This window comes from Nicotiana sylvestris, chromosome 7 (assembly GCF_000393655.2).
Source record: "Nicotiana sylvestris chromosome 7, ASM39365v2, whole genome shotgun sequence".
NCBI lineage: Eukaryota > Viridiplantae > Streptophyta > Magnoliopsida > Solanales > Solanaceae > Nicotiana > Nicotiana sylvestris.
The window spans coordinates 47,188,227-47,260,315 of NC_091063.1; the positions used below are offsets into that span (position 1 = coordinate 47,188,227).

The 72,089-nt window shown below is 37.7% G+C and overlaps 2 protein-coding genes and 2 long non-coding RNA genes across 4 annotated transcripts; 1 reads left to right on the forward strand and 3 right to left on the reverse strand.

Moving 5' to 3' along the window:
* Positions 1-34,378: 34,378 nt before the first annotated feature.
* Positions 34,379-35,948, reverse strand: LOC138872440 (uncharacterized). Its single transcript, XR_011400817.1, has 3 exons — positions 35,797-35,948; positions 35,165-35,291; positions 34,379-34,478 (listed from the first exon to the last, which is right to left on the reverse strand). It is a non-coding gene; the product is annotated as an uncharacterized lncRNA (long non-coding RNA).
* Positions 35,949-41,347: 5,399 nt separating this feature from the next.
* LOC104219613 (uncharacterized) lies at positions 41,348-43,178 on the reverse strand. The gene is made up of 2 exons (XR_709330.2): positions 42,989-43,178; positions 41,348-41,664 (listed from the first exon to the last, which is right to left on the reverse strand). It is a non-coding gene; the product is annotated as an uncharacterized lncRNA (long non-coding RNA).
* A 10,501-nt stretch (positions 43,179-53,679) lies between these two features.
* Positions 53,680-54,510, reverse strand: LOC138873083 (uncharacterized). The gene has a single exon (XM_070151520.1). It carries the CDS (start codon positions 54,508-54,510, stop codon positions 53,680-53,682), a length of 831 nt encoding a protein of 276 aa, XP_070007621.1.
* Positions 54,511-69,143: 14,633 nt separating this feature from the next.
* LOC138873084 (uncharacterized) lies at positions 69,144-70,022 on the forward strand. Its single transcript, XM_070151521.1, has 2 exons — positions 69,144-69,233; positions 69,693-70,022. The coding sequence occupies exons 1-2, from the start codon at positions 69,144-69,146 to the stop codon at positions 70,020-70,022; spliced, it is 420 nt and encodes a 139-aa protein (XP_070007622.1).
* The last annotated feature ends 2,067 nt before the right edge of the window (positions 70,023-72,089 follow it).

The following is a 72,089-nucleotide window of genomic DNA, read 5'->3' on the forward strand; positions in this document are numbered from 1 at the left end:
CTTTCACTTTATTAAAATAAGGGATAACAAGGTTTCACACTTTGGTGAGCACAAGAAAGATCTGGATTACAACCCTGGAATAATCCAGACAACAAAAAAAAGAAAATCAGAGCCCACTACCAAGACTCCCTTCGTATAAGAAGAGGAGTAGCCATTCAATTGTTGATTTTTGCTTTCAACCCTACAAACTGCACATCTGCCTTATTGGACCCTTTTTCCAACACCATAACTGGCTTGTCATCCACCTTTTCCAACTATACCACCGCTTTCCCACTGGTTAACATTTCTTTTGAACCGACACGGATCATCATCACTGTTTGTGAGGGTTTCTTTAGCTTCCCTCCTTCGTGCATTAGCTCAATCATGTGGGTTTCAAGGTGTGCCGGCAACGGGTTCTGATTGATGTTGGGTGCCTCTGGTGTCTGAACCTCAATCTTGTTGGTGTCAATAAGATTCTGTACTGCATGTTTCAACTTCCAACATTTCTCGGTATCATGTCCGGGAGCCCCCGAACAATACTCACAGCTTACCGAGTGGTCCATATTTTTGGGAAGGGGATTTGGCAATCTGGGCTCAATAGGACTCAACAAGCCTAACTGCCTTAATTTGTGGAACACGGCAGTATAGGTTTCCCCCAACTCAGTGAATGTTCTTTGTATTCTTTCATTTCTAAAAGCCTGATTTCCCCGGAAACCTGCCCCTAGAGGGTTCTTGTAGGCTCTTGGTGGTGAATAGGTGTTTTGCAGTGGTGTATGTGTGTTCTGGGGAGCCGGCGCGCGCCATTGTGAGCGAACCGGAGGCTGAGTGTATGTTTGGGCTTGGTTAATGGAAGAATGGGGCTCTGTAAGGTGATAGTAGTGTTGGGATGAATTGTGGTGGTAAGTTGATTGGCGAGGTCGTTGTTGATTATAGTAAGGCGGTGAACCTCTGGGTCCCGACCAAATTCCTGAACCAACTACCGCTGCTTCCTCTCTCTTCTTTCTTCCGATTTCTCCTACCCTGCCTTGAATAGCTTGAGTAGCTGCCTTAATTGCTGAATAGCTCATAATTTTATTTGTCTTGAGGCCTTCTTCCACCATACCTCCCATCTTCACTACCTCGTTGAATGATTTCCCTACCGCTGAAACCAAATGGGCATAGTAAGTTGGTTCCAAGGCTTGGAGGAAGTAGTCTACCATTTCACTCTCCTTCATAGGAGGATCCACTCTTGCTGCCTGTTCTCTCCACCGGAAGCCATACTCTCTGAAACTTTCATTGTGTTTCTTCTCAAATTTTGTCAAAGATAGTCGATCTGGGATGATTTCCAGATTGTATTGGAAATGGTGTGCGAATGCCTGTGCTAGGTCATCCCAGGTGTACCATCTCCCATGGTCCTGGCGTGTATACCACTCCAAAGCTGATCCGCTTAAACTTTGACTGAAGTAAGCCATCAATAATTCGTCCTTTCCCCCAGCTCCTCGCATCTTGCTGCAGAAACCCCTTAAGTGGGCTACTGGGTCGTCGTGCCCATTGTATAGGTCAAATTTAGGCATCTTGAAGCCAACTGGTAATTGTACATTTGGGAACAAGCACAAATCCTTGTATGCTACACTGACTTGCCCACCTAACCCTCGCATGTCTCGGAAATATTGTTCTAGACTTTTGACCTTCCTGAACATCTCTTCTTGTTCATCATTTTTGGCTGGCTTGTCACTTTCGGTTGGGAGGTCAAAACGAGGAGTAGTTGAATAGATTTCGGAGGCCTTGAGGGTGGGCTCCGGGGGGTAATATTGGTTATCCTGGGCCTGGAATGTAGGCTCACTAGGAGATTTGTGGAATGTAGCCGGGGGAGGTGCTACGAAAACAGGAGTCACAGGTGGAGGAAAGTATGAAACTGGTTTCGGAGGTGGAGACTGCGGTGTCTGAGAGGTGGTTCCTCGGTAGTGTTGGTAAATGGGGAAATTTGGGGATAATTCAGTGGTAATATTATCCTGAGTTTGGGTCATTGATGGAGCAGGGTTAGTTGGGTAAGATGGGGGTAGCTGTCCTGTAGACCAGGCTTGGTACATCTCAGCCATTTGCTACTTGAGTTTAAACGTCTCTTCTTTCATTTTCCCGACATCCATCTCCTCTAGCTCAATACTTGTGTCAACATCTGGGATAGACATACTTTCGGGTATTGGTCCTTTTGATCTCGTGTGATAATGATAATATGCCAGTATACTCTTTAAAGAAACTAACTGCTTGAATTCTGAAAATGAACAAACTTGTTAGTTTTGAGAATTTAACACATATATAATTACACGTTGAGATGCAATGCTCCTAGACAAATATCCCCTTTCTATTATGCATTTGCTCGACTGCTTGTGTCGTCCCAGCTTTCTTGAAAATTTTATTCACTTTTATTTTATTCTATTTTCTTATATATATTTTTTATTGTGGTGGTCGAATCTTATAGAGATTGCCTACGTATCATGCCCCCGCATGAATCAGACATTGCGTAGTTCGGACCAGTAAAAGATAAGCAATACTAATCATTTTTTTTTCAATTTTCATATTGGGTTTCAAAGGTTTAAAAATGACCTGCAAACTTGAAAATCAAACGACCCACATATTATAATCAAAAGTTTTACAAACTCCAAAACAAACGGCCAGCTTCCTTTCTCCATTTGACAAATGCAACCAAACGGTTATTTTTGCAAATGTGGCCCCTTCCAAATTTTGAGGCCGGAGAGGATTATTTTATGACACTTTACACACTTGTCCATTCTTTTACGAAAATAGCCTTTCGACAACTGAAAGATACTCTGAGGCTATTTTGGCAAGAACGGTTTAAGACGCGGCCGAAGCTGGCTCGGCTTATTATGACAAAATTCAAACGGTATTCACCTGACCGCTGACTCTTTGTTTTTTTTTTTCAAATTACAATAAAAACCAGGTGTTGCAACACGGCCCTTCAGCGCCTTGGGGACGAAGATTTTTTAAGGCTGTGTGGGTCAACTGGACCAAATTTTTAAAAAATGACCCAAAGGTGGCTGTTTATGCAAAGTCAGCCTTCCGGCGTCCCTTTCGGGAACATTCGGCTATGCCTTGATAAAACAGCGTCACCCGACTTCTTTATGACAAAATTAAAATTTGACATATTTTTTTTGGCTATTTTTTAGCAAAAGGGGAGGCTGGACACTGCCCGACTTATTTATGACAAAATTAAAATTTTGACACGTTTTTATTTATTTATTGGTTTTTGGCTTATTTTAGCAAAAAGGGGGTTGGACCCGATGAGGGTTGCCTACGTATCTCACATCCGGTGAGAATCAAACCCGCGTAGTTCGGGCCTAATTAACCGAACTATTTTAAAACAGGATTTTTTTTCTTTTTCAGCAACAAATAACAAAACCACTTTCAAAGCACGACTCTTTTCATTTTCATTTTGAATTTTTCAGAAACAAATAAATAAAACTATTTTAAAAGTAAGACTCTTTTTCATTGTCATTTTCAGGGGAAGACAAACTATTTTCCTTTTTATATATTTTTTATATTTTTTTTTAAAAAAAATAAGACAGAACAACGACTTTTTTTTCTTTGCTTTTAGTAAAATAAACTAATAAAACATTTTTTTCATTTTCTCGAAATTTCGGTAGAGGTTTGACAATATTTAGGCATTGAGTTTTTTTTTAAAAAAAATAAACAATCAATTCCCTAACCGCTATTTCTTTTTTCATTTCAAAATATTGTTCTTGATATTCAAAAGTCAGTCAATACACAAGTCCGAATCAAATAAATGCGCAAGTAGGAGCAAGTAAGATGCATCAGGATGGTCATTTTCATTTTTGGTACACCTGTCCTAGACAGACCCAACCCCTATGTTGAGCCTCCAAAGTCAAATGCACGTGATGCAAACAAACGTTCCTACTAGGGATCCCGACATGTAGCTGAGTTATTCTAAGTGAAAAACCTGAGGCATATTGTTCTAACCCTGGCTTACCCAAGTGGACAGCTTGAGCCGAAATGGGGGCAACGTACCGGGAGCACGAAAGTCTGCCCGGCCTAGTTACTTGTCCCAACTTCGTCTTATTTGGTATGACTTCTAACAGAAAGGTGGGCCACGCGCACGTGTACACCATAAATTTAGAAGACTCAGAAAGAAGAAGGGTTTCGTAGCAGTTTTATATACACAATTCAGATAATATTAAAGCGGTAAAAGCATCATTTAGCACATTAAGCATATATCATGTAAAAATCAGATAATAAATAAAGCCAACTATAACAGTTATTTTAAGCTCGAATTCTTGAACCCTGAACCAGTGGTTCTGGGTCTAGTCCCCAGTGGAGTCGCCAAAGCTGTCGCACCTCCTTTTTCCGCACCCGCGAGGGTGCAAGGGAGGTTTTTTTTCAATTAAAGGACAATCGAAACGGGATTCGTTTATTTATTTCAGAGTCGCCACTTGGGAGATTTAGGGTGTCCCAAGTCACCAATTTTAATCCCGAATCGAGGAAAAGAATGACTCCATATTACAGTCTGCGCACCAGAAATCCGGATAAGGAATTCTGTTAACCCGGGAGAAGGTGTTAGGCATTCCCGAGTTCCGTGGTTCTAGCACGGTCGCTCAACTGTTATATTCGGCTTGATTATCTGATTTTATACAAATATGAACTTATGTGCAAAATTTTATCTTTTTACCGCTTTCTTACTTATTGTTATTATTTTACGAGAATTGCAACGTCGTGGAAACATATCTCGAACCACGTTACATCAATGCACCCGTAGTTGTTTGGCATATCTCGACTCGGTTGAAATTTGGATTTGGGTCACATAAATGTGCACCCGAGTTTAAGGAGATAACATTATTAAATACGCGCCTAAAGCGACTAGCACAGGGTTATTTTGAGAAAAGGCCGTGAAGTTCGCTAAGCGGCCGATCCCGAGTTCTAAGTAATTAACACATACATTTGTGAGGGCCCCGCAATCTATACATTTTACTAGGCGAGGCTCATCTCATTTATTTTAAATGGACAAATCCTAAAGCGACTACATCTTTTCTATTAAAATTAATCTCTAAAATAAATAAAGAAAATCCTAATTAATTACGAGCTTTTTTTTTTTAAGAAAGCATGGAATACTAATTGCTATATTAATACAAATATTGATGAACAAGAATTTTACTTAAAAAAATTCGAAATTATAAATAAAATAAAAATTCGACAACTAATATTCAAAAGAATCAAATATAGTTAGATTGAAGCTCGCATTGTTATATATAAAAAAAACTATTGGAATTAATTATTCACAACCATTTGAAACTGGATTTAACCATAATTACTAAAGCTTAATAGAAAGTTTATTAGACTTAAACGTTCTTCTAATTTTGTTTGAACTCAAATCATGCCTTAATACCTAATTCACGAAATTTAGTTCAAATTCATGTCTTAGCTAAGTTTAAGTACTTGTTCACGATTAACCTACTGTTGATAATCTTAGAACCTTCGTAGCTAGTGAATTAACCCGTTTTGCCAAGCCGATTCATTAAAGACTAACTTATGTTATTTTCTCTTATTCCAATTATTATTCAATAATACATAAAATAGCCTAAATACAATCAATAAAAGGAACAGAGAAAAAGCGAAATTAAAACTTCAAAATTCGATTCTTCATATGTATTCATGCTTCCACATTTTTAGCTTGCAATAACTAGTATTACATTCGTGTACCTGGTATTGGAAAACAAGAGAAGATGAAGATGAGAAGCAGCAACAGTAGTAACAATGCAGCACAGCAACGACAGTCCAGCAACACAGGAATAGACCAGTAACAGTAGGAATAGCAGAAAACCCAGGAGACTATAAACGACTCCAAGTATAGAGAAGAAGTAAAAGGCAGGAAGGTTCTGACTATTTCAGATACTAAGCGAGGCAATGAAACAGTAACTATTCTTTTTCAACTTCAAAACTCTCCAAAATGAATTCTGCCCCTGTATATTCAGTGTATCCAGAATGTATATCGGGTGTATACTTCTCACTCCGCCCCCTCTTTTTTTCTTCTCTCTATCTAGTTTTTCCTCTTTTTTTTCCACCCCTTCTTCCTAAATTTTCTCTTCTATTTATAGCAAAATTTTCGAAATTTTCAGATTTGTTTTTTTATTATTTTATTATTTTTTTAATTAAAAGAAATCCCACTTACAAATTGCTTTTATTTTTTTAGAAAAAGAAATCCCACCTTTATTTACTTTTATTTTTAAAATTCCAACTTTAATTACTTTATCTTATTTAAAATCCCACTTTTTATTTTTTTTAAAAGAGAATCTCACTTTATTTAACTTTTCTTTAAAAAACAAACCACTATCTTTTCTTTTTCTTTTAAAAATGCTACTTTCAATTACTTTAAATTTTTTAAATTTTCAGATACCTTTATATTTATTTTTTAATTCCAACCTTATTTTACTTTTAAATTTTTTAAAACTTTTTACTTTTTTTTTTTTAAATTTTCTACATTCTTTTACTTTTTTTTAAAAAATCATTCCCGAAATTATTATATATGTTTTTTAAAAAAAATAAAAATAAAAAAAAATAAAAAAAAATATTTTCGGATTTTTTTTATATATATAAAAAATAAAAAATAAAACTATTAATAGTGATAATTCACCTTTTATTTTTTATTTTTTTGGTTTTGTTTTGTGTTGGACAAAAATGAAGATGGGGTGTTGGGTTAATGGAGCGGACCGGGTCGACCCGGTTTGAAACGGACCGGGTCATGGGGAAAGTTGGGCAATTATTTGGGCCTGTGGTTTGAAATTGAAGAAGTGGCCCAATCCGATTTTTCTTTGTATTTTTGTTCTCTTTTCTTCTTTTATTTTTCTAAAACTAAATTATAAAAGTACTTAAATTATTATTAAGAACTAAATTAAGTTATAAAAGCGCAAATTAACTTCCAATAACAATTAACACACAATTAAGTAATAATTAAGCATAAAATTGTTCATTTGGACATTAAATGCTAAAAATGCAAAAGATGCCTATTTTTGTATTTTTTTTATTAATTTTTCTTTGATATAATTGACCATGGCATACTGCGGTCAATCGTTTTTCATCAATCAAGTTTAACTGTTCTAGACGGGTTTTGACCCATTCATCATCATCAATCTTTGCTTCGGCGATGATCCGAAGGGAAGGAATCTCAACTTCTGCAGGAATTACTGCTTCAGTGCCATATACCAACAAATAAGGAGTTGCTCCTACTGAAGTGCGAACAGTAGTGCGGTATCCCAATAATGCAAATGGTAATTTTTCATGCCATTGTCTTGAACCTTCTACCATTTTCCGAAGTATCTTCTTTATGTTTTTGTTGGCTGCCTCGACTGCTCCATTCGCCTTGGGCCGATATGGGGTAGAGTTGCGATGTGTAATCTTAAACTGTTGACATACTTCCTTCATTAAGTTGCTGTTAAGATTAGCACCGTTATCTGTGATGATCACCTTTGGGATTCCGAATCGACATATGATATTTGAGTGGACAAAATCGACCACAGCTTTCTTGGTCACCGATTTGAATGTCTTGGCCTCAACCCATTTGGTAAAATAATCAATGGCTACCAGAATGAACCTGTGCCCATTGGATGCTGCCGGCTCAATTGGTCCAATCACATCCATGCCCCAGGCAACGAAGGGCCATGGTGCCGACATTGTGTGTAACTCGGATGGTGGAGAATGAATCAAATCTCCGTGTATCTGGCATTGATGACACTTGCGCACAAAACTGATACAATCTCGCTCCATGGTAAGCCAATAGTAACCAGCTCGGAGGATTTTCTTTGCCAACACATATCCACTCATGTGGGGTCCGCAAACTCCCGAATGTACTTCAGACATGACAGCTGTAGCTTGTCTGGCATCTATGCATCTTAATAATCCAAGATCTGGTGTTCTTTTATACAAAACTCCTCCGCTTAAGAAGAATCCATTTGCCAATCGCCTAATGGTCCTCTTTTGATCTCCTGTGGCTTGTGCGGGATATATCCCCATCCTGATATACTCCTTGATGTCGTGGAACCATGGTTCACCATCAAATTCTTCTTCAACCATATTGCAATAAGCGTGCTGATCGTGGACTTGAATATGTATCGGATCTACATAAGCTTTGTCCGGATGGTGCAACATTGATGCCAGGGTAGCCAATGCATCGGCAACCTCATTATGGATTCTTGGAATATGTTGGAACTCCACTGATTGAAACCGCTGACAAAGATCATGTAAACATTGTCGGTATGGTATGAGCTTCAAGTCTCGGGTTTCCCATTCTCCTTGAATTTGATGTACCAAAAGATCCGAATCTCCCATGACTAAGATTTCTCGGATACCCATGTCTATGGCTAGCCTTAACCCCAAAATGCAAGCTTCATATTCAGCCATATTATTGGTGCAATAAAACTGCAATTGAGCCGTAACAGGATAGTGATGCCCTATTTCAGAAATGATTACAGCTCCTATCCCGACTCCTTTCATGTTAGCAGCCCCATCAAAGAAAGGTTTCCAGCCAGGTTTTTCAATCTGCTCCATCTCATCAATATGCATTATTTCTTCATCGGGAAAGTAGGTTTTCAATGGCTCGTACTCCTCGTCGACCGGGTTTTCAGCTAAATGATCAGTCAGTGCTTGGGCTTTCATTGCAGTCCGAGTCACATAGATGATGTCAAATTCTGTGAGCAATATCTGCCACTTTGCAAGTCTTCCCGTTGGCATAGGCTTTTGAAAAATATATTTCAATGGATCCAGACGAGAAATGAGGTAAGTAGTGTAGGATGACAAATAGTGTTTCAATTTTTGAACTACCCAAGTCAGGGCGCAACTGGTCTTCTCCAGATGAGTATACTTAACCTCATAAGTTGTGAGCTTCTTGCTAAGGTAGTAGATGGCATGTTCTTTTCTGCCGGTGAGGTCATGTTGCCCCAATACACAACTAAATGAATTTTCCAAGACCGTCAAGTAAAGAATCAAATGTCTTTCTGGCTCTGGCGGGACCAACACGGGTGGGTTCGACAAGTACCCTTTTATTTTATCGAACGCTTCTTGACACTCATCGGTCCATTTGATCGCAGCATCCTTTTTCAACAATTTGAAAATTGGCTCACAGGTTGTTGTGAGCTGAGCAATAAACCTGCTGATGTAATTTAACCTTCCCAACAAACTCATTACTTCAGTTTTGTTCCTTGGAGGTGGCAATTCTTGGATGGCTTTGATTTTTGATGGGTCTAGCTCGATGCCTCGTCGACTGACTATGAATCCCAGCAACTTTCCAGATGGAACTCCAAATGCGCATTTGGCAGGGTTAAGCTTGAGGTTGTACCTGCGAAGTCTTAAGAAGAATTTCCTTAAGTCCCCAACGTGGTCAGATTGATGCTTTGATTTTATGATCACATCGTCCACGTATACCTCAATCTCTTTGTGTATCATATCATGAAACACTATGGTCATCGCTCTCATATAGGTTGCTCTGGCGTTCTTCAAACCGAATGGCATTACTCGGTAGCAATAAGTTCCCCATGGTGTGATGAATGCCGTCTTTTCTGCGTCTTCTTCATCCATTAGAATTTGATGATACCCGGCATAACAATCCACGAAAGATCCTATATCATGCTTGGCACAATTATCGATCAAAATATGGATATTGGGTAATGGGAAATTATCCTTTGGACTTGCTTTGTTGAGATTGCGGTAGTCGACGCATACTCTAATTTTGCCGTCTTTCTTTGGTACAGGAACGATATTAGCCAACCAAACAGGATATCGAGTGACTCGAATGACCTTTGCTTCCAATTGTTTGGTGATTTCTTCCTTAATTCTCACACTCATATCAGGCTTGAATTTTCTCAGCCTCTGCTTGACAGGAGGCACCGTTGGATCGGTGGGCAATTTGTGAACCACTAAATCAGTGCTCAGGCCCGGCATGTCGTCATATGACCATGCAAAAACATCTTTGAATTCTATGAGTGCTTTAATTAACTCTTCTCGGATCTTTGGTTCGAGATGGACACTTATTTTAGTTTCCCGGACATTACTCGTGTCCCCTATATTGATGTCTTCGGTATCACTCAAGTTAGGTTTGATTTTTTCCTCAAAGTGAATTAACTCTTTACTAATCTCTTCAAAAACCTCATCTTCATCATATTCTGATTCATAATCACAATATATTTCTTGAATTATTACTTCGGAACCAGATTGATTTTTAAGACTGGGCTGAGGATTCCTCATGCATGCCATATCACTAGAGCCAGCGTAAAAAGAACTGTACAGAAAAAAGAAGAAATGGAGAAAGAAAACTATCAGGAATGATAATGAAAAAGGAAACTGTATTTTATTGGATGATGAAAGATAACAAGGTTTGCACACTTCAAACAAACTGTAAGATAAGCATTGGGATTACAACCGTGAGGTAACCCAAACAAACTGAAAGAAAATCAAAATAAACTACCAAGACTCCTTTCGAATGGGGAGAGGAGTGACTTTCCAATTATTAAGCTTTGTTTCTGGCCCAATGAATTGAACTTCTGCGTTGCTACACCCTTCTCCGCTTTCCAACATATTCACATCATCAAACAATTTCTCGAATCTTTTAATCAATTCCTCCTCAGGATTGACCCGGGATTTAGGAATTGTTGTTATCGGGCGATTTTTAGCACCAGTCTTGACAAAAGACTTTGATAGAGGTAGGACTGGTTTTGGAAGATCCCATGCCTAGTGTTTCAGCTTTCTGGCCTTTTTCACATCGGTGATAGTGGGTATAAATCCCAAACCAAATGTTCCCCAGTTCTCGGGGAGAGATACTGGTTGTATAATTCCTTGCAAAGATGAGCCCAGACCTTTGCCGGGTATAAAACCATTTTTTAACATTTCATAGGCTACCATGACTGACGCAGAGGTTATCTTTGGATTCGGAAGGTACTTCCCTTCTGGAATTTTCTCTACCGACACTGTATCGGACACTTGGTATACCCATGGTCCCTGGTCATTTTCTATTCCCTCGACCGGTACAATGGCACTGCTGCGAGCATTTAAACTTTCTTCCCCATGCACAACTATTTCTTGATGATCCCATTCAAACTTGACAGCCTGATGTAGTGTTGACGGGACTGCTTTAGCAGCATGGATCCATGGTCGACCCAACAACAAGTTGTAAGAAACAGTTATGTCCAACACTTGAAATTCCATTGTGAATTCAACTGGCCCTATTGTTAGTTCCAACACTATGTCGCCAAATGAATCTCTGCTTCCACCGTCAAACCCCCGTACGCAGATACTATTCTTCTGGATCCTCTCCTCTTTAATTTTTAATTTGCTTAAAGTGGAGAGAGGGCAGATGTTTGCACTTGACCCATTGTCAACCAATACCCGGGTTACTACGGAGTTTTCACATTTCACGGTGAGGTAAAGAGCTCTGTTGTGCTCGGTACCTTCCACAGGCAATTCATCATCAGCAAATGTAATTCTGTTTGTCTCAAAGATTCTGTTGGCTATTCTTCCCAAATGATTTACAGAGATTTTTTCAGGAACATGAGCCTCATTCAGGATTTTCATCAAAGCCAGACGGTGCTCCTCTGAATGGATCAGTAATGACAACAATGAAATTTGAGCGGGCGTCTTCTTCAATTGATCCACAACAGAATAATCATGGAGTTTCATTTTTCTTAAAAACTCTTCCGCCTCTTCTTCCGTCACAGCTCTCTTTATTGGTGTTGGATTATTTTTAGTTTTTCTTAACTCTTCGGGCGTAAAACATCTTCCCGAACGAGTCAAGCCTTGCACCTCACACACTTCTTCCTTGACTTCTTTTCCCTTGTACATTACAGTCACCCGTTCATAGTTCCATGGGATGGCTTTGTTGTTGATGACTGGCAGCTGGGTTACAGGTGTGATAATAACCCGATCTGTACGGGCTCCTTCCACGAATACAATGGGTTTGTTAGCAACCCCTGGTACTATCACTTTCGGCCTTTCTTGTTTTGTGGCAACTTTGCTCGATGATCCCTCCTCGACTATCATAGATGGTTCATCACCATTTCTGTTCTGCTTAGGTACCGGCTTCTCCTCTGTTAACTGCTTATCTGGCTTGGCTTCATGAGACTTGATCATCATGACAGTTTGTGACGGCTTCTTTGTCTCCCCATCAGCTTGTATGATTTCTATCATATTGGCCTCTTGATGGGCTGGCATTGGATTTCTATTGATATTGGGAGCTTCGGGGGTTTGAACCTCGATTTTATTAGTATCAATCAGCTCTTGTATTGCATTTTTCAAATGCCAGCATTTCTCCGTATCATGGCCTGGTGCACCGGAGCAATACTCACAGCTAATGGTGTAATCCAGATTCTTTGGAGGAGGATTGGGTAGCTTGGATTGTATTGGTCTTAGCATGTCTAGCTGTCTCAGCCTGTGGAACAGACTAGTGTAAGACTCTCCCAATGGAGTGTAAGTTTTCTTTTTCTGTTCCCTTTCTCCCCTGAATGCTGGCCTAGGCCTGAAACCTGGTCCGGGATAGGCTCGTGGGTAAGTATTTGGTGTGACAGGAGCACGCCAATTGGTGTGAACAGGTGGCTGATTGTATGCTTGAGCATGGTTAATGGAAGAAATGAGACTCCGAAGGGTGATAGTAGTGTTGGGATAAATCATGGTGGTAAGTTGATTGGCGAGGTCGTTGTTGATTATAGTAAGGCGGTGAACCTCTTGGTCCTGACCAAATTCCTGAATCAACTACTGCTGCCTCTTCCCTCTTCTTTCTTCCGATTCCTCCTACCCCGCCTTGAATAGCTTGAGTAGTCGCCTTAATCGCTGAATAGCTCATGATTTTATTTGTCTTGAGGCCTTCTTCCACCATACCTCCCATCTTTACTACTTCGTTGAATGATTTCCCAACCGCTGAAACCAAATGGGCATAGTAAGTTGGTTCCAAGGCTTGGAGGAAGTAGTCTACCATTTCACTCTCCTTCATAGGAGGATCCACTCTTGCTGCCTGTTCTCTCCACCGGAAGCCATACTCTCTGAAACTTTCATTGTGTTTCTTCTCAAATTTTGTCAAAGATAGTCGATCTGGGATGATTTCCAGATTGTATTGGAAATGGTATGCGAATGCCTGTGCCAGGTCATCCCAGGTGTACCATCTCCCATGGTCCTGGCGTGTATACCACTCCAAAGCTGATCCGCTTAAACTTTGACTGAAGTAAGCCATCAATAATTCATCCTTTCCCCCAGCTCCTCGCATCTTGCTACAGAAACCCCTTAAGTGGGCTACTGGGTCGCCGTGCCCGTTGTATAGGTCAAATTTGGGCATCTTGAAGCCAACTGGTAATTGTACATTGGGGAATAAGCACAAATCTTTGTATGCTACACTGACTTGCCCACCTAATCCTCGCATGTCTCTGAACGATTGTTCTAGACTCTTGACCTTCCTGAACATCTCTTCTTGTTCAGCATTTTTGGCTGGCTTGTCAATTTCGGTTGGGAGATCAAAACGAGGAGCAGTTGAATGGATTTCGGAGGCTTTGAGGGTGGGCTCCGGGGGGTAATATTGGTTGTCCTGGGCCTGGAATGTAGGCTCACTAGGAGATTTGTGGAATGTAGCCGGGGGAGGTGCTACGAAAACAGGAGTCATAGGTGGAGGAAAATATGGAACTGGTTTCGGAGGTGGAGACTGCGGTGTCTGAGAGGTGGTGCCTCGGTAGTGCTGGTAAATGGGGAAATTTGGGGATAATTCAGTGGTAATATTATCCTGAGTTTGGGTCATTGATGGAGCAGGGTTAGTTGAGTAAGACGGGGGTAACTGTCCTGTAGACCAGGCTTGGTACATCTCAGCCATTTGCTGCTTGAGTTTAAACATCTCTTCTTTCATTTTCCCGACATCCATCTCCTCTAGCTCCATACCTGTGTCAACATCTGGGATAGACATACTTTCGGGTATTGGTCCTTTTGATCTTGTGTGATAATGATAATATGCCAGTATACTCTTTAGAGAAACTAACTGCTTGAATTCTGGAAATGAACAAACTTGTTAGTTTTGAGAGTTTAACACATATATAATCACACGTTGAGATGCAATGCTCCTAGACAAATAATCCCTTTCTATTATGCATTTGCTCGGCTGCTTGTGTCGTCCCAGCTTTCTTGAAATTTTTATTGTTATTCACTTTTATTTTATTTATTATATTCCTTTTATTGTGGTGGTCGAATCTTATAGAGATTGCCTACATATCATGCCCCCGCACGAATCAGACCTTGCGTAGTTCGGACATGAGGCAAACACTTTTATTCATTATTCAAAGATGAACAGACATTACATTTGAAAACTTTGTAAGAAAATGGCTTCAAACACACACACTTAAATCAAAATAAAAGATACAATTCTTAACATCTCACAACGTGCCCCACTTTCCACTTGTGTTTTAAATTAATAGATTATTTGCTCAATGTGGGGCTTGACCTGGATGACCTCCCAGCGTACGATACATCCTTTCCAACTCCATTGCTAGATGACGGGCAAAAATGGGTGCATGCTCTGTAAACCTTTCATAATCCATTCCTTGGCAGTTTACATAACTTTGAGAGGTGTAGACCGCCAGGTCATGGATTTGTGCCCTGAAATCTTGGAGACGTTGGTCTTGGTCCTGCAATTGCTGCTGGCGAGTGGTGGCTATATCTCTGACACGGTTTTCACGATCTAGAGCTGACTCTAATAGAGCTCGGAGTCTGGCCTGCTCTAATCTTGCATGCGCTCTTTCCCTGTCGATGTCTGCTTGTTGATGTTCTCTGTTGCATCTTCTTGCCTCTTCTAGTTGTGCACGAAGCTGATCTTCTGATCGTATCCAATGGTCTTTTTCCTTCTTGAATTGTGCCCTGTCTTCTTCGGATTGCCTTACTTGGCGTTCCTTATTAGATCTGGCCTCTTCATTTAATTGTTGGATCCTTTCTTTTGCTTTGCTCAACGCCCTTTCGTTTTCCGCAAGAATGGAATCATAATCTTGCATTCTTTCAAAAAGATTGGCGATGGTTTTTTGATCCTTCCAGCTCCTCTTTGGTGTCTCAGAAACTCTTTTCATTTTTTGGAATCGAGCATGAAGATTTTCATTCTCACAAGCTAGACTCTTCTTCTCGCCTTCGGCTTCTTGTGCTTGCAAATCTTTCTCCAAACTGAGGCTTCTCAGATTTTCTTTTAGGGCATGGATAGTTGCTTTGTACCCTTTTTCCTTTTCTCCCCAGATCAACCGCTCTTGGATTTTATCATTGAAGTTTTGAACATGGGGTCTTTTTGTTGGCCTTCTTAGCTCAGGCTCTGGTACATCATCCACGCGAGACCGTTTTTCAAACCACCTTGCATATCCAGGATTTATCTCACCCTTTGTAGTGTCTGGGACTTGAGTATCACTTTTCAAGTATCGACATCCATTCCACATCTGCTGAAGTAGAGCCTCGGGAATAGTGGCTTCTGGGTGTAATTCGATTACTTGCATACTCAAATCTTCATCATCAGGAACTACTTGATATCTCCCTAGTTGTCTTAGGACTCTTAGTGGCGCATACGGCTGGATGCTTCTCAATCCCAATAGTAGCAGATAACTATTTGAGGTTGACATGTGTATCACTTCCTTCATCGGGAGTCATCCCAAAGTCCATTCAATCTGATTTGCCGTTAAAGCTTTTAGATGAGATACCCATGCTTCTATCCCTTCTGGAGCCTGATAATTTTTTATTCTTTCCTCATAACTCTCGATGCAATTATCATTGTTTGACCCATACTGTATGATCTTGGGCTGTTGTTGGAGATGTTCAATCACCCACATTTGCAACAAAATTTTGCATCCTTCGAAGACTTTTGCTCCTGATTTACATAAAGTCAAAGCCCGATAAATGTCTGAGAGAATGATGGGGACAAGGGTGTGATTTTCTTTGGTGGTGAGGATTTGCACAACTTTCGCGGTGCGAATATCAATTGTTCGCTCTTTGTTTGGGAAGATCATGATTCCTAGAAAAGCCACCATGAAGGCAAAGCGACGGTGAATCTGCCAAGTGTCTTTGTTTTGCTTGTTAGTAAGGCCTTTCTCATGAATTTCGAACCCATCTGACTTTCCGAACCTTGAATACAAAAAGTTGAAGGAACAACATCCATTGATGACATTGCTTTTCCTGATTTGACTGCTGATGTTCAGAAGACCGAAGAATCGATGTACCGAAGGAGCCTTTGTGAATATCAGGCTTTGATTTCTTAGACTTCCGTCAAAACCAGCATATCCAGCTATCTCCTCTAATGTAGGAGTAAGCTCGAAGTCAGAGAAACGAAAGACATTGTGAACAGGGTCCCAAAAAGTTACTAACGCCGCAATCAGATCATCACGGGGTTTAACTTTCATAATATCCGTGAGATTTCCCAAATGCTTGACGACCCATTTTTGACCATCTTCGCCTAAATCATACCACCACATTTGAAGCTGAAATAGAAACTCTTCTGTATTCGTGGATGGGGGGTTTTGCGTGGTGCTCATTTTGTATCTGAAATTTAATTTAATAAAGTCAAGACTCATTTTGAAAATATACACTAAAAAATCATTTTTATTTATTAAATACCTTTATTTCATGATTTAAAACTATTTTTTGGAAATTTTTAAAACAACCCATTTTATTCCTCGGTTCTCACCATGATTTCATTTAAGCTGGTCAACAAGCATGTTCGAGGCAAATGAATGCACAAGTAGCAAGTAGGATGCATCAGGATGGTCTTTTTGTTTCGGGTTCACCTGTCCTAGACAGACTCAACCCCTGTGTTGAGTCTCCAAGGCCAAATGTACATGATGCAAATAGACGTTCCTACTAGGGATCCGGTACATGGCTGAGTTATTCTAGGTGAAAAACCTGAGGTTGATTGTTCTAAACCTGGCTTACCCAAACGGACAGTTTGAGCCGAAGCGGGGGCAACGTACCGGGAGCACGAAAGTCTACCCGGCCTAGTTACTTGTCCCAACTTCGTCTTATTTGGTATGACTTTAACAGAAAGGTGGGCCACGCGCACGTGTGCACCATAAATTCAGAAGACTCAGAAAGAAGGGGGTTTCGTAGCAATTGTATATGCACAATTCAAATAATATTAAAGCAGTAAAAAGCAACATTTAGCATATTAGCATATAAACAGGTGAAAATCATATAGTAAATAAAGCCAATTAACACAGATATTTTAAGCTCGAATTCTTTAAACCCTGAACCAATGGTTCTGGGTTACAGTTTACACTGTAGCCCTTAGTCCCCAGCAGAGTCGCCAGAGCTGTCACACATCCTTTTTACCGCGCCCGCGGGGCGCGTGGGGAGTTTTCTCCAATTTAAGGACAGTCGAAACGGGATTTATTTATTTTTGTTTCAGAGTCGCCACCTGGGAATTTTAAGGCGTTCCAAGTCACCAATTTTTAATCCCTGAATCGAGGAGAATATGACTCTGTTTATTATTCTGCGAACCAGAAATCCTGAGTAAGGAATTCTGTTAATCCGGAAGAAGGTGTTAGGCATTTCCGAATTCCGTGGTTCTAGCACGGTCGCTTAACTGTTTTTATTCTTGGCTTAATTATCTCGATTTTACATTTTTATTGCATGATTTTGTTACCGCTTCTGTTTAGATTGTTTATAATTAAAGACCCTTCTTCGAATCGATTCGTATTATATACCTTTTATAATTACAGAGGATCGTGCCACGTATACGTGTACACAATAAAATTGTCCATGTTATAGTTTTTATTAAAAAATCATATGTTCAAAATTTAAATTAAAATCAGGAACATCATCACCCTTGTATTTAGACAATGAACTGCACATCTCGGGTTATATGAAATTATTTTAACATCCTTGGAAAAATCCTTTTCTTAAATATTCGCTCGAAATTGCGCGTACGTATAATCCAAATTTGCTTTTAAAAAATATAATCAGGGTACGCGAACGCATCCCTAATCGCGCCAAATATTTGTAATGGTATTATGGATTTCCCACAAATTGTTTATTATATTCATACATTTTTATGTGAAAATCATGAGAAACTCCCATTTTAGAGGCCCTTAAATTCTTTGAAAAGAATTCACAATCTATTAAATGTTTACAGCTGATTATATTTCCACATATGAATTATATTCTTCCGAGCCATTCAAATTTTAGGAGTAAAATAAACAAAGTATGATTAAGAATATCGTTTTTCTCGTAAATACAATATATATATATATATATATATATATATATATATATATATATATATATACCCAAAAATGAATTGCATATGAAACTAAAAAAATGATTTATAAAGGGAAGAGATATTTTTGAAGAATTTTCATTATTTTTGATTTAATACAAATTCTATTTCTACTTACCATTGATATAAAATGTTGCAATTCGTGCTTATACATCTCATCTCATTCTCATATACTTATTTTTAATCTAATAGACGAAATTATTTTAATTAATTCTACTTACGATGGTAGATAGGCATCCAGTTGATAAGAAAGGAATTAATATACAAACCTGATTCAATAAAATTGTCTTACATGCAACCTAATTGTGTGTCGGAAACATTCATAACATTCTAACATCGTAACGAGTTATATCAAATCACTTTCACTAGTGGTTATACATACATCTGTTATCTTATACATGAAAACAACACCAACACCATTTTTTTACCTTATTCAACAATAGATGTTACTAGTGTAGTTTTCTTGATATTTCTACATTACTCTTTACTTAGCTAACAACACCAAAAGAAAAAAAAAATTTAAATATTGGCCAACATTCATGCCATATTCACTACCTTGACAACTTAATTATATCTTCCGTTAATGAAAATTTAGAAATCAACCTTATTACAACATTTATACCAACTTCAAGAAATGACATTTAACTTACAGTCATCCCGTCAACATATACTACTTATTTAATCATGAAACAAAGCTGAATTTTTAACTAAAGAGCTCAAATGAATAGAAGCTAGTATTACAATTCAAACTTTATTTATTGTCATGTTGAAACCCTTCACAACATAGGTTTTAGAAGATATGTACCTGGCAATGAAGGAAGAAGGAGTTAAGATTTCAGCAGTAGCAGTGGTAACAAATTCAGCAGAATAGCAGTATACAGCAAGTTTGAACAAGACCCGTTAACCCAGATGAACAGTGACAGAAACTTGAGAGAAAGATTTCAGATTCAAACTAAACAATATCCACAAAACAAACAATAGACAGATTCTAGAAGAATAACATTTTTTTTTAGATTTCAGTTTCTTCCTCTTTCGGATTCCTATTTCTGATTTTTCTGTTTCTGTCTTCTTCTCTTCTTCTATCCAGATTTTCCTCTATGTGTATGTATTTCTGTGTATATATCTAATGCTTTAAAAATCAGCCTCTCTTAAAAAAAAACTCTCTGAAAAACTGCCTTTCAAATCAGATTTTTTCTCTCCAAATTCCCTTTTAAAATCTGATCTCTTTTCAAATTTCCAGTCCTTGTACTTATACAGGTCTGTCCTATTTCCTTTTAGTGCTTCTTGGACCCCCTTCTTCTTTTAAAATCAAAAAGTTCCATTAAAAACTGCTTTTGAATAATTTAAATGATCTTATCCTGATTTTAAGCAGCCCCATTACCATTTGTTTCTCATTATCACTTTAAATAATAGCCATTAACTTCCACTTTCAGCACACTACTATTAACATATTATCCTCATTGTTTTAACTGTTTCATTCCCGGAAATGTCCCAGATTTCCTACTGTAATTACTGTCCCAGATTTTAACAAGTTATCTGAATTTAAACTTGTCTAGCAGCTAACAACCAATTCCTAATGATTAACCTCCTAATACAATTGTATTTACCCAACCTTTGTAAACTTGAATTCAGAACTAACATCATAACAACATTACACTGAAATTATTATAACAATTCAAACTGAACTTCAACATTGAACCAAGATCAAACAAACAGGAGCATTGTCAATATACTGACAATGCCCTGAAACTTAATGCTCAGAAATCAACATATACACAGCATTCATTTGAATTTACTGATTTATTAAACAAGAACCAACTGATTAACAATAACTAATTAACTGATTATAGCAAAATAATCCATCCAAAACAGGTTGTTTCAGTCAACATTTTCAGAAGCAGGATTTATAATACAACTAATCGACGAACTTAATCGAGTCGATTACACACATTGTAAACAAACATAACCAATAGAAACAATTCATTTATTTGATCAGACATACGGGTATGAGACAAAAATGACAGAATTAATCAAACAAAAATATGAAAAATTAACAGGTTATTAAAACAAACAAAAATACATGTAGAATACACAAAAGAAATAGAAAAATACCTCTGAACCTTCAAATTTATTCAGACTAGAACTCCACTTGGATTCGGATTTTGTTTGAAATCAAACAGACCTTAGTCGAAGTATTTTCAACTGAAAATACTTTGACTAAGGTCGATTAAACCTCAATCTTCTATTTAATTTGGGCAGAATCCAAAAATTGGTGTTTCTAGGGTTCTTGAAGGTTCGATTTGGGACTCAACCATTTCTGGTCAGATTCGAGGGGAACCAAATACGACACAAGGGTGAGGGAAGCCTAGGGGTCATTTGGTGTCACTTTGGAACGAAACTGGGTGAGTTCCTGTTTGGCTCGAATCTTCAAATGAAGATTCGAGAAGCTCTGAAGTGATTCGAGCCAAACAAACACCGGATCCATAACGAGGCATGCTAGGGGGTACTATGGTGTTAACTAGGGGCTGTTTAGTTTAGATCTGCGCTTGGCTCGAATCTTCAAATGAAGATTCGAGAACCTTCAGGGAGATTCGAGCCAAGCGGATAACATATTCGGATAGAGAGTGTTCAGGGGGTTCTGGGGTGTTAAGGTGGTGACCGGCGGCGTTGATGCCGCCGAGTTTCAGGCGATGGGATGCTAGGGTGGCTAGGGTTAGAGGTGAGTTTGAGGACGATGATGAACAGGGAAGGAGGGGGGGTGTTTGGCTAGGGGGGCCGGGGTAAGGATTTGGAGTTTATATAGGGGGAAGGTGGATTAATCTTGACCGTTGGATCAAAGAGAATAGATGGCCAGGATTAGTTCATTTAGCCAAACGATGTCGTTTGGTTTACTGCTGGGTCGGGTTGAATCGGGGCATTGGGTCGGGTAAGGGCTATGGTTTAAGGTGATGAGATCTCAACCGTTGGTTGGATTTGATCCAACGGTCTTTGATAAACTACGACCAAACGCTGTCGTTTTGACTCGTTTGAATTGGACCGGTACCTGGGCTGTTTGGATTGGGCTGTGGGGGGTAACTTGATTTGGGCCTGGATTTTAATCCATGTCCGATTATATATATATATATATATATATATATATATATATATATATTTTATTCCATTTTCTAATTCAAATTCCTAATTTTAATTATAAAATAATTTTATCCTCACAAAAAATATTAATTACTTTATAACAATTATTTAACACATAGACAAAACATTAATCACATAGTGAAATATTAAAACTAGAACAGACACATATTTTTGTGATTTTATTTTTTGAATCAATTATTAAATGCATAATTAAATTATAGATATGCATGCAACATATATTTTTATTTTTATTTTCATTTTGTTATGACAAAGTAAACATTTACGGATATAAGACAAATAATTAATAAACGCAAAATAATTTTCTAAAATTGCACACTAAAAGAAATTAATTTTATTTTTTGATTTATTTTGGAGTAGTTTTCGCGAGGCAAAAATCACGTGCTCACAGGTTGTTCTAAATCCAATTACTCCCTCCGTTTGATATTATATGAAGTAGTTTGACTCGTCACGAATTTTAAGAAAAAAGAAGAAACTTTTGAAATTTGTGATCTTAAAAGCTTAAGGGGTAAAAAGTTTGTGGGACCATAATATTTGTATGGCTATAAAAGCTTCTCATTAAGGGTAAATGGGTAAAATGAAAGAGTTTAAAATTGAATTATTTCCAAATTTAAAAATATGTCATTTGTTTTGGAACAGAAAAAAAGGAAAATAGCTCATTTAATATATAAATGGGAGTACTAGTTTGGTTGGTGAATTTTAAAACATGTCATAAGGTAATTTTCTTTTCATGATTGAGTGGACGTGGAACACAACATTAACTTCTGTAACGGTTCACACGTGAAAAGCAAGTCGTAGAGTGCAATGCAACTCTTCCATACACTAACTACGAAAGTCAGGGGCAAATGTTACCTTTGGTTTGGGTTGAACTGAATTTATAATATAAAGTATGAATTTGTACGTAAAAATTCACTAAGATTTTAACAAATATTAGATTTTAATTCATAATTTTAATAATATAATGAATGTAATGATAAAAAATTTAAAAGCTGAAACCTATTAAATTTTAATTTAAAGTTGTAGCATCTGATAAAAGCTACAGCTTCCGTTGAATGAAAAAACTAGCTGTAAACTCGACCGAGGGGTTAATTGATTATATTATATGTATGAAAAAGTAAGAATTAAACTTTTTTTGCCTTCTGATGCATGGCTCAAACATGAATGTAGTCACCAAAGCAAGATACCAATAGACTTTAGGTGTAAGAAAAGAATTATTTTAATTTAAAATAACATATAAAATTTATGTATTAAGGGATTCATAAGAGACAATGAAGAGCTTCATTTAATTATTTTTTTCTAATGTAATGAAGTCGTCGTATACGAAAAACAAAACATACGTCCCACGATTAATAGCCTATTTCGCCAAGCTTCTAAAATCAACTTATTTTGAGAAGTACTTTTCTCAAAAGTAATTTTTATAAAAGTGTTTTTAGTGAGAAATAGTTTGTGTTTGACTAATTAATTTGAAAAACACTTTTGAGCAGTAATTAGTGTTTGGTCAAGCTTTTGAAAAATGCTTATAAGTATATTTTCCTCAAAAGTGTTTATCAGAAAAATGCTTTTGGAGCGAAACTACTTTTTCCTACTTCTCAAAAACTATTTCTGTTTCTCCTCAAAAGTACTTTTTTACTTCTGAAAGTTTAATCAAATGCGTTAATTTTTTACCAAAAGCACTTTTAACCTAAAAAGGTACTTTTGGCAAAAAAAAAAAAAAAAAAAAACTTGGTCAAATAAGACAACACTTTGGGATAGGTCCAGAGAACAAAGGACATAAGTCGTGACACCTTTACTCAATTTGACAATAAAGCTCAAGTCAAACAGAGGCGGCTCTTGGGAAAAAGGAAGAATATTTAAGGTATTGAAAATGACGGGAAATTGATATTAACTTAAAAAATATCAATATCTTCGTATACTATTATAATCAGAGAGTATCATTTCCTAAAACCCAATTCACAATCAAACCTTCGTTCAATAAATCTTCAAAAATGTCTAATATCATTTCGGCAGTACTTCTCTGAATATCAAATTAACTATTCAAGAGCATCCAGTCTATCTGTAGACATTTAAATTTTATTGGATTTAAATTCATAAAATAATTTGAATTATATTTTAAATTCAAGATATATTGGATCAAATAAATATTATGGGCTAATATAATTGAATTAATTATATAAGTCCAATATATATGAATTAAATAAATAAGTCTTAATCCATTGGACTAGCCCTTTTAATTGGGCTAAAGTGATGAGCTCATTTCATAAAGCCCAAGATGACATCTTCCTAGAGGCTCAATTTGGTGCCACGTGTCAAATGACGTGGCGCGTCAAGTCAAACGGAAGAGCCAATAGGATCATGCCACATGTCAAAATGACAAGGCATGCCAAGTCACACTAAAAGGCCAATGAAATCGTGCCACGTGTGCAAGTGACATGTTCTGGCCAATCAAATACAGTCATGTCACACTTCAATTTGATTGGTTGGAAAGAGTTTGTCTTATCACAACTATAAATAGGGGTCTTCATAACTCAGAAAAGATACCAGAAGTTATAACAAGCAGCAAGAAAGAGCTCGTGGATCAAACGCTGCAAATTCCTCCACAAGTTTCAAGCTTCAAGTTCAAGTTCAAGAAATCAAGTGCAAGTTCAAGAACGAAGAACAAATCAAGGTCAAGTTCAAGCAATCAAGCTCAAGAACAAGATCATCGTTCGAGGCAACAAATACATATTCAAGATCAAGCTCAAAGACCCTTGAATTTATTTACTATTGGAAGGAAGAATCAGAGGATTTATAGAGATTTTAACACTCAAATATTCGGAATAAAATACTACGATTGTTGCAATATTTTTTTGATATTGATTTTATTTTTCTCGACGCAATTTATTGTCTACAAATTCTGGCACGCCCAGTGGGACAATCTCTATCTCTCATCTCAACCTTTCAATCACTAAAGTTCAAGAACATTGAAATGGCTTCAAAGAAAATCAACTCCGGTTCAACTTTCACCAAGGCTGCTAACTCCAGGTTCTACGCTGATGTGGAAAGCATCCTCGATGTTACCTTTGGAAGCTTTGGACCAGTTATGAGGAGCAAAGCAAGCTCTTTAGGACAACAAGCACCCCAAGAGCCGTCCGCATCAACCCCTATTTTCGGATCTTCATCCTCAAAAGGAGCAAGATCTTCCACAAACGCATCTGAAGGAGGAAGCGATGTTGCTGAAAAGATCAAGAAAACTCTTGCTCTGCTTGACCTCTCCGGCTCCAAGCACTATGCCATGAAGGAAGATGATGATGCTTCAAGCGATGGATCCTCCCCACTTACACCACATAGCGTGAGCCAATAAAGGATCAATCTGTGTGAAAATCTATGCTACTCTCCGTCATCCACGACAATCATGCAAGCCATGGTGACAAACACTTCATCTATGGAGGAGCAGTTGGCAAACTTGACGAAAGCAATTGTTGGCTTGACCAAATGCATGCAAAATCAAGAGGCTAGAATTGACAAGCTAACAGACAGGGTGGGAATCTTGATGGAAGAAGAATCTACCCATGCACCCGGCAAGCTCCCAGAAGTTCTAGAGAGTGACTCTCCCCCAAGACAAGCAGCATCCACTAAGGTTATCCCTGTCTCATCTGAAGAGATTATTCAAATCGATCAACTGAAGGAGTTCATCGAAGGAACCATTAAGAACAAATATGAAGTTGCTGCCAAATCCTTTACATATGCAAAGCCGTACACCGCAAGGGTCGATATGTTGAAAATGCCTGCTGGCTATCAACCTCCGAAGTTTCAACAGTTTGATGGTAAAGGTAACCCAAAGCAACATGTTGCGCACTTCGCGGAGACGTGCAACAATGCTGAGACTTATGGAGATTACCTCATCAAGCAGTTTGTCCGCTCGCTAAAAGGAAATGCTTTTGACTGGTACACGGACCTCGAGGCTGGATCTATCGACAACTGGGATCAACTAGAGCAAGAATTCCTCAATCGTTTTTATAGCACAAGACGCACGATGAGTATGATAGAGCTTACAAATACTCGTCAACGAAAGGGGGAACCAGTTATCGACTTTATCAATCATTGGAGGAATGCAAGCCTCAACTGCAAAGACAGGCTTAGTGAAGCTTCAGACATAGAGATGTGCATCCAAGGCATGCATTGGGGATTGCACTACATCTTGCAAGGTATCAAACCTGGCACATTCGAAGAACTTGCAACTCGTGCCCATGACATGGAATTGAGCATGGCCTCCGCTGGAAATGAAAGGCTGCCCATCTATGAACCTCGCAAAGGGAATGACAAGCAAGAAGTCAGGAAGTGGGGCAAGTTCGTACCCAAGTCTGAAAGCAAAGGAGTTATGAATGTCAACACGTTACCTATGAAGTTCACGACGAAGGTGAGCAAGAAGCAGAGTATGAAATCCACTTCTTTTCACAATAAGCCAAGTGGAAAGTTGACTCTAAAAGAAATGCAAGAGAAGGATATCCATTTCTAGATTCCGATGTGCCAGCTATCTTTGAAGAACTCCTTGAGTTAAATCTCATTGAGCTTCTAGAGATGAAGCGACCAAATAAAGTTGGGAAAACAAATGACCCAAACTACTACAAATATCACCGACTTGTAAGCCACCCTCTGGAGAAGTGCTTTGTTTTCAAGGATAAAGTCATGGATTTGGCTCCCGAAAAGAAGATTGTGCTTGAAGATGAGAAAGCAAGCGCTAATCAAGTCTCTATCACCTTTGGCTCATTCAATCTAGAGGAGTTATGCAGTTTAACAGGAATCAAAAATGAAGAATTACTGGAGAACAACAAAGTTGAAGACGACCAACCTGATGATGATGAAGGTTAGACATTGGTGACTCGTCATAGGCGCTACAAAAGGAGCCCACGAAAAGAATCAATAGAACAACCAACAAGGAAGATGATGGTAAAAAGACCAATGAAAAAGAATCCAGTTAGGCATTTGAAGAAACAAAAGTGGAGATGCACCACCCTCAAAAGCCACGACATCCAGTGACCTTGGAGGAGTTCTTACCAAGTTGGTTCCACACGAAGATTTCCTATGAGGGTATTGATGCCTCTTGTTGCCATGCTGACAAAGGGGAAGAAAAGAGTGATGACCTACCTTGGCGCCATCTTCGGAAAACCCATCGAGTCCACTCCTCAAAAAGTTAATGCTTGTGAGGAAAAGGTCACATTCACAAATGACAATCTTTTGCTAGGTGACACTCCTCATAACCGCCCCATTGTACCTGGTTGGATATATGCGCGACGAAAGGGTAAATCGAATTTTGGTTGATGGAGGATCCTCAGTGAACATTTTGCCAATACATACTATGAAAGAACTTGGTATTCCCATGAACGAACTCTCAGAAAGTCGTGTGATGATCCAATGGGAGCCGGGGCTGGCGTAGTATTTGTCACTTCCCAAGGTGAAGTCTTACCCTACTCCTTCACCTTGACACAAATCTGTTCCAACAATGTTGTCGAGTATCAAGCATTAATACTTGGGCTTGAAATGACTGTTGATATGAAGCAATTGCAATTGCAAGTCTTTGGTGACTCCTAGTTAGTGGTCAATCTATTTTGGGTAGTTACGAGGTCAAAAAGCCTGAACTACGCCCATATCATGATTACGCTAAAAAGTTGATGGGGTGGCTCGGGGATGTGACTATTCAGCATGTGCCAAGCAAAGAAAATAAGAAGGTTGATGATTTAGCTGCTCTAGCTTCATCATTAGCCCTGCCTGACCAAGCGCAAGTTACCATCTGCCAAAAATGGGTAGTACCGTCGCTAAATGAGGCTGAAGGTGAAGAAAACGAACTCAAGCATCTTGTCGCTGTTTCTGAAGTTGAGAAAGAAGAATGGTGACAACCCATTATCGACTACTTATGCTATGGGATACTTCCAGAAAATTCGAGGAGAAGGACTGAAATCCGTCGCCGCGCACCTCGCTTCCTTTACTACAAGGATACTCTATATAGAAGGTCATTCGAGGGAGTACTCTTGTGATGCCTAGGAGAAGAAGAAGCGCTCCAAGATTTGCAAGAGGCACATTCTGAGGTATGTGGGTCACACCACTCTGGACCAAAGCTCCACTTCCATATAAAAAGGATAGGATATTATTGGCCAACGATGGTAAAAGATTGTTTGGACTACGCCCGAAGATGCAAGGCTTGTCAATTCCATGCGAATTTTATTCATCAACCTCCTGAAGTGTTGCACCCGACTGTTGCATCCTGGCCATTTGACGCTTAGGGATTGGATGTTGTTGGACCACTGCCAAAGTCCTCTGGTGGCTACCTATACATCTTGGCTACAACTGACTACTTCTCAAAATGGGTTGAAGCTGTTGCTATTAAGGAGGTAAAGAAGGAAAATGTTGCAAGTTTCATCAGAGTAAACATCATCTATCACTTTGGCATTCCCCGTTACATAATAACGGATAATGAAAAGCCATTCGATAATAGGTTGACGAGCAAGATTTGTGATCTCTTTGGCTTCAAGCAACATAACTCTTCGATGTACAATGCTGCCGCCAATGGTCTAGCTGAGGCATTCGACAAGACTCTATGCAACTTGTTAAAGAAAGTCGTCTCCAAATCCAAATGAGAATGAAATGACCATATGGAAGAAGCTCTATGGGCATATAGGACGACTCACCGCACACCAACATAGGCGACTCCTTATTTACTCGTTTATGGAGTCGAAGCCGTCTTGCCACTTGAGCGTCAAATACCTTCGTTACGACTAGCTATTCAAGAAGGGATCACTGATGAAGAAAATTCGGTTAGCAGAGTTGGAAGATCTTGATGAAAAGAGATTGGAAGCTCAACAGAGTCTTGAATGTTATCAAGCTCGACCATCTCGCGCCTTCAATAAATAGAGTTCGCCCGAGATCCTTTCAAGTAGGAGATCAAGTCATTGTCGTACGAAGACCCATAATTACTTCCCATAAACCTGTAGGGAAGTTCACTTCAAAATGGGATGGGCCATATGTCGTACAAGAACCTTACTCAAGTGGGGCCTACAAGCTGGTTGATGCAGATGGTATGAGGATCAACCCTATCAATGACAATTTTTTGAAGAAGTATTATCCTTGAAGTTGCAACACTCCTTGACGCACGAGCCTAAACTATATGTTGCTACACTCCTGGCTCGCAAGAGTATAAACTGTGTACAGCCCAAAAAAAAAAGTCCGTTAGGTTGAAAATCTCGAAAGAGGCGGCCTAGACAAAAGTTAGGATTTAAAAAAAAAAGAAAAAAAATCTACCCAGTCTAAACTACGATATGACTTAATCCTCTTCACCGAGGTACATAGGCAGCTTAGAGTTTCATTCTAAGTTCGGTCGCATAAGTTCAAAATATACATATTGCCCCAATTACTTGTTCGAATAAAGTATAAAGGAATGTAAGATCAAGCTGAAATGCCATCCTCCTACTGAACTTTGACCTCATTTGATTTAAAGGGGGCAACCCTCCATGGTAAATTGATATCTTCGATGGGCTGATTTTAGGAGGATGTCAACTATTTGCATTGAAGTCCAGGGATTCTCTACGTCCTCAGGTTTGCCAAACCTTCAAGTTTGCTGGTCTCCATGTCCGCCCTCTGCCTTATAAAAAAAGGGGAAGAGAAGAGAGACATCAAAAGGAAACACAAGTATAAGGAAAGGATTGCTTGGCACAACGTTTCAAATTCATTGAGACTTGAACTCAAGATATTTGTGAGAATATAGATCTTAAATTTCAATTGATGGAAAGTAAGACATCTTCCGATCTCGAGGCTTCCATACCAAGATATGAATTTTTGTGAGACTGCGCAAATCTGGAATTAATGGCGTGGTGCAATGTAAAGTTGATTTCAAAATATTATCTGGGATGATTTCGAAGTTGTTTGATTGAGAATTTTGGATATATTCTAGATCTTGAAGTCTAGTTTTCAATAAATCAAAAGGTTCCTAATTTCGACGTTCCTACACCAAGATATGGATTTTTTTTGGTGAGACTGCGCAAATCTGGAATTGATAGCATGGTGTAATGTAAAGTTGATTTCAAAATATTACTTGGGATGATTCAATAGTTTTTTGATTGAGAGTTTTGGATATGTTCTAGGTCTTGAAGTCTAGTTTTCTAGAAATCAAACGGTTTGCAATTTTGATATTTCTACACCGAGATATGAATTGTTTAGTGAGACTGCGCAAATCTGGAATTGATAGCGTGGTGCAATATAAAGTTGATTTCAAAATATTATCTGGGACGATTCTGAAGTGGTTTGATTGAGAATTTTGGATATGTTTGAAATCTTGAAGTCTAGTTTTCTTGAAATCAAATTGTTTGCAATTTTGATATTTCTACACCGAGATATGAATTTTTTGGTGAGATTGCGCAAATCTGAAATTTTTAACATGGTGAAATCTAAAGTTGGTTTCAAAATATTATCCGGCGCGATTTTGAAGGTTTTTTATTCTGAGTATTGGATATATTTTAGATATTGAAGTCATCAAACAATTCATTATTTAGACTCTCCCACGACAAGATATGAATCATTTGTTACAAGCACGTAAAGCTGAAAATTATGCGACTAAGATAAAAGTCGAACAATGAAAAGCAAAAGAGAAGCTGAAATATTTAAGCCCTCGAAGTCTCCAAGTTGAAGTCTTCAAGTGTATTCAAGATGAAGTCCCTAATTTGAAATCTTCAACCCCGTTGGTCTTCAAGTTGAAGTCTTCAAATCTGCTGATCTTCAAGTTGAAATATTTAGGCCCTCCAAGTCTCAAAGTTGAAGTCTTCAAGTCCGTCGGTCTTCAAGTTGAAGTTTTCAAATTTGCTGATCTTCAAGTTGAAATATTTAGGCCCTTCAAGTCTCAAAGTTGAAGTCTTCAAATTCGCCGATCTTCAAATTCGCCGATCTTCAAGTTGAAATATTTAGGCCCTCCAAGTCTCAAAGTTGAAGTCTTCAAGTTCGTCGGTCTTCAAGTTTCAGTGTTCAAATTCGTCGGTCTTAAATTTGAATTGTTTAAGCCCTCCGAATCTTCGAGTTGAAGTCTGCAAAGTCCGCCAAATCTTCAAAGTTTTCCAAGTGTTCAAGTCGATGTCGTCTTCGAGTTGAAGCTTTATAACTTTCCAATCTTAAGGTGGACATATAAGTCCCTTTGCACCTTAAGTTGACCTCTTCGTGGGTTTGTCGTTAAAAGGAACTATAACTTCCCAATCTTAAGGTGTACATATGAGTCCCTTTGCACCTTAAGTTGGCCTCTTCGCGGGTTTGTCCTTAAAAGGAACTATAACTTTCCAATCTTAAGGTGGACATATGAGCCCTTTTGCACCTTAAGTTGGTCTCGCCGATAGTCGGGCCACCTTGAGAGTAATCTCTCCGGTAGTTGGGCCATTTTGAGAGTAATCTCTCCGGTAGTCGGGCCACATTGAGAGTAATCTCTCCGGTAGTCGGGCAACATTAAGATTAATCTCTCCGGTAGTCGGGCCATTTTGAGAGTAATCTCTCTGGTAGTCGGGCCACATTGAGAGTAATCTCTCCGGTAGTCAGGCTATTTTGAGAGTAATCTCTCCGGCAGTCGGGCCACATTGAGAGTAATCTCTCCGGTAGTCGGGCCATTTTTAAAGTAATCTCTCCGGTAGTCGGGCCACATTAAGAGTAATCTCTCCGGTAATCGGGCCATGAAAGTAATCCCTCCGATATTTGGGCAAGGATGAATACTCATCCACTCACACCCTAAGATTGTTTCCTTCATTCATGAATCATCTTGTTGAACAAGAACAAATCCTTCTCGTTTGACCTACAAAAAAAAGAAAAAAAAGGGCGACAAAACAAGAAAAGCACAAAAAAAGAAGAAGAAGAAATTACCTTCGCGTCAATGCTTTTGAGTCCACAAAATTAGACTCAATTAGCTTGCAAAAGCTACAAATTGATGCTCAACAATTATGAGCATATGGCTTTATATAGATCTTCATAGATGGCTTGCTATAACATATTGCCGATGTGGGATCGGATTAAAGGCGGCAAATTAATTTCCAACATGAATTTGGTGGCCAGACTTCCGTATCCAAATAGACGTCAATTAAAGGGCTAAAGTTATTTGATTTCGAATTGAAATTGGACAGTGGGTTTTCCAGCTATCAAAATCTAAAAAAGCTATTCTAAATTGGACAGTGGTCACGTGTGGTTATTAGATTCCATTAGCAAAAGGAATTATGATAATAAAATTACTTTGGTTCAAAATTTAAGATGTTATTTCTTAAATAAGAATTATGGTTCATTCATAAGTTCTTTACCTAATTGGACAAAATGACTTACCTCAAGTTACGTTTGAAGGAGGCATGGATAAGTAAATCCATGAAATCATTTACAAGGAAAAAAGGCGCTAATGGCCTTTGTTAATACTTCAAGCCTAGTCATTATATTGACATTCTCACAAGTCTTGAAGTAGGGGGCATTTGTAGACATTTAAATTTTATTAGATTTAAATACATAAAATAATTTGAATTATATTTTAAATTCAAGATATATTGGATCAAATAAATATTATGGGCTAATATAATTGAATCAATTATATAAGTTCAATATATATGGATTAAATAAATAAATTTTAATCCATTGGGCTAGCCCATTTAATTGGGATAAAGTGATGGGCCCACTTCATAAAGCCCAAGATGAGATCTTCCTAGAGGCCCAGTTTGGTGTCACGTGTCAAATGACGTGGTGCGCCAAGTCAAACAGAGGAGCCAATAGGATCATACCACGTGTCAAAATGACAAGGCATGCCAAGTCACACTAAAAGGCCAATGAAATCGTGCCACGTGTACAAGTGACATGTTCTGGCCAATCAAATACAATCATGTCACACTTCAATTTGATTGGTTGGAAAGAGTTTGTTCTTATCACAACTCTTCCCTCCTCACAACTATAAATAGTGGTCTTCATAACTCAGAAAAGACACCAGAAGTTATAACAAGAAGCAAGAAAGAGCTCGTGGATCAAACGCTGCAAATTCCTCCACAAGTTTCAAGCTTCAAGTTCAAGTTCAAGAACTCAAGTGCAAGTTCAAGAACGAAGAACAAATCAAGGTCAAGTTCAAGCAATCAAGCTCAAGCTTAAGAACAAGATCATCGTTCGAGGCAACAAATACATATTCAAGATCAAGTTTAAAGGCCCTTGAATTTATTTACTATTGGAAGGAAGAATCAGAGGATTCATAGAGATTGTAACACTCAAATATTCAAAATAAAATACTACGATTGTTGCAATATTTTTTTGATCTTGATTTTATTTTTCTCGACGTAATTTATTGTCTACACTATCCTCTTTCTTTCTCAATTTGAAGAAAGAATTATGTCCTCTTCTTTTTTATTGTACTCCATTAGACACGAACTAGTTGCCAAGTTAGGCTGCTCAATGAATAGTATATCTATCTTGATCCTTTTATTCACGACCAAAGTGTCAAGTTTGCACGCAGCTCAGTTATTTTACTGACAATTTGTGTCACGATCCAAACTCATGCTACGTATTGTCCATTTTGGACTTAGGCCTGCACGAATTTGTCCTTCTTGCTAGAGCACCCTGAGCCCCAAAAGCGCGCGTATGACAAAATCGTAAAAGAAAGAGATAAAATTAAGCTCAGAAGAGCTCCAATGGAGAAAAATCAGTAATCTTAGCTAAAAGAGAAGAGATAAGTGAGAATCTTCGAGAAGCACAATTGGGGAAAATGTAATTGAATATTCCACCTTACAAAAATGTCTAAATACCCTATATATACACGTGACTTTTCCTGCCCACTCACTCGACAGCTGGCAACAGTTGTCCACTAACTAACAACTACTAACATCTATTAACATCTAATATCTATTAACAAAACTAACCAACTGGAAAAGAGGAAGAAAATATATACAAGAGATAAATGTATAACTAATATCAATACCCCCCTCCCCCCTCAAGTTGGAAGGGAGGAATGCACTGCCAACTTGTTGAGTAGATCTGAATGTTTGATTCCAATTAAGGACTTAGTGAAAATGTCCGTGAGATGTTTGTTGGTAGACACATGGTGTAAAGAGATCAGCCCCTCTTGCATCTTGTTTCTAACAAAATAGTAGTCAACTTCTATGTGTTTTGTGTGTTCATGAAACATTGGATTTCTGGCTATCTGCAAGGCTGCTTGACGGTCACAAAACACTGGAATGGGAAGATTTATGGGTACAGTCAGCACTTCAAGGAGTGTAACTAACCGAACTAGTTCACCCACAACTTATCTAGCTGCTCTACACTCTACTTCAGCTGAAGATAAGGATATGATGGACTGTTTCTATGATTTCCAACTAATTGGACTGTTTCCAAGTAACACAATGTAGCCATTGACTGACTTTCTAGTGTCAGGGCATGCTGCCCAATCTGAGTCACAAAAGGCTCTTATTCCATAATCCTTTCTGTTGGAAAAAGAATATTGTAGCAACACCTTTGGGAGGGTGCTACTTAGGAAACAAATCTAATGAACTACTTATAAAATATTAAAAAAGATATTAGTTAAAATATTCAGAATAATTTAGTAGCAGAAATAGGCCCATGCGAAAATGTTCAAAGTGCAATATTTTTTTTGTTTTGAAAATACACTTCATAATTTTATTTAAAATGAAATACAATGTCAAAATATCAACATAAGTGATATAACCCTTCTTGAACAATCAACAGATTAAAGCAACTTCCTAACAAATTTATACTTTCATTCAACATCACTGCAAGTTTGTATTGTACATATTTACAAGATAAAGTGTAAATTCAGCATATTACAAGACTTGAGTTATTAATACACACTAAAACAGCAAAACAAGTTACCAAATTTAAGTTGCAAGATTTTTGTCTTAAAATCCAACAAGCCTCCAAATAACATACATAAATATGACATATATATATATATATATATATATATATATATATATATATATATATATATATATATATATATATATATCATGTACATGTCCCAAAACTATGCAAAACCAAGGTGCATATGCAAATGTGATCTCCATAAGTGCTCCCAAACGACTACTTCATAATGGCCGTCTTCAGATTTCATCCTGTACATTACCTACGATAGAAAATAACTATCGCTAAGCATAAAGCTTAGTGGAAACTTTGGACTTGGAGTCATTAAATTCTCCAATTCCCCTTTTTTGTCATAGTTAGCTCAATTTAACATAATTTAAAATAAGTTAACAAATATATCAAACATATCAAATATCAAACTTTAAAGTGTTTCCAAATATTAATAACAATATTCAAGAGTCGAGAAAGCATATACTATCAATCCAAGAGAGTTTACCAAATATCCATTTTTCGCCCAATATGTACGTCATGCTAGCACACTAAGTATAATCAAATATCAAGATGGACTGAAGCCCCAAATCAAGTAGGGTCAAAACCCAATAGTCAAGAGAATCAAGAGCCATATTAAAAATGGCTTCCTAGTTCGTACTTAACACAGACAAGTTCCATAATTTAAGACGAACTACAAATCCAAAGTCAAGATGGAAAAAGATCCAAATCAAGAGGCATGACAAGAGGAGTGACAAAGTCACTGCCACAAGAAGGACATAGTCCCAACAAGAATGCAAAATGATCAAACAATCTGTACAAATGGGCGATTTAGCAAATATGTGACAATACTTGATATAATACAAATATAAAAATATAAATTGAAAACAAGAAAAATAAATATTAGGTTATTTCAAAATATTCCAGCAAGCAAAAAGAGTACAAAGTTTATACACAAACCTTGGTGTTTTACCACAACACAGTTCAATCACAACTTGGGGACGTTCGAATCGTCTACGCCGTAAACAAACCAAATCCGTCCACTTCCTCAAACACTTTTCCTTTGATTTTTCAAGGGTTTATATACCTTAAATACATAATCAAATATCTAAATAAGTTCAGTGATTTAACATGTCAAACTAAACATGATATTGGTGAAAATTACCCAAAAATGTTTGAAACAAAAATTCTAGACAGTATCACTGTTTCGTGTTGTGGCTCGGTTTTGAAGATCTAAATGGATAATTTAGACTGTATAGTCTTCATAAAAGTTGTATATATATGTCATAGTGTTTCAGAACATCTTGAATCACCCCCATATCTATTTTATACAGAAAGGTATGCTACAATTACTAATAGTAGTACATGGAGTATTTCCAAAACTGAAAATCTGGGCAGCACCTGCCCTGTATTTTCTGATCCCTTTTCGGGTAAATACCAACAAAATTAGATTTTGGTTCCTTCATAAGAGTTTTATATCTATGAAATACCTTTCCAGAATGTCCTGGATCACTTAAATCAGAGCTTTTTACAAAAAGATATGTAGACAACACTGATAGCTATCTAGTTTAAAAATGAGTTTAGAAACTTACCACAAAAGAGAGGAGCAACTTAATCTTCACCAAAAAACGAATTTTGCTGGTTGATTTACTAGAAATTTATGGTGGTTTCATGAAGTGTCAAAGGCTAAGAAGGAGATAGGGTAGGTGGTTTTATTTCTTTGTCTTGCAAGAATGAAACAAGAGAGAAGAATATAGAAAGACAAGTCTTCCAAAGTTATATCTAAACTTTGGATAAATATAAAAAAATGTGGCTGCCCAAATTACTAATATCTTTAGATAAATACAAAAGGTTGACAGTCCAAAAACTTACATATATAATGTATTTAATAATAATTCATCAAAATAATATTAAGTGTTACACATAGCAACACCATAGAGCTTTTTTGTCAATATTAACACAACCTAAAGTAAGAAATTTTCATATATTGTTAATTTCACGTTTAGGAAGTAATAAAAATACTCAATCAAGAATGCAAATATCATTAAAATTTTGAGGTGTTACAACTCTCTCTCCCTTATATAAATTTCGTCCCAAAATTTACCTTGTACTAGTCCCGAAACAAATGTGGATATTGAACTCGCATATCCTCTTCTCGCTCCCAGGTAGCTTCCTCGCCTGAATGATTTTTCAAAAGAACCTTCACTAAGGGGATTCTCTTATTTCTAAGCTCTTTTATCTCATGTGCTAAGATTTAGATTGGTTTTTCTTCATATGTCAAATCAGGATTAACCTTAATAGACTCAATAGGAAGAACATGAGATGGATCTGAGCGGCATTTTCGAAGCATAGAAACATGAAAAACATTGTGGATCTTGCCTAATTTAGGTGGCAAAGCTAGCTTATATGCAACTGGACCAATTCTCTCAAGTATTTCATAAGGTCCAATGAATCGAGGACTAAGTTTACCTTTTTGGCCAAATCTCATAATCTTCTTCCATGGAGATACTTTTAAAAATACCTTATCGCCCGCCTGATGCTCAATTTCATGCCTTTTAAGATCAGCATAGGATTTTTGTCTATCTGAAGAAATTTTCAAACGATCCTTGATGATTTTCACCTTATCTTCAATTTGTTACGCAATCTCAGGACCCACCAATTTTCTTTCACCAACCTCGTTCCAACAAAGAGGCGTTCTACATTTTCTCCCATATAAAGCTTCATAAGGAGGCATGCCTATACTTGATTGGTAGCTATTATTGTAAGCAAATTGTATCAGAGCTAAGTATCTGTCATAACTACCCTCAAACTCAATAATGCAGGCTCAAAGCATATCCTCCAAGATTTGTATTACCCTCTTAGACTAGCCATCTGTTTGTGGATGGAAAGTGGTACTAAAATTCAACCTGGAACCCAAAGTTTCTTGCAAGCTAGACCAAAATCTGGATGCAAACCTTGGATCTCTGTCAGACACAATAGAAACAGGGATTCCATGCAGCCTCACAATCTCATTAGTGTATAATTCTGCCAAACGTTTCAGTGAGTAGTCCATTTTGATTGCCAAGAAATTAGCACTCTTAGTTAGTCTATCTACAATGACCCAAATTGCATCATGATTTCTTTGAGTGTGTGGAAGTTCAGAAACAAAGTCCATCATTATCCTTTCCCATTTCCATTTAGGTATTGACAAGGGTTGCAGTAACCCATCTAGGACTTGATGTTCAGCTTTTATTTGTTGACATACCAAACATTTAGAAATAAACTCTGCAATGTCTTTCTTCATAGCACTCCACGAGTAGTGCTCCTTAATGGTCCAATACATTTTAGTACTTCCAGGATGCATTGCATAAGGTGAACTATGTTCTTCAATTAAGATCTGCTTCCTCAATTCATCATCATTAGGAATACACAACCTATCTTTATAAAATAAGGTACCATCTTTCTTTAATGAAAAATCTGATTCTCTTCCATTTTGGACTTCTTCAACCCGTTTCACAAACTTCTCATCTAACTTCTGTGCCTCTTGGACCTGCTCAAAAGACTGGCTTGACTTGCAAATTAGAAATGATAGAACCATTAGAATTAATTGAAAGGCAAACATTCATGGCTCTTAATTCAAGAAGCAAAGGCAAATGACTTAGAGTTAAACTTGCAAGGGAATTGCGACTCAACGCATCTGCAACCACATTGGCTTTACCAGGATGATAATCAATCGTGCAATCATAATCTTTGATGAGTTCAAGCCATCTACGTTGTCTCAAATTTAACTCTTTTTGTGTACCCAAGTACATCAAACTCTTATGATCAGTAAATATGTGACACTTCTCTCCGTACAAGTAATGCCTCTAAATTTTTAAGGCAAAAACAATGGCAGCAAGTTCAATTACTTTCCCTTCTTGCATCAAAATACAACCCAAGCCACGATGAGATGCATCACTGTATACCACATAATCTTTCTCTTCAGCTGGCAAAGAAAGTATTGGAGCTTGTGTCAACAAGGATTTGAGCTTTTCAAAGCTCTCTTGACACTTGTCATCCCATAAAAACTTAGTATCTTTCCCCAAAAGTTTGGTCAAAGGAGAAACTATAATAGAGAAGCCCTTCACAAACCTCCTGTAGTATCCTACTAAACCTAAGAAACTTTTTATCTCAGTTGGAGTTTTAGGGAGTTTCCAATCAACGATAGCTTGAATCTTACTAGGATCAACCTTCACACCTTCAGCTGATACAATATGCCCCAAAAAAGTCACTTCACTCAGCCAAAATTCACATTTGGAAAGCTTCGCGTAGAGTTGCCTCTCTTTCAGAATTTGATATGCTTATCATGATCTTTTCTATCCTTGGAATGGTCTAAAATGTCATCAATAAACACCACCACAAATTGATCAAGATAAGGCTTGAATATATGGTTCATTAGATCCATAAATGCAGTAGGAGCATTTGTCAAACCAAATGGCATTACCAAAAAATCATAATGGCCATACCTGGTCCTAAAAACAGTTTTAGGGACATCTTGCTCCGTCACGCGCAATTGGTAATATCCAGACCTCAAGTCAATTTTTGAGAATAAGTTGGCACCCTTCAATTGGTCAAAAAAGTCATCGATTCTAGGTAGTGAGTATTTGTTCTTGATTGTTGCCTTGTTCAGCTGCCGGTAATCAACGCAAAGCCTAAGAGTGCCATCTTTCTTTTTCACAAATAAAACAGGAGCTCCCCAAGGCAAAATACTGGGACAGATAAAACCTTTCTCAAGAAGTTCTTGCAATTGAGCCTTTAACTCTTTTAATTCAGCTGGAGCCATTCTATAAGGAGTGATAGAAATAGGAGTAGTTCCAAGGAGAAGATTTATAGGAAATTCAATCTCCCTTTCTGGAGGCAACCCAGGAAGATCATCAGGAAATACATCAGGAAAGTCGCACACGGTTGGTATGTCCTTAAAACTTGGATTCACTAATCGTGTATCGACTATATGAGCAAGATATGCATCACAACCTTGACAAATCATCTTCCTTGCCAAAACCGCAGAAATAATATTAGATGTCAATGATCTTTCTCCTTGAACTACTACGTGTGAATATGCAGGAGTTCTAAAAGTCACTTGCTTCAACCTACAATCAACCAATGCATGGTGCCTATGGAGCCAATTCATACCAACAATAACATCATAGTCTTGGAAGGGCATTTCAAGCAAGTTGGTAGGGAAGACCAGATTTGAATCATGAATGGACAATCTCGGTAAATCCTATTAACAACAGCTTGATGACCTAATGGACTCATAACCAGCACATCAAAGTCAAGTCTAACAGATTTAACTTTATCAGGAAATGTAAGTGATGAGCAAACATAAGAGTGCGAAGATCCAGAATCAAATAATGTAACAATAGATATGCCAAATAAGTGAAATTTACCAACAACCACGTCTGGGCCATCCTGTTGGTCATTCTTCTATCTCATAGCATAAACTCATGCAGTAGCTCTCGACCCACTAGCCTGATTAGCTCCACTCGAACCCACTGCTTGCATATTTCGAGGTCTAGCACCACTATTAGCTTGAGAATGAGTAGTTACAGGCTTTTGAACTGAGCCTTCTATATATGTATAAGAAAGAGGATTAGGATTAGGACAATCCATCACTTTATGATCCATACTTCTACAATTAAAACAAGCACTAGAATCTCGTCTAAATGCTCCATAATGATTCTTCCCGCACTGTGCACAAGTAGGTGTATGAGTTTTGCTTTGGCCATAACTTGGAGTACTGGCAGTAGAAAAATTCGACTTATTCTGCTTATGATGTGATGATTTATGTGTACTTTCAGTCTTGGAATAGTCAAACCTTCCCTTCTTGGATGGACCGCCATAATCTGAATTACCCTTCCTAAGCCTGTTTTCTCTCATGCCAGCTTCTTCCTTGTCAATTCTTTCCCAAGTAAGTGCAGCTGAAATTAGCTTGGAAAAATCCTCAAGTTGTAAGATCGCCATAGATTTTCGAATGTAACCATTCAAACCTTCTTCAAATCTTCTACACTTGTCTCTTTCACCATCAATAATACCTCCAGCATAGCGAGAAAGCCTGAGAAAGTTTTGTTGATACTCTGCAATAGACATACTCCCTTGTCTTAAATTCAAAAACTCTTTCTTTTTAGCATCACAATAGATAGGAGGGACATATTTTGCACGAAATGATTTCACAAAGTCATCCCAAGTCAGCACTGGAGGTTTTGCTTTTGCATTTGGCACACTTACCCACCAATCATAGGCATATTTTTGTAAAGAGATATAGCATACTTAAATTTGGCAACATTAGTACACTCTAGTTGTTCAAAGACCCTCTCCATATGCTCGAGCCACTGTTCAACTACTGTGGGATCAGTAGTGCCTTCAAATTCAACTCCACCCATTTTCCTCATCTTCTCAAAATTAATTTCACTAGGTTCTGACATTGTCCAAGCCAAGTGACGAAGGAACTCAGCCATCTGCTAAAATGGAGGAGTTATAGATGGAGTATTATGATTGATCTTGGATTACTGCACACCTCATTTTCACTAACACGAGTATGATTTAGGTCAGACAACGGTTCCTCATCTCCTCTTTGAAGGTGAGGTGGAGCATTATAATGGGCTTGATTTTCGTCAACAGATTCACTAGCTCTATTCGAAGAGGATGCCATATTAGAATTCCTTTAAAAGATAAGATCACACTGCACTAGAGACATGTACATGATGCATATGCACAAGTAATATAACAAATTATATTACACAAGTATGCAAAAATTTATAATCTCCGATGTATTTTCAAGAAAGGAAATAACAACAATTACTAGGTCCGATCACAACAACAAAAAAATCCTAGAATCACAAACCTAGGCTCTGATACCAAAACTTGTAGCAACCCCTTTGGGAGGGTGATACTTAGGAAACAAATCTAATGAACTACTTATAAAATATTAAAAAAGATATTAGTTAAAAATATTCAGAATAATTTAGTAGCGGAAATAGGCCCATGCAAAAAGGTTCAAAGTGCAATATTTTTTTTGTTTTGAAAATACACTTCATAATTTTATTTTAAATGAAATACAATGTCAAAATATCAACATAAGTGATATAACCCTTCTTGAACAATCAACAGATTAAAGCAACTTCCTAACAAATTTATACTTTCATTCAACATCACTGCAAGTTTGTATTATACATACTTACAAGACAAAGTGTAAATTTAGCATATTACAAGACTTGAGTTATTAACACACACAAAAACAGCGAAATAAGTTACCAAATTTAAATTACAAGATTTTGGTCTTAAAATCCAACAAGCCTCCAAATAACATACATAAATATATATATTATGTACATGTCCCAAAACTATGCAAAACCAAGGTGCATATGCAAATGTGATCTCCATAAGTGCTCCCAAAAGACTACTTCATAATGGCCGTCTTCAGATTTCATCCTGTACATTACCTACGATAGAAAATAACTATCACTAAGCATAAAGCTTAGTGACGTATAAACTTTGGGCTTGGAGTCCTTAAATTCTCCAATTCCCCTTTTCTGTCATAGTTAGCTCAATTTAACATAATTTAAAATAAGTTAACAAATATATCAAACATATCAAATATTAAACTTTAAAGTGTTTCCAAATATTAATAAGAATATTCAAGAGTCTAGAAAGCATATACTATCAATCCAAGAGAGTTTACCAAATATTCATTTTTCGCCCAATATGTATGTCATGCCATCACACTAAGCATAATCAAATATCAAGATGGACCGAAGCCCCAAATCAAGTAGGGTCAAAACTCAATAGTCAAGAGAATCAAGAACCATATTAAAAATGGCTTCCTAGTTCGTACTTAACACGGACAAGTTCCATAATTTAAGACAAACTACAAATCCAAAGTCAAGATGGAAAAAGATCCAAATCAAGAGGCATACCAAGAGGAGTGACAAAGTCACTGCCACAAGAAGGACATAGTCCCAACAAGAATGCAAAATGATCAAACAATCCGTACAAATGAGCGATTTAGCAAATATCTGACAATACTTGATATAATACGAATATAACAATATAAATTGAAAACAATAAAAAATAAATATTAGGTTATTTCAAAATATTCCAGCAAGCAAAAAGATTACAAAGTCTGTACACAAACTTTTGTGTTTTACCACAACACAGTTCAATCACAACTTGGGGACGTTCGAATCGTCTACGCCGTAAACAAACCAAATTCGTCAACTTCCTCAAACACTTTCCCTTTGATTTTTCAAGGGTTTATATACCTTAAATACATAATAAAATATCTAAATAAGTTCAGTGATTTAATATGTCAAACTAAACATGATATTGGTGAAAATTACCCAAAAATATTTGAAGCAGAAATTCTGGACAGTATCACTATTCCATGTTGTGGCTCGGTTTTGAAGATCTAAACGGATACACTAGACTGTATAGTCTTCATAAAAGTTGTAGATATATGTCGTAGTGTTTCGGAACATCTTGAATCACCCCCATATCTATTTTGTACAGAAAGTTATGCTACAATTACTAACAGTAGTTCATGGAGTATTTCCAAAACTGAAAATCTGGGCAGCACCTGCCCTGCACTTTCTGATCCCTTTTCGGGTAAATTCCAGTAAAAATAAATTTTGGTTCCTTCATAGGAGTTTTAGATCTATGAAATACCTTTTCAGAAAGTCATGGATCACTTAAATCGGAGCTCTGTACAAAAAGATATGTAGAAAACACTGATAGCTATCTAGTGTAAAAACGAGTTAAGAAACTTACCACAAAAGAGAGGAGCAACTTAATCTTCACCAAAAAACGAATTTTGCTGGTTGATTTACTAGAAATTTATGGTGGTTTCATGAAGTTTTTAAAGGCTAAGAATGAGATAGGGTAAGTGGTTTTATTTCTTTGTCTTGGAAGAATGAAACAAGAGAGAAGGATATGGAAAGGCAAGTCTTTCAAAGTTATATCTAAACATTGGATAAGTATAAAAAATGTGGCTTTCCAAATTACTAATATCTTTAGATAAATACAAAAGGTTGGCAGCCCAAAAACTTAATTATATAATGTATTTAATAACAATTCATCAAAATAATATTAAGTGTTACACATAGCAACACCATGGAGCTTCTTTGTCAATATTAACACAACCTAAAGTAAGAAATTTTCATATATTGTCAATTTCACGTTTAGGAAGTTATAAAAATGCCCAATCAAGAATGCAAATATTATTAAAATTTTGAGTTGTTACAAATATCCACAGGCTTGGATCACCCTTTAGATATCTCAAAACATGGTATGGAGCTTTCAGATGACTTTCTCTAGGTAACTGCATGTATTGACTAAGGTGTTGGATACTGTAGATTATATCAAGCCTTGTATTTGTCAAAAAATTCAACTTACCTCCCAGTTTTCTGTAGTTGGAAGGGCCAATCAACAATAGACTTTCATCTGCCTTCAGCTTTATAGAAGGATCAAGAGGTGATGTTAGGCTGGAATATTGAGCACATTCAAACTCTTTCAGCAGATCCATAGTGAACTTTCTTTGAGATATTAACACTCCATCTTCTTTGTAGAGTACTTCCATCTCTAAGAAGTAGTGTAACCTTCCTAAATCATTTATCTTGAAAGTTTCATGCAGGAAACTCTTTAAAGAATCAATCTCTTCCTGGTGAGTCCCTGTTACAATAACATCATCTACATATACATCTAGCTACAAACACCACTAAAGATCCCTTATTTTTGTGAAACAAGGAGTAGTCCAATAGTGAGTGTGTGTATCCTTTGGAACATAAAGCTGCAGTCAATTTCTCATACCATTGCCTGCTTGCTTGCTTGAGTCCATATAGAGACTTATTCAACTTGCATACTAAACCTGACTTGTCTACTACTAGGCCCTGGGGCACCTCCATGTATACTTCCTCATGTAGATCTCCATGAAGTAAGGCATTGATTACATCTAATTAAAACATCTTTCTTCACAACAGTTCCTATTAGTGCTCTCACAGTTGTCATTTTTACAACAGGTGAGAATATTTCTGTGTAATCTATCCTTGCTTTCTGTGTGTATCCCTTTTCCACTAATCTATCCTTAAACCTCTCAATACTACCATTAGACTTATATTTTATTTTATACACCCACATACACCCTATTGCACTTTTACCAACTAACAATGGTACAAGACTCCATGTATTGTTGACCATCAAGGCCTCAAACTCTTGATTCATGGCTGACTGCCATGCATGGGTTACAACTGCCTCTTCAAAAGAAGTAGGTTCACATTCATGTGAAATATTTCTTACCAATTGTTGACTGTCAGAACTTAACACATTAAGAGAAATATATTATGCATTAGGTACATAAGTGGCAAAATAAAGAGAAGAGTTACAGTCATTTGAGAAATCAGTCTGTGGAGAGGATTGATTCTGTAGGTCATGTAGCTTAGGAAGAGAATAGTTATAGTCTTTTAGGTATGTAGGAATTTTGTGTGTTCTCGAGGGTCTAGTTTGTGTGGGGCCTAAATGATATTCTTGTTGGTTTGCAATGCTTGGACTATTTATATTGGGTGGAGATTCTTGGTATTCATTGTTAGGTGACATTTGTTCACTGTGGTTGAACTTTGTGAATTGTGTCCTGTTGGAGCTGGACTGTAGTGAAAACTGCCTATGTGAAGGCTCAGGTGACACTACATTGTGATGTTGGTTTGATGGATTTGAAGTTATTTCTCTGGGAGGAAAGAAATCAGAAGCTAAGTCTGTATTGACTCGAGGAAATAAAGGAAAAACTTTATTTGACTTAGAAAGCAAGGTGAAAGGAAAGACATCCTCATGGAAGACTACATCTCTTGAAACATGGATCCTCTTTGTGATTAAATTTAATACCTTGTATCCCTTTGTCCCAAAGGGGTACCCCACAAACACATGAGGCTGAGTTCTAGCTTCAAATTTGTCCCAATGAGTCTTAAGTGTGGTAGGGAAGCATAAACAACCAAAACTCTTGAGATGTGAATATGAGGGTTTTTTCTTATAGAGTAGCTCAAAAGTGCATTTGCCTTTGAGAGAAGAAGAAGGTAATCTATTTATTATGTAAGTGGAGGTAAGAATGCACTCTCCCCAATATTGTAAGGGTAGTTTTGATTGATACAATAGTGCTTTTGTTGTTTCTAGCAAGTACTTATGTTTTCTCTCCGCTACACCATTTTGTTAGGGTGTGTATGGACATGTTCTTTAATGAGTAACTTCCCAAGATTGAAAGAAAGAGGTAGTTTCCAAATTGATAAACTCAGTCACATTGTCTGTTCTTATAGTTTTGACAGAGGTGTTAAACTGAGCTTTCACCATAGCAAATAAAGCTTTTATGGTTTGTAGAGTATTGCTCTTACAACTCAACAGATGTGTCCATGTGCACCTACTATAATCATCTACAAGGGTGATGAAATACTTGTGTCTATCATGAGTTGTAATGTGATATGGTCCCCACAAATCAACACGTAATATTTCAAAGATTTTAGTTGTAAGAGTGGTTCTTTCTGGAAAGGGTAGTCTGCTTTGTCTGGACATTGTGCATATAGGGCAAATAAAAAGTTGTGTAGGTGTGAATTTGACGGGTATCTCATTAATCCCCTTCATATTGGAAAATGAAATATGTCCTAGTCTATTGTGCCACAAAAGTTCAACCATGTTTCTATCAGATGTAGATGTGAAAGTAGAGATAGAGGTAGATATATTTGATAGAGAAATATTTGCTTTACTACTTGAAGATGAAGTATTAACACTGGAGTATTTATGTGAGTCAACATACCTTTTATTACAAGTATCATATGAAATAGGTAAACTAGATGCAACGGGAGGAACAAAATATGAATGAGGGTGTGCATTATTCTTATCAGGTATACTAGATGAAACTTGAGTAGGTATTGAAACATTCTTGTAGAGGTTTGAAATGTGATAGTATAGGCCATCAGAAGCCTTACCAATCTCCAGAGGCCTCTTCAGTGAAGGGGCATGCAGAAGAATACATGAAAATTTGGTAAAGATAACATAGTAATCAAACTGCACTGTCAAACAATGAATAGATATTAGGTTGAATTTGAAACTGGGTACAAAACGAACTCTTTTGAGTGTGAATTTAGGACTCAAAACCACATCACCTACTAGTGTCGCCTTCACTTTATATCCATAAAGCAGTGTGACTAGGAAAGGATAGACTAAGGTTTTGATATTAGTTAGAATGGATTTGTGGTATGTCATGTGATTTGTGGCCCCAGAATCAAGTATCCAAGAGTCAACATTTAGTTTAAAACATTCATATAAACGAACACAAGAATCAGAAGAAGTAGAGCAAGCTGAAATACCTGCAAAATTTACTGCTACATCCTTCATTCAGAATTGTCTTCTGTGCTTCCAGTTTGAAAATTTTCTAGAATGCTGATTAGTTGATTATACTGCTCTTTGGTCAAGTTTTTCATCACTCGTCCTTCTTCTTGAGTCTGTGGCCTTTCCCCATCTCCTAGGCTTGTGACCTTGTTACCATAATCTCCAAACACATTTGCAGCTACTCGTTTTCCCTTATTGAACTTAGAGTCTTGTGGATAACCATGAAGTTTGAAGCACCTATCCTTGGTATGCCCTGACTTCTTGCAATAATCACAGACTGGTCATGGCCTATTTATAGGGTAATTTCCTCTTAAGCTATTGCCCCCAGTCCCACTTGACTAGTTGTAGTTCATGTGGGAACTCCCTCCAGACCCGTTTCCTTGTTGACCATAACTTGTTCTGAAATTGTTGTTTGCTTCCATGTTCACACTCAAAGTACTAGAATCAATCATCAATTAATTGTTTGGCTTCATCTCCCTTTGTTTCTCCTCTTGGATTAGAATGGCAAATGCTTGTTCTAGGGAAGGTAAAGGGTTCATCATTAGAATGCTTCCCCTGACAACAGTGTAAACTTCATTTAATCCCATTAAAACTGAATTAACCTCATGTCCTGTTCAGCCTTATGCATACTCGCCTTGGCACCACATCTACACTGGCATTTGCATTGGGCATGAGCATTCAGGGTATTCAACTCTTCCCACAGCTTCTTCATCTTAGTATAGTATCCAGTAATGTCGAGTGTTCCTTGACTCAAATCATTGATTTTTTTCTACAATTGATAGAATTTTGACCCATTGGTTTGATCATACCTGTCCTCCAACTCTTCCCAAAGCTCTTTGGCATCGTTCACATACTGCAGGCTATCTGCTAAGTCCTTTGATAGAGAGTTCAAAATTCATGAAGTCACTACATTATCACACCGTTCCCATTGATAAAAGGTAGGGTCTTTTGAGTCTGGTTTCCCACACTTACCATTTATAAGTCTACTTTATTTTTCATAGAAAGAGCCCTAAGCACTCCTCGCCTCCATGATTTATACCCCGATCTATCAGAAACTACTGGTACAAGCATGGAACTTGCATTTTCGGATGGATGCATGTAAAGCAAATTAGTTGAATCAAGCAGCGAATTAGTGGAATCCGATGTGTTTTCCTCAATCTCCATGATTTTAATCGATGTGCGTATGCAGAAGCACCTCAATCACTGGATTTCTATGTCGATCTCAACTTTAGGGTTGGCCTCAGATCTCAATTGAAATAACATTGAACTTAGATTTTATGGACCCAAAAAGGACGAAATTGAGCTAGAGATTAGAACCTCTGCTCTGATACCATGACAAAATCATAAAAGAAAGAGATAAGATTGAGCTCAGACGAGCTCCAATGGAGGAAAATTAGTAATCCTAGCTAAGAGAGAAGTGAGAAGCTTTGAGAAGCATAATTGGGGAAAATGTAATTGAATATTCCACCTTACAAAAATGTCTAAATACCCTATATATACACATGACTTTTCATACCCACTCACTTGAGAGTTGGCAACAGTTGTCCACTAACTAACAATGACTAACATATATTAACATCTAATATCTGTTAACAAAACTAACCAACTGGAAAAGAGGAAGAAAATAAATACAAGAGATAAATGTATAACTAATCTCAATAGCGTACTATGTGAACTTGTACCATGCCTTATAATACTTTTCACTTTCCTCTCCCATTTCGATGTGGGGTTCGCCTAAGATGATATATGCACCCTTTCTTTAGAAATTTGCCAGCCTAGAAACCTGTCAGTCTTGCTTGACCTATCCTTATTAGCCCGCCGTCCGTCAAGGGCATCACATTCACCCCCCCCCCCCAAAGACTCAGCGTCTTCGCTAAGGTTTGTCCCACCGCCTTACTGGGGGAGATTCGACACTGATACCATATTTGTCATGGCCCAAACCCATGGCACGTATTGTCCGCTTTGGGCCTAGGCCCGCACGGATTTGTCTTTCGGGCTACGCCACTCCGAGCCCTAAATGCGCGTGTACCATGTGAACTTGTGTCATGTCTTATGAAGCTCTTTACTTTCCTCTTCCATTTCAATGTAGAATTCGCCTACAGTGACATGTACACCCCTTCTCAGAAGTTTGTCAGCCTATAAGCTTGTCAGTACTGTTTGACCCGCCTCCGTCAAAGACATCACAATATATTATTCATAACAGCACAAATATAGATAAGTTTGGCGCGAGGCTACACTCTTGGGTTAGTATATATCTTTGTCTTCCCGTTCTTTTTCATAGGTCAATTTCAAGGAATTCTCTATGCGTGATATCAATTTGTACTAAAGGCAAATTTTAAACAAGTAAAAAGGGACCACGTTGAAGGTCTAATGGGCGGCAACAAGTGTGGATGATGTTACTAATCTTGCTAACCTCCATGTGCCTTACTGACTTGTACAATTCTTCTAAATATTGGTCTTAATAAATCCAAGCTTAAAAAAGGATAAAGCAGAGGAAAAGTTCTCTCCTTTCTAACATATGCTGGCCCAGACAAGTTGAAGTTTGAATAGTATACACTAGTGATGGATTATGACCTGCACTCATGATTTCAATATGATATGCTTTAATTACACTCTTTCATAACAAATTGATTTTGATATCATCATATGGATTTCTATACCTTCCAATCAATCCGATCTCATCATATATAGCTTTAACGACCTCTCGTAATTTTGGGTGTTAACAGAATTTTAAGTCAATATATGGAGGGATTAGGTGCTTTTATCGTGGGAACAACATCATGAATCATAAATATGTTAATTTTCTTAGAGTTTTTATGTGTGTAAAAAAATTTAGGAAAAAATGATACTGTATAATCGTTCTTAAAATAATAGTCGAAAAAATATATATTTTTCGTATATATAAATATATATTAATTTTATATATTTTTACGGCTATCGAATATAATAATTGACCGCGAGCTAAAAGTGATCCTTTGCCCAAAAATACTTACACGATAAAATCACTTAGAAGGTAATTGCCAGAACTCTAATTTATAGCATTAATTGGTAACATATCTATATCTATATCTATATCTATACTATATTAAAAGCACGAAGGCCCTTAGCGAAATGTTGTTCGTCTTTTTTACCCTTTTAAAATATAGTTCACATTGGACAAAATAGTCATTAGATCATTCTCCTAATATTTAGAAATAATTATTTAATTATTTTTCTAATATATAGGAGCATTTACTTAATTAGGAGTATTCATTTAATTATTTTCCTTATATTTAGAATTTACTTTTTTTAATTCTAGAATTATGTACTTTTCGATCCAAACTAGGAAAGTTTCATCCACTTTATAAGGTTTTGTTTTATTAATAAATTTTTTAAAATTTCAACTCCACTCGGATTAGGAGTACTATATTAAAGAGAAAAAAATATTTTAAAAAAAGGATTGAAAGAAAACAGGTGAAAGATCTCATGCATGTCAACAACGATGGAATTTTGTTCTTGTTTCCGGCTTTTGTTTCATTCACTTAATTATTGTAGTGTTTGTACAATTCGTATAGCTTAATTATTTTAGTGTCTGTATAATTCGTATAGCATTAGAAAACATCCAATTAAGAATTTAAATAATATTTTAATTTATTGACTTCAAAATATTAGACATCAATAATAATAAAACAAGGATTGAAATAACTCTTAAAATAGTATTTGTATATATGACACAAGAATAAATATTATTTTACTAAAAGTAATAATAGTAATAATGTATTAATAAATACATATAGAATATATAAATAATGTATTTGGTATCCTGTATTATTTTTTTAGAATATATAATGTATAATTAGGTGAATGACAAATAAAACAAATGAATTACAAATATTATAATTCTGTGATTCCACAAAGGTGTTTGTTGAACAAGTTTTATTCCAAAAACATCTAATACTGTACTATTAAAATAATTATTTAATTTTTAATATTTAAAACTTTAAAATTATCTAAAATTTTATTTAAATTTTCTATTTGAATTAAGTAGGACTCCTAATATTAGAAATTTAAAATTGAATAAGATTTTGCTTGCATTGTAATATCTATCTATTTATCTATACTATTATAAAACATAAAGGCTTTCATTTAATTTTATTTTATAATTCAGGACAGATAAATTTAATATTTATATAATTTTTAAGAATTTTATATTCATTGATATGGATACACGTGCAACGCGCGTACCCTATGACTAGTACTATATTAAAAGCACGAAGGCCCTTAGCGAAATGTCGTTCGCCTTTTTTACCCTCTTAAAATATAGTTCATACTAGACAAAATAGTCATTTAATTATTTTCCTAAAATTGAGTTATTTAAAATCAACTAAAATTATGGCTATTAAATTATTCCTTATTTGAATAATGTAGGAACTCCTAATATTTAGGAAATTAAAGTTATTGAGTAAAATTATACTTACAAAAATACTTTTCTTAGCAATAAATTTGCAAAGTAAACTATATTAAAAGTTGAACTTTTAAGTTAATTATTTAAAATACGTAATATTAACCATATTAAAAATTATATTAGATGTTAAACTCTTTGCATTATACAAGACTTCTTAGATCAGCTAATATTAATTTTTTGTGATTTTTAAAATGTGGGCATTTTTTAGGAGTTTGAAATTTTAAAATATTTTGATCATTAACTCTTTCTTTATTTGAACTAAGTAAAAACTACTAATATGTACCAACTCAAAATATATGTAAATCCCTAACCCAACATTTTTAACTTTATAATATTTCTAATATACTACTTACCAAGTTAACCCATTCATACCAACTACTCAATTTTCTCTTCCTCCTTTATAATATCTGGTGATGAAAAGTTAATGATGTAAAGGTTAAACCTCAAGGTCTTTAAAATTGCATTCTTCCCAAACTCATGGAAAAAAATAAGGAATAAGAAGATTTGTCCAAAAAGATAATTTACTAATACAACTCTAAAGTTACATGATAATTTTATTACATTAATAATCTTGAACTTATAGTAAAAAATATTTCAGATTTTAAACGAGAAATAACGAGACGTGGTCAATAAGAGTAAATTGCACTAATAATTTTGAAAATATAACTGTCCAAAGTAAAATGTTATATCGATATTTTACTCTTTGAAAATAATTTTTTATTGAACAAAATTATAATTACAGTTAAATATAAAATTTTGGATGAGTTCATACTATGAATTTGAATAAAAATAAATTACTTTTTAAAAAACAAATAATTAAGTTCTTAGAACTAATAGCAAAATAAATTCAATTCACTTCTTTTTAAAACTATTGATATACAAAAAATTATTTTTCAAGTTGATAAAACTCATATGGTACATATATTTTAATTTTCATAAGAAAGATACCGGCGAAAAGAAAAATTACAGATAGAGAAAAATTGATTATATCAAGTTGGTTAAGTGCAAATTTGAAGCGATAAGGATAAAATATTAAAAGACAAAATGTATTTTAAATGAGTTGTATTTTTTCTTCATTCATTATTATAAAGAGTGACAACTGCCTATATTTTTTATATATTATTTCTTGTAAAATATTAACTCAATATTGGCGGAGCAAACGAGAAAACAAGAATAATAAGGAATTCGATGACTTATGTGATGACATATTACTTTTTTCTATTTTTTTATTTTACAACCCAGACATATTATGTAGTATATATAAGAAAGATAGAGAGAGATTTTTTTCCAAAATCGTATATTTATGAATATAGGATACACACGCAAAGCGCGTATCCTAAGACTAGTACTAATAAATAGTAAGTGACTTGCTATAACATATTTAATTACACTAACGATATAGAAAACTATTAAATTCATTTTCGTAAAATGTATGTATATAATAAGTCGTACATGCAACAAATGTATTATCATTATACTGGATTTGTCTCTGCGTCATTCCAAAAGTCTTTCTCACTATCATATGGGATTTCTTTGTCAAGTTTTTAAAATTATTTTATACCAATTACTACACACCCTTGTTGGATTATGATATTGTGAAATGACTTTTTATAGGCTCTTACCATTTAAAACAGAAAGAACCAAGAAAAATGTAGCACCCACCAAAAAGAAGCTTCACATGAATTCTCTAGCACTACCACCAAAAAGGACCCCAGAATTTGATCCACAGACAATTAAGTAGAAGACCAATGACTTTTAAAAAGGAAACAAGTGGTTTTGATTAGGACATGAATTGATGATGATGCTATTTAGCATGACTTTCCTTCTAATTTAACCCTTTCATTATCAATCCATTTATAAAAAAAACAACAAACCCAGTAAAATTTCAGCAGTGGAATCTGGGGAGTGTAATATGTACGCATAATTTACCCTTACCCAAGGAAGGTAGAGTAGTTGTTTCAGACAAACCTTCGACTCAAAAAAGATGAAAAAAATTAGGGGCAACAAGCAGTAACAACAACAAGATACTAAGAAAATTGAAGTGAAAGATAATAAGAAAATAACATGTAGTAATAGCAATAAACCTTGTGGTTCAGCCTTTCCCCGGACTCCCGCGCATAGCGGGAGCTTAGTGCACTGGGCTGTCCTTTTTTTTTAATAGCAATCTAAGAGTAAGAAAAATATCATACTAACACTAATATTATCGGGATAGGAAAGAAAAAACGTTCGACTACCTATTAACTTTTTACCCTAATACTCGGCCTCAACGCTGTCATAATTATCAATCCATTTATGACACTTCCAAAAAGCCTCTCATACGATATATGTAGGTTCAGCTTCCTTGATCCCTCATAGTAATACAATTTTTTTAAAAGAAAATGTGGAAACTTCAAAAATAAAATAGAAAGAAAGAAAAAGTGAAACCTTAGAAGAAAAGGCACGCAACTGAAAATTGGGCTGCGTGGACCATCTTAACTAGCTGATTCTGTTAAGAGCTGGCCTACTTAGAGCGGCCCGTTGGAAATTGGACCAATGTGTTTGTACGTTTAAGCAAATGTCAATTTTAAGATACAAATATACAATGACACTCGTTTTTTTTTCCCAAAACAAAGACTTTACCTTTTTTTCCCCCAAAAACAAAGACTTTACATTACTGCATCAACGAACAACAAAGTTCAAATATACTCTTTGCATCCTGGGCAGTCCAAGTTGGGAAAAACTTCTCCCAGGAGATGCCCTTCAACAAAGAAATAGAAAATTTAGCTAAACTATGAGCTACTTTCTTTAACTTCCTTGGAATATAAAGAAACTCGACGTGATCTAACATACTTGATAGCTTCCAAATGTCTTCACACAACACTTCTATCTCCCATGAAGTAGCCACCTGTTTTTGGATCATATTAACAACATTCTTAGCATCAGATAAAATCTTCACACTTTTCCATCCAAGAGTAACAGCACATTCAAGTTCCTTTCTTATGGCAATCGCTTCAGCAGTCATGGTTTTTCCAACATATTGAATTGAGGATCCATGGGCGTGAAGCAGTTTTCCAAGGCTATTTAAAGCCGCGACACCAGTACTCGCATGTCTATCATCACACCGTAATCTTGCGTCTGTAAATAATAAAACATCATCTTGAAAATTTGTTAGTTTAGGCAGAAACTCATTTCCAGTTGAATGTCGTGCAACGAGGCAACTAGTTAATAGATCCTTATATTCTTCATACTCAAAAAGAGCTTTAGAAACAATATCAGTTGGCTCTAACATTTCCTGATTAAAGCACCAAGCATTCCTACCTTTCCAAATTTGCCACATAAGATTAACACTCAAATATAATAATTTAGTAGATTCAGGAAAGTGCTTAGCATTTAAGAACAAGTTGTACCACCATACAGAAAAGTCAGTTATGTTTTCAATATCAGGCCAATTAATAGGACTTTGTTTCCATACAAGCTGAGATCGGGGACATCTAAATAGCATATGTTCTATATCTTCATTTTGAAGACCACAAATCTTACACGTTTTATTCAGGTTCTGTAATCTTTTAGCTAAGGTATAATTAACGGGCAAAGAGTTAATCACACACTTTCTTAGAAAATGTTTAAGTTTACTTTTAATTTCTAAGTTCCACAAAGAATCCCAGAAGTTTTTAGGAAAAGAATGATAACTCGCCTGGGCTTCCGAGTTCCTAATAGTCTTATCGGCCAAACCCTTTGCTAAATAGTAACCTAACTTAACTTCATAGTTTCTAGATTTTGAGTGATGCCACAATAATCTATCATTAAGACCTATGATAGATATTGGTATAGACAAAATTGCATCTACATCTTCAGGTTCAAAGGTCGTACTTATCTTATGAAGTTTTCATGTATGCGTATCTTCATCAATTAAGTCGGCAACCTTAAGTTCTAAATTGTTTTGTATTTGAATACTTTTTGGATTAAAACCATTATTTCTTGGAATCCAAGGATCAGTCCAAACATTTATATTTTTCCATCAGAGATCCTCCACCTTAGTCCAATAACTAATAGATCTCTTCCCCACAAAATACTTCTCCAGATCCATGATCCTGTAGATGATGTAGAAACGCCAAGGAAAGTTGAGCGTGGAAGGTATTTGCTTTTAAGTACTCTTGTTAACAACGAATCCGGGTACGACAATATACGCCAAGCTTGTTTAGATAACAAAGCCATATTGAAAGCCTTTAAATCCCTAAATCCTAGCCCCCTCTTGATTTAGAATCACATAATCTTTCCCATTTCTCAATATGCATCTTCCTTTTATCCTCAGTTTGTCCCCACCAAAATTTAGAAAAAAGAGATGTAATCTCCTTGCACAGACCATCAGGGAGTTGACAAGGCATAGGAAGGGATTGCTGCAAGTACAGATTTAAGCATTACTTCTTTCCCTGTTGCACTTAAAAATATACCCTTCCATATTTTTATTTTTATCTTGACTCTCTCCTTAATAAACTCTAACAACTTTTTCTTTGAGCATCCCACGATAGCTGGTAATCCTAAATTCATACCCATCTCATTTCTTTGTTGTTGTCCAAGTAAGGAACATATCTCTACTTTCTCCTCCTCCAATACATTTCTACTAAAACAAATAGCTGATTTATCTAAATTAACCACTTGGCCAGAACTTTGCTCATACTTTCTTGGAATCTCAGTTACATGGACTGCATTGTGAGTGTTAGCTGAATAGGATATAAAAGAGTCATCTGCAAAAAATAAGTGAGTTAAGCTCGGCCCATGTCTATTTAACTTTAAACCTTGAATTTTATTTTGAGTTTCAGAAATCTTCAACAAAGTAGAGAAACCTTTTGCACATATTAAAAATAGATAATGTGATAGCAGATCTCCTTGTCGTATTCCTCTAGTCGGCCTAACTGATTCAACTACCTCCCCATTTATATTAAAACTATAGGTAGGGGTAAAAATACATTGCATAATCCATTCTACAAATTGTGAGCACATGATTTTTGCCCTATATGAATTAATTCCATAGATTCAAGAAAAATAAATTTTTCCATTATTTGCAATTTCGTAGATTTTTGTAGCATTTTTGTTATTGTTTGCATTTGTCTGTGCATGTTTATTTTATTTAATTCATGAAAATACAAAAAATACATTGCATTCGCATTTTAGGATCTAATTTTGCATGTTTGAATTAATTAGTAATTTAGTGTTTTATAAAAATGGAAAATCACAAAAAATAACTTATTTTTGCATTTTAAATTTTTAGTTTCGAATTTTGGTAGTTTTTCTTTGATTTGGTATTTAATTAGTTGTGGTAATTATTATTTAGAGTTAGTTAATTTAATTTGATAGGATAATTTGATTAGGAATTAATTTAGGTTTTATTTTAGGCCGACTAGAAGAAAAGGAATTTGGGCCAATATTAATTGAATTATCTCAGGCCCACACGCAGACCACCCGTTTAACCCAGGCCCAGACCCGCCTCACCCGACCCAGTCTCCTTGGACGACCAAACGACACCGTTTCATTTAAAACAAATCTTGGCCGTCGAGGTTTTCTAGATCCAACGGTGGGGAAGCTGGGGTCTTCGGGTATAAAACTATCCTAACGCACCCCCTACCCCCTCTCATCGTCCCCACACACACTCAGAGAAACCCTCACTGCATCCGTCGCAAGCCGCCTACCGGAAATCGCTTCCGCAGGTGGCGTTGCTCCAATCGACCCTATTTTTACACCATAGACTCCTCTCCTTCTCTTCTTTCCAAATCTCCAAACCCCTCCCTTGAATTTCAGCCCAACCTCTCGAATCTTGAATAAAAAAGAACGACTAAAACCCTAACTCATCCAATTGGCCCCAAAATAACACCCCTGAACCCCGTTTCACCCTCATTCCAGAAATCCACTCCGTTTCCATCGAATATTAGTGAAGCTCCTCGAATCTGGATTTGAAGGGACAACCCTAAAAGTCCAAAGGTCCGAATCGGCGAGGGTTAGAAGATTTTAGGCCTAAATCGATGTTACTCGTGTGTTTTTGATATTAAAAAAAACATACGATTAACTTCTGATCAGGCCAGAATCGATGAGTTGAAGGCTGTTCCTTATGCCCTTTTGTCCGGGTCCTCTTAGGCATATCTATTTTCTTCTTCTCAGTTCTCTTTCTTTTCTACTCCTTCGTTTCTTCTATTATTTGTTGTCCCGTTAGGTCTTTTGTGTTCGTTTATGGGCTGTTTATTAGGCATGTTATTTTAAACATATTAGGTGACTTAGCTTGATTAATTAGGTTAGTTTTATCTGGTAATTTCTTTAATTCTAGCCCAGTACTTGATTTGTGTTTTTGAAGTTGTTCAGACTCGTCTTTGTTATGAACATTTGTTTCAATCAATTCGACTTGGTCTGGGCTTGGGTTTATGCCTTTAATCTTCTAATTTACTGGTTTGGGCTGAGCTTGAATTAATTCAATTGGGTCGAATCAACCCATGACAGGTCTTGGTTAAAGGTAATTTCAGGGTCTTTAAAGGGTAGTTTGGGTAGTTTAGATTAGAGAATCTTTCATAACAAAAATAGGAAGCTTCTAGTGAGAGGTTTTTATTAAATTTCAGAAGTATAATAGGTTAGCTTGGGGAACAAGTCAGTAAATGAGGGGTCAAGTAGCTAAAAATGAGAATTAAAGAGGGAGGCAGAGGGCAAAGTTAAAATCCTAAGGTCTGCTCTAGTCCCTTGCATATAAAGGCATCATAAATTTGCCTTTCAAGGGGGACCCAAGAGAAAAAGGAAAGAAAAAATCCAAAATTTAAAAAAGGCTGAAAAATTGGAATGAAGTTACTGTTTCATTGAAAATCATCCTGCGATTTCGCAAGTTTTCAATTTCTGAAAAGGTTATCTAATTTTTCTAGTGTTAAAATGGATTGAAGTGGGTGTTTAAGGTTTACTTTGTGAAGTTGCTGTGGTTACTATTAGAGAGGGATTATGTTTACTGCTTTCATACTCCTTTTGGTTTGAGCTGATTTTGCTGGTGTTGATTCTGTTGTACTGCTACTGCTTGACTGCAAATTCTTCACATCGTTTGTTTGCTTTGCTCATTTCCAGGTATTCCTTGATCATATGGATGCCCTATGATGTAGCTCAAAGTATGGATTTGAAAAAAATAAGATAAATTTTTGATGCTGTGAATCTGAATCATCTTCTCTTCTTTCAATTTAGTAATTAACTTGTAATACTTGGTTTGAGAAAGATTCTGGTGGATGTATTTATTTAAGAGTGAGTTGTAATTGGAGTTTAGATCATGTTAATTGGTAAATGTTGTCTTCTTAGGATTTGGTCAACATATTCTGTTATTAGCATTAAATCTTGGCTTTGTGCGATCATCTTTGCTTTAGTATGGTTCTGTATATTTGGGAAATCAGGAGTTAGCATTATTGAGTTTGTACAAATTGGATAATCTTGCATTGCTGAGAGTTCGAAACTAGTTAGTAGACCATTAACTGGGTCATGCTTTGAGTCTGTTAGCGTAAGAATGTGTTGTATTTAACCTCTGATTGTTTTGTTAGGTAGTGATTGATGTCAAGTCTTTATTAATGGGTATCTAGGATAAGGGAAATGAGGTACAGGGGTACGTATGCCAACGTATGTACATTGAGTATGGAAATTGTGTTAGTATGCAGGGTATTAATTTGATGGTGTATAAGGCATGGTAAATATATCCTAGACAATTCATTTGACTTAATGTGGGTATTTGTTTGTTTAAGCAGCCATTGATATTTCGTTGTGTAAAAATGTTAAAGATCAGTAGCTTAATTCAGACTACATAGTGGCCATCTGGAGCCCAATTTCTAATGGAATTAATTTAGGCTAAAAGGAATTCGATCCTGAGTTCTCGTCCTTCAGTTGCAATATTTTCGAATTGGGCCTGTTACTGAGGTTTGGCCCAATCGTTTTAAAGTTGATGGTTCCCTAGTTACAGTACATTATTGGGCTCAGTTTTAAAAAGGAAATGGACCTTTGTTTACTTATTCCGTTTTTGAGTTTAAACTTTAACATAAAATACCTCTTGAGTTCCTTTGGGCTTTTTCTTTAATTAAGTTAGACTATCTCAAAAGTAGATTGGAGGTTTTCCATATTAGACAATAAAAATAGTTTATGGCCCTCCTAAATCTAGCTTGAATCCCCTTTAAAATTGAAATTGAGGTACGCCATGCCGAACAAAAATGACAATTGCATGGCCCTCATTTAATTAATCTTGTTTTGATCCTTAGAATTCGAGACGTGCCGTTTAGTTGAAATTCCATGGCCCTCGCAAAGTTGCAAATGCGTAGTCACTTTAGGCGTGTTATTTTAACAATTTACCTTTCTAAACTCGGGTGCGCATTTATGTGACCCAAATCCAAATCTCAATAATGTTATATAAAATGTGTTGCGGACTATGGGTGCATTTATGTGACGTGGTTCAAGACATATTTTAAGTGACGTTGCAATCTTCCTAAAATGAATAAAAACGGTTAAAAAGTTAAAAATGCGCATAGGTTTAAAAGTGTACTAAAATCAGATAGTAAGCCAATTATAACAGTTGAGCGACCGTGCTAGAACCACAGAACTCGGGAATGCCTAACACCTTCTCCCGGGTTAACAAAATTCCTTACCCGGATTTCTGGTTCGCGAACTATAATACAGAGTCAACCTTTTCCTCGACTCGGGATTTGCACCGGTGACTTCGGACACCATAAGATTATCCCAAGTGGCGACTCTGTTTCTTAATAAATAAATCCCGTTTCGATTGTCCTTTAATTGAAAAAACTCCCTATATACTCCCTTCTCGGGGGTGTAGGTAAAAAGGAGTTATGGCAGCTTTGGCAACTCTGCTGGGGACCGAACCCAGAATCTCTGGTTCAGGGTTCAAGAACTCGAGCTTAGATGAATTATTACTTTTGGTTTTATTGGTTATCTGAATTTATTACATGTTTGAGCCTAATGTGCTAAATGTTGATTTTTACCGCTTTGATATTATCTGAACTGTATATATAAACTGCTACAAAACCTCTCTATTCTCTCTCCCGAGGAGTGCACGCTGGTCGTGACTTCTTTCTGTTAGTGTCATATCCCGAATAGAACGAGGTTCAGACAAGTTGCAAAGCCGGATGATCTTTTGGTTACCGGTACGCAGCCCCCCCTCGGCTCGAGTTGTCCGCTCGGGTAAGCCAGGTCTAGAACAAATCAACCCAGGTTTTTTAAAATCTAGTATAACAATACCTCATGTCGGATCTCTAGTAGGAACGTTTGCTTGCATCATGTGCATTTTGACTTTGGAGACTCAACACAGGGGTTGGGTCTGTCTAGGACAGGTGTACCTGAAATGAAAAGACCATCCTGATGCATCTTACTTGCTACTTGTGCATTTATTTGCTTCGGAGTCGAATGCTCCCGGCTTTTGAATAATAGGAGAAAGTTGAAAAAAAAGAACAACAGTGTGAGGGCTAAATAAGATAATCACCTGTTTTGAAAAAAATCAATGTCCAAATGGTACTGAAACTCTGCCGAAATTTTGAAAAAAAAATGTTTTATTTTGGGGAAAAAAGAGAAGAGAAAAACAAAGAGTTGGTTTTTGTTTTAAAGTTGCCCGAACTATGCCAGTTAGATTCTCACAGGGTGTGGGATACGTAGGCAATCCTCATCGGGTCCAACTTCCCTTTTGCAAAAATAGCCCAAAAGAACAAGAAATTTTACTTTTATTTGAAAATAATTAGGGTGATGTCATTCTTGTCAAAAATAGCCGAATGTCCCTAAAAGGGCGCCGGAAGGCTGCTTTTGCAAGAACAACCGCCTGTGGTCATCTTTCAAGGTTTTCGCCGGTTAGCCAACACAGCCTTAAAATCTTCGTCTTCGAGGTGTTGAAAGGCCGTATTTGCAAAACCCGATATTATTTTTAATTTGAAAAAAAGAAAAAAAGTGTCAACTTTGTATTTGAGTCAAATGAGTCTTGATCTTTGCTTAATCACCCAAATAAATGTGCAGAATGAGCACGAGTCCAAGTTTGTCGATAGCAGTCAGGAACAAGATCCCTTTGGAGTTGCATATGTGGTGGGAGGATCTGGGAAAATCGGAGCAAGATAAGGTCAATCTACATTTGGGAGGTCTCACCGGGTTGTTAAAGATCAGACCTAGAGGAGACATCATAAAGGCTTTGGTTACGTTTTGGGACCCGACCCATAACGTATTTCACTTCTCGGATTTTGAACTCACCCCAACCTTGGAAGAGATAGCAGGTTATATGGAAAGTACTGAAGGGCTGAGGCATAAGTATCTAATCGCTCCAAGAGCCGTTAACTCTCACAAATTCATGGATTTGCTAAAAGTAAGCAAGGGAGTCCTGTACTCCGAGTTGGAGGGTGGTTTTTCCACTTTGCATTTTATATACCAGAAGTACGGGCATGTAGGAGGGTTCAACGATCCGGAAAGCGGGGTTTGTAGCAAAGGGAACCGAACAAAATGGGATGAGCATAGGCGTTTCGCCTTCATGGTAGCTTTCTTAGGCCTTGTGGTGTATCCCCAAAAAGACGGGAATATCGATTTGCGAGTGGCTGGAGTCGTCAAGGTCCTGATTACCAATGCCAAGAGCACTTTTGCCCCTATGATAGTGTCTGAGATATACCGAGATCTCACAGCTTGTAAAGCTGGGGCAGATTTTTCGAGGGATTCAATTTTCTATTACAGATGTGGATGATCGAGCACCTGTGTCATCGCCCTCAGTATATGAGTTACGGATCCACAGAGAAAGGTTGCATTGAAGAGTCTGACACAAGGATTGTAGGGTTCAAGCTGCCAGTGAGGTTTGGAGATTGGGTATCCCGCCTTCGTTCCATCACTATGGGACAAATAGAATGGACACTAGGTTGGCTTCCTGTTGAAGAAATTGTGTATATGCCCGCCACTGGTCCTTACTTCCTCCTAATGGGTCTGCGAGGTATTCAGCCCTACGCTCCTTACCGGGTGATGAGACAGTTGGGAAGGTGTCAGGTGATGCACCCAGATGAAGATATTAGTGTTTATGTGGTCGAGGTTAGTTCCGACGACCAATTTCATTAAGAAACAGTTCGTTCTATTTGGAACAAATGCCAGTATTTGACGGTGAACACTAGAGTGCGTGACCTATCTAGAGGCAAAGTATCACCCGCCTATCTTGCCTGGTATAGAAAGAAGAACACTGCAAGGGCCGAACCAGAAAGACCAGCCAAAAGGCCTCGCATTCAGGAATTCGTTGAGGTGTCGCAATAACAGTGGGCTTGGTTGGCCAAAGAGAATGAGTACAGGGTCACAATAGGAAAGTTGGAGAAACAAGTCAAAGAACTTCAATTCGAGAATAGCTTGCAAGCCGCGATGGATGAAGGTGAAAAAGAAAGTTAGCCAAAGAAAACGAGGCCCTTCGAGCCCAAATTCAGAAAATGAAAGTAGCGGCAGAAAACCCCGCCCGAAGTGCCAAAAATGAAAAACTTATAGGTAGTCTGAGGCAGAAAGTGAGTGACTATAGTTTTGATTTGAACAAAGCAGAAAGTGAACTAGCTAAAATTCGAAAGCAATTGGCTAAAAAAGCGGATGAATGAGCATGCCTGGTTAAGCAATTGAAAGAAAAGTACGACAATGAGGTCGCTGGATTAAAGAAAAGGGTCATCGCCACGGAAAACAAAATGATCAAGCAGGCGAAAGACTTTAAGGTAGAAAGAGAACATTGTTATACAACATTGGCACAATTAGAAATGGATTTACAACAACTTCAAGGGCAGAGTCATGTGGCCGGGCAAACTTTGGAAGCCAGGGCCCAGCAGATCGGGCGTTTGTTACAAGAAAAAGGTGTCATAAGAGAGAGAATTAGAAACATCGCCGATTACATTATTGTGAAGTGCCAAGCCTGTGAGGATATGACTCAGACCACCTTCTTCGCGGCAGTGATGACATTTGTTAAACAGATAATGAGTGACTTGGATCAACTTCAAAGGGATCTCGCATATAGGCCCGCGTCTAGATAGAATGATGTCCCGCGGGCACCAGGAACATTAATGTATTCATGATTTTTCATTTGAGTCTGTTAGAGTCTGTCATTTATGTTGAGTCTGTATTTTCTTTCTACTGGAGTCTGTCAGTTGTTTTCGAGTCTGTATTTTCTTTGTTGGAGTATGATAGTTTATATTTGGAATCCGTATTTCGTCTTTGCATCAGAGTCTGTTAGTTTCTTTTGGAGTCTGTTGATTTTGAGTCTTTGTAATCAAAGCATTTGCTTTTTATGAAAATTGAAAATCCCAAAATGTTTTATTATTTACTTTTACACTTATCTCCCAGAACTACGCTCTCTAATTCATGCGGGGTCATGATACGTAGGCAATCTCCCTAGGATTCGACCATAACCAAAAGAAAAAGAGAGAAGAAAAAGAAAAAAGAGAGGAAAAACAAGAGAGAAAAAGAAAAGAAAGAGAGAAGAATAAGAAAACCAAGAGAAAGAAACAATGGCAAAACAAGAAGGAAGTGAGAGGATAAAAACAAAGAAAAAGCAAAGTCCAGAATGAAAAAGAGAAAAAAGGGGAAAAGAGAAATTGCAAATGGAAATAAGGAAAGGCCGGGATGACGCAAGCAGTCGATCAAATGAATAATAGAAATGGTTAACTGCTTAGGTGCATTCATTCCCCAAATGTGCAGTTACCAATTGTTAAAGCCCTAATCACTAACAAGGTTGTTGTTGATATACTGAGTCCAGGCAGGTGGTTAGTTGATTGGCATTCTGGCAACTCACCCCTACATCACCCGATCAAAAGACAAACTAAATATGGCCAACCAAGAATCGGAGGCAAGTATTGTTGATCCGTCAAAAGAGGCGGAAAAATTGGATGTTAATGCGATGAAGGAAGAGATGTATAAGTTAAAGAAACAAATGGCTGAAATGTACCAGGACTGGGTAAAGAGGCACCCACCACCGGTCTATCCCGCCAACCCTGCTTATATCCCACCCTTGGCTCAACCTCAGGAACCTCCCACTGTGAATTCGTCTCCCGCTTTCCCCCTCTACCAACAATGCTATGGCACCACTTCCCATACATCACAAGCTCCACCACCCAAACAAGTCCCACACCCCCCTCTACCAGTCACGCCTGTTTTTGTGGCACCTCCACCTGCTGCATTACACCGGTCTTCCAGTGAGCCTCTGTTCCAGACTCACGACAACCAGTATTATCCCCCTGAGCCCACCTTCAAAGTCCCGGAACCATATTCTCACACCCCTCATCTTGATCTCCCGGCAGAGACCAAGAAGCCACCCAAAAATCCCGAACATGAGGAGATGATCAGAAAGGTCAAAAGCTTGGAACAATTGTTCAGAGATATGAGGGGTTTGGGAGGTCAAGTAAGCATGGCCTATAAGGATTTATGTCTGTTCCCAGATGTTCAGTTACCAGCGGGGTTCAAGATGCCTAAGTTTGATCTGTACGACGGGCATGGTGACCCAGTAGCACACTTAAGAGAATTTTGTAGCAAGATGAGAGGAGCAGGCAGGAGAGATGAATTACTGATGGCCTATTTCAGCCAATGTCTGAGTGGATCGACATTGGAATAATATACTAGATAAGATCACAATAGGTGGTACACATGGGACGATTTGGCCCAAGCCTTCGCCTGCCATTTTCAGTACAATCTTGAAATTATCCTAGACCATCTATCATTGATGAAGATTGAGAAAAAGCTTAGTGAGAGTTTCCGGGAATATGGATTCCGTTGGAGGGATCAAGTCGCAAGGGTTGACCCTCTAATGAAAGAAAGCGAGATGGTTGATTATTTCTTGTAGGCCTTGGAGCCCACTTATTTTGGTTATTTGGTGTCAGCAGTGGGCAAGTCCTTTAATGAGGTTGTAAAAATGGGAGGCATGGTTGAGGAGGGATTCAAGTCCAACAAGATCATGAGTTATTCAGCAATCAAAGCGACCACCCAGGCCATTCAAAATGGTACTAGAGGTGTACTTGGGAAAAAGAAGAAAGAGGATGTTGCGACAGTTGAGTCAGGAGCTTGGGTCGGACCCAGCGGCCCTTCAAGTTACTACAACCAGCCTCGACCCTATCACCAAACTTACCCCCACACTCCATATAGCCCACCACAACACTATTACCCACCACCAGATCATCATTTTTCCATCCATCATGCACAAAAATACCCTCAACCTCCCACGCACGTGCAATGGCATGAGCCAACTCCACAAAGTACCTATCCAGCTCCACAAAATGCCTACCCACCCCCAAGAGCCTACCGAAATCCCCCCCAGAACAGGTTTTCGGCCCAATCAGGCCACCAAGAATGAGAGGTTGCAGAAGAAGAAGACTTTTACTCCATTGGGAGAATCCTATACCAGTTTGTTCCGCAGGTTGAGACAATTTGGTATGCTGAGTCCGATTGAACCAAAATTGCCAAATCCTGAGGAATCTTGATCACTCTGTGAGTTGTGAATGTTCTGGTGCCCCGTGGCATGACACAGAGAAGTGTTGACAATTGAAAATAGCTATTCAAGAGCTCATTGACACTAATCGGATCGAGGTCCAAGCTCCGGAGGACCTAATATCAACCAGAACCCATTGCCAGCTCATCAAGAGACGAATATGGAGATAGTGCATAAGGAAAGGGAGCCTAAGAAGCCTTCGCAAACTGTCATGATAATTCGGTCCAGTGATGCCAGGCCGTTCGAAAAGTCAACAAGTGAGAAGTCTGCGATCAAGTTGAATGGGGCAAATAGTGAACCATCTGTGGTGGTCAAGGAGGGGTCCTCAAGTGACGTCGCAGGAAAACATGAAAGAGCGAAAGTGGTTGTGCCAGGAGTGGCGAACAAGTCTGTGGTAATTGTGGAAGGCGCCAGCACAGATCCTGTCATTATCAAGCCGGTAACTCAATTACCAATAGTCAACAGCAAGACGATCCCGTGGAATTATGAACGAGTGACAGTGACTTACATGGGGAAAGAGGTTAAAGAAGAAGTTTGTGAGACCCATGGTTTGACTCGATCGGGGATATGCTTTGCCCCTGAAGAGTTGAGAAAAGCTAAGATCTCCAAAGATAACACAGCATTGGCGAAGAAAGCTGTGACTGAGGAAGAAGCAGAGGAGTTCTTGAGAAAGATGAAAGTGCAGGATTATTCCATTGTGGAGCAGTTGAGGAAGACACCGGCTCAGTGTTTATTATTATCATTATTGATCCATTCAGACGAGCACCGTCGGGCTTTGATGAAGATCCTGAATGAGGCCCACATTCCTGACAAAATCTTAGTAAACAACTTGGAAAAGATAGCTAACAAGATATTTGAGGTGAATATAGTCACTTTTTCTGATGATGAGTTGCCCATGGAGGGTACCGAGCACAATAGAGCCCTCTATCTGACAGTGAAATGCGAAGACTCCGTGGTTACTCGAGTGCTGGTTGACAATGGTTCCAGCGCAAACATTTGCCCTCTCTCCACTCTGAATAAGTTGAAGGTGTATGATGAAAGAATTCACAAGAACAGTATCTACGTTCGGGGATTTAACGGTGGGGGAAAAGATTCAGTCGGGGACATAGTGCTCGAGCTTACAATAGGGCTAGTTGAATTTACCATGGAGTTCCAGGTGCTCTATGTGGCTGTTTCTTACAATATGCTATTAGGTTGACCTTGGATTCATGTTGCCAAAGCGGTCCCGTCTACTCTGCATCAAATGATCAAGTTTGAATGGGATAGACAAGAAATCGTTGTGCACGGCGAAGATAATTGGGGTGTTCCCAGTGATGCCATTGTTCCGTTCATAGAGTTCGAGGACGACAAGGGGCCATGGGTTTATCAGGTTTTTGACACGGTATCGGTAGAGAAAATTTCAAAATGGAAGTGCGTTCCAACCCGAGGGTAGCTGCCGCATCAGTCATGTAGCTATCGAAATGTTGAAAAATAGTTTTGTACTGGGCAAGGGTTTGGGTGCATCTCTGCAAGGTATCGTACAACCGGTATCCCTCCCCAAAAACTTGGATATGTTTGGTTTGGGGTTCAAGCCCACAATTGCGGACGTGAAAAGAGCTAGAAAGTTGAAACAGAGGGCCTCAGTCCTCCCAAAGCCCATCCCACAGCTCTTCAGGTCATTTGTTAGGCCTGGCACCAAGAAACGCCTAGTGGCAATAGTTCCTAGTTCAGTGGTTGATGTAGATAGAGATTTGATTGAAAAGTTCGAGAGGTTATTCGCCGATGTGATTATGTTGGAAGCTGGAGAGGGCTCGAGTAAAGTGGATGTGCAGTTTGTTGGGCCTAGTGCAAAGATTAACAATTAGGAAGCTACTCCTCTCCCCACCATGAAGGAGTTTTGGTAGTTTGCTTTAATTTTCTTTCAGTTTATCTGGATTATTCCAGGGTTGTAATTCAAATTCTAGGTTCCATCCGTTTGGATGTATAAACCTTGTTATCTTTAATTTCAATGAAATGCAATTTCCCTTTTTCTTCCTTCCTGATAGTTTTATTTTTGTTTTTCTTTTCTTCCTTGTACAGTTCTTTTTATGCTGGCTTCAATGATATGACATGCATGAGGAATCTCCGGTCCAGTCTTAAAAGCCAATCTAATTCTGAAATAGTAATCTAAGAAATAAAGTGTGATGGTGAATCGGAATATGACGAGGATAAAGCCTTTGAAGAGATTAGTAAAGAACTAAGCCATTTTGAAGAAAAACCCAAGCCTAACCTGAGTGATACAGAAGAAATCAATTTAGGGGACCAAGATAATGCCCGGGAAACTTAAATAAGTGTCCATCTTGAACCACAACTCAGAGAGGAGATAATTAAAGCACTATTCGAGTATAAAGATGTTTTTGCATGGTCCTATGATGACATGCCGGGTCTAAGCACTGACTTGGTGGTTCACAAATTGCCACTTACCCGACATTCCCCCTGTCAAGCAGAAGCTGAGAAAATTTAAAACTGATATGAGTGTGAAGATTAAGGAAGAGGTCACCAAACAGTTTGAGGCCAAGGTCATTCGGGTCACCCGGTACTCCACCTGGTTAGCCAATGTTGTGCCTGTGCCGAAGAAGGATGACAAAACCAGGGTGTGTATTGATTATCAAGATCTCAACAAGGCAAGTCCCAAGGATAACTTCCCATTGCCGAACAACCATATATTGATCGATAATTGTGCCAAACATGAGATTGGTTCTTTCGTGGATTGTTATGCGGGCTACCACCAAATCTTAATGGATGAGGAGGACGAAGAAAAGACGGCATTCATCACGCCATGGGGAACGTACTGCTATCAGGTCATGCCATTTGGTTTGAAAAATGCTGGGGCAACCTACATGAGGGCAATGATGACCATATTCCACGACATGATACATATGGAGATCGAGGTTTATGTGGATGATGTGATTATAAAGTCTAGAAAGCAGTCTGACCATGTCAGAGATTTGAGAAAGTTCTTCCAAAGGCTTCGCAGGTACAATCTCAAGCTCAATCCCGCAAAATATGCGTTCGGTGTTCTGTCTGGAAAGTTGTTGGGATTCATAGTCAGCCATCGAGGTATTGAATTAGACCCGTCAAATATCAAAGCTATCCAGGAATTGCCACCCCCAAAGAACAAGATTGAGGTGATGAGTCTGTTGGGGAGATTGAATTACATCAGCAGGTTTATTGCTCAGATCACGACAACTTATGAGCCTATCTTCAAATTGTTAAATAAGGATGTTGCGGTCAAGTGTATAGATGAATGTCAGGAAGCATTTGATAAGATAAAAGGGTATTTGTCAAACCCACTTGTGTTGGTCCCGCCAAAACCAGGGAGACCTTTGATTCTGTATTTGACGGTCTTGGACAATTCATTTGGTTGTGTGTTGGGTCAGCATGACATTACCGACAGGAAGTAGCAGTCCATCTATTATCTCATCAAGAAGTTCACATCTTACGAGGTTAAGTACACTCATCTTAAGAGGACGTGTTGCGCCCTCACTTGGGTGGCACAGAAGTTGAAGCACTATTTGTCATCTTACACTACTTACCTCATCTCTCGTTTGGATTCGTTAAAGTATATCTTTCAGAAGCCTATGCCTATAGGGAGGCTCGCAAAGTGGCAGATTTTTCTCACAGAATTTGACATTGTCTATGTGACTCGGACTGCGATGAAAGCACAAGCATTGGCCGACCATTTGGCTGAGAATCCTGTGGATGAAGAATATGAACCTTTGAAGACATATTTCCCTGATGAGGAGGTAATGCACATTGATGAATTGGAACAGATTGCAAAGCCAGGATGGAAACTTTTCTTTGATGGGGCTGCTAACAGGAAAGGCGTTGGGATATGAGCGGTACTTGTTTCTGAAACAGGGCATCACTACCCTGTTACGGCTCAGCTTTGGTTCTGCTGTACTAACAACATGGCTGAGTACGAGGCATGCATTTTGGGTTTGAGGATAGCTGTGGATATGGGTATCCAGGAAGTCTTGGTCTTGGGCGACTCGGACCTTCTAGTACACCAGATTCAGGGAGAATGGGAAACACGAGATTTAATACTCATACCGTACCGACAGTGCTTGTAGGATCTTTGTCAACGGTTCTAATCAATAGAGTTCAGGCATATTCCAAGGATTCACAATGAAGTCGCTGATGCTTTGGCTACTCTGGCGTCAATGTTGCACCATCCCGATAAGGCTTATATGGATCCTTTGCAGATTCAGATCCACGATCAACATGCTTATTGTAATGTGGTGGAAGAAGAGCTCGATAAGGATCCTTGGTCTCACGATATCAAGGAATACATCAGGGTGGGGGTGTATCCAATACAAGCCACAGGTGATCAAAAGAGAACAATTAGGCGGTTGGCAAACGGTTTTTTCTTCAGTGGATGGGTTCTGTACAAAAGGACTCCATATCTTGGCCTACTGAGATGCATAGATGCTAGGCCGGCTACAACTATTATGACCGAAGTACATTCTGGAGTCTGTGGATCGCACATGAGTGGATACGTGTTGGCAAAGAAGATTCTCCGAGCAGGTTATTAATCACTCACTATGGAGCGAGATTGTATCAGTTTCGTGCGTAAATGTCATCAGTGCCAAGTGCATGGAGATTTGATTCATTCTCCACCATCTGAATTACACACGATGACTGCACCGTGACCTTTTTTTGCATGGGGCATGGATGTCATTGGACCAATTGAGTCATCATTATCAAACGGGTATAAGTTCATTCTGGTGGCCATAGACTACTTCACCAAGTGGGTAGAGGCTAAAATATTCAAGTCTGTAACCAAGAAGGCGGTGGTTGATTTTGTGCACTTAAATATCATTTGCCAGTTTGGGATACCAAAGGTGATCATTACAGACAATGGGGCTAATCTCAATAGTCATCTGATAAAAGTGGTATGTCAGCAGTTCAAAATTACACATCGCAATTCTACCCCGTACCGCCCTAAGGCAAACGGAGCAGTTGAGGCGGCCAACAAGAATATAAATAAGATACTTCGAAAAATGGTGGAGGGTTCTAGGCAGTGGCATGAAAAGTTGTTGTTTGCATTGCTGGGTTATCGTACTACTGTCCGTACTTCAGTAGGGGCGACTCCTTATTTGTTGGTGTATGGCACCGAAGCACTGACACCCGCAGAAGTGGAAATTCCATCCCTTCAAATTGTCGTGGAGGCTAAGATTGATGATGATGAGTGGGTCAAAACCCGCTTGGAACAATTGAGTCTGATTGATGAGAAAAGATTAGCAGCAGTATGTCATGGCTAGTTGTATCAACAGAGAATGGCCAGAGCATATAATAAGAAAGTGCGTCCACGGAAGTTTGAAGTGGGTCAGTTAGTATTAAGACGTATCCTTCCACATCACGCTGAGGCCAAAGACAAGTTCGCTCCAAACTGACAGGGGCCATTCATCATAACTAGAGTGTTGTCAAATGGCGCTTTGTATTTAACAGATATAGAAGGCAAGTGTGTCGAAATGTCCATCAATTCCGATGCAGTCAAAAGATACTATGTATGCTTTTCTATGGTTAATTTATATTTGTTTGTACTTGGAATATTTTTGAAGATTTGGAATGACGAAGACATTTTGTTCTGCTATCTAAACACTTTATCCTTTGTTACCCCCTTTGAGCCGTATTTATTTTCTTTCATACCCCTCTTTCGGAAACAGTAGCAAATATCAGAAACACAAGCGTGAAAGATAAGTAAAGGAAGAAGAGAAAAAGAGAGAGAAAAAAGAAAAGAGAAAGAAAAAAAAAGAGAAAAAAAGAAGAAAAACAACAAAAAGAGAAAAGAAAGCAAAAAAGAGAAAGAAAAGAAAGAGAAAAGAGAAAATCACAACAACAAAGTAATTTCTATGACATGAACTACGTTCGACCTGATTCTTTTTAAGGATACGTAAGCAGCCTCACGGTTCGGTCCCATCAAAATAAAAATGCAAAAGTCCCCAATCAAGAAACTGGGGCAGAAGTTGTGGTTTTTGTCAGAAATCTGATTCCGAAAGTTGTAATTTTGGACCCATTCGAATTGTTTTGAGCCTTTGATATCCTTTCTTACTAACCCTATCCAAAATCCCACGTTACGGCCAAAGAAAGACCTTCCGATCAGTCTTCGAGAGATGCCAAGTCAAGCAAGTGGAGGTAATTCATATCAAGGGCAACACTCTGGTCCAAGCAGAAAATATTGAAAATGAGAGAGTCTTATTGGTGAAAACCCTCACGGGCACCTTGAGGCGAAAGTGAGTTGAGAGATAAACAAATGAGAGAGGCTTGTTGGTGAAAACTCTTCAGGGCACCGCAGGTCGAACAAGGTCAAGGTTTTGGTGAAGAAATCAGGTTACGGAAATTCCGGGGCAACAAGTATGGCAAATGAAAGTTGTTTGGTTGGACAGATTGGGCCGATTAATCCGAAATGCATGTCATGATCATTGGTGCTAGATGCTCCACTCAGATAAGTCTCCTTTCTTTTTTCCCCTTCAGATAGTCTTCCAGTTTTGGATTTTCTTGTCCTTAACTCTGAAAGTCATTGCATTTCATTTCTTTTGGGTTTATTTCTCTAAGATGTTCCCAGTGTCAGTTCTATTTAAGCAAATAAGAAGGAATTT

Bases quoted from the DNA above. Each gene is read 5' to 3' on its own strand.
- LOC138873083 (XM_070151520.1), bottom strand. From the start codon at position 54,510: ATGCTATTTAGATGTCCCCGATCTCAGCTTGTATGGAAACAAAGTCCT.
- LOC138873084 (XM_070151521.1), top strand. From the start codon at position 69,144: ATGAAAGCACAAGCATTGGCCGACCATTTGGCTGAGAATCCTGTGGAT. The intron at 69,234-69,692 runs GTAATGCACATT...GATCCTTTGCAG, and splicing joins CATATTTCCCTGATGAGGAG to ATTCAGATCCACGATCAACA.